This window comes from Meles meles, chromosome X (genome assembly GCF_922984935.1).
Source record: "Meles meles chromosome X, mMelMel3.1 paternal haplotype, whole genome shotgun sequence".
Classification (NCBI taxonomy): domain Eukaryota; kingdom Metazoa; phylum Chordata; class Mammalia; order Carnivora; family Mustelidae; genus Meles; species Meles meles.
This window is the reverse complement of record NC_060087.1, coordinates 122,419,249-122,491,337: the sequence shown is the minus strand read 5'-3', so window position 1 is coordinate 122,491,337 and position 72,089 is coordinate 122,419,249. Positions and strand designations below refer to the sequence as shown.

Below are 72,089 nucleotides of genomic sequence, written 5' to 3'. Positions count from 1 at the left end.
CTCATCCTTTTACAAATACAAGGTTTTCCACCTGGGAATAAAATCTTCGCTTTTTAAAACTTTTAAATTTTTTTTTTATTTTGGGTTACTATTCCTAAGATATTTGCGGAATTCTTGCCTTCATCTTTCTGATTTCCGAGAGAGTATTATAATGCACTTTGAAAACTTATATATATATCTAATGATTCATACTGTCAATATAAGTTAGAAATATTACACCAAACAATATAAATTCCTTTTCATGAAGTTTGATATTAGACAATTTTAAAAAATTTAACCTTATGTCCACACTTATATCTGGAAATAGAAGACACAACAAATAATTTAGCATTTCTCGTACCTTTCCTGTAAGTTCTCAGTTGTGCATTTAACACGCTCAGCAGCAGAGTTACTGGTGAAACTGAAATTTGTAACAGCTTATTTTTGTTCAAGACACAATTTCCATTATGCTTGATAGGCACTCATTGTAAACTTGCCATCTGTACATTTTGACGTCTGTGATTTAATGTTTTTCACTTAACATTTCACAGTGGCATTATTTATTTTAGTTGTATTATGAAAGTTTAGGGGAGCCTGACTGGCTCAGTTGGCGGAGCGTGTGACTCTTGATCTTGGGGTTATGGGTTCAAGCCCCCTATTGGGTGTAGCGGTTACTTAAAAATAAAATCTTAAAAAAAAAAAAAACCAAAAAGTTTAAATTGCAGTCCCTTTTTCCAGTCCACCAAGTTTTCCAACACGCATCTTTTCTGTATGCCAGACATATTTCTTGCAGTGGTTTGTTTCTCATGATGTCTTAAGGCATCTTCTTTCAATGCCGATAGACTTTATTTGTATAGTAAATGCTTATGCCCAGGCCTCTTACGGTTTATTATTTTGCCATCCTCAACGTGAGGCTTATATCCTGTGGTCTATCATGGCTGCTGCTCTAGACGACATTCTCCTCCTAGGGATGCCATGATAAATTAGCACAAACTAGGTGGCTTAAACAACGAAAATTTACCTTCTCACAGTCCCAGAGGCTAGAAGTGTGGAATCAAGGCGTCTGCAATGCCATGTTCCTTCTGAAGGCTCTAGGAAAGAATCCTTCTCGCCTTTTTCTAGCTTCCTTGTCATTCCTTGGCTTGCGGCCCTATCCACTCCAGTCTCTGCCTCAGTTGTAACACAGCCTTCTTCCTTATAAGGACACCAGCTGCTGGAAGAGGCTCACCCAACCCAGCGTGACCTCGTCTTAACTTTACTGCATCTGGAAAGGCCTGTTTCTAAAGAAAGTCACACTTCCAAGGGTTCGAACTTAAATAGCTCTTTTGTTCAATTAAAAAACTATATTTTCTTGGGGCGAGTTTCACACAATATAAAATTAACCATTTTAAAGTGTATCATTTAGCAGCATTTGGTACATTTTTTTTAAAGATTTTATTTATTTGACAGAGAGAGAGAGAGATCACAAGCAGGCAGAGAGGCAGGCAGAGAGAGAGGGGGGGAAGCAGGCTCCCCGCCGAGCAGAGAGCCCGATGCGGGGCTCGATCCCAGGACTCTGGGATCACGACCTGAGCCGAAGGCAGAGGCTTAACCCACTGAGCCACCCAGGCGCCCCAGCAGCATTTGGTACATTAATGATGCGTAACCACCACTTCTATCTTGTTCAAAGACGTTTCCGTTACTCCAAAGTAAAACCCCTTACCTATTAAGTGGTTTCTCCCAAGTCCCCCTTACCCAACCCCTGGCAACCACCAATCTGCTTTCTGTGGCTCGAGATACATTTGTTCTGGATATTTTACATAGATGGAATCATACAGCATGTGATTTCTTGCATTTGGCTTCTTTCACTTAGCACGGTATTTTTAAAGTTTTAAAGTTCACATTATGGCACGTATCAATACATCATTTTTCTGGCTGAATAATATCCATTGTATACGGTGCTTCTTTGTGTTTCTCCATTCATCTGTTGATGGACATTTAAGCTGTTTGCACCTCTTAGCTGTTACGAATAGTGCTGCCGTGCCCACGTGTGTACATATACTTGAGTTCCTGTTTTCAATTCAGTGGAGTCGGTTGCAAGGTCATATGGTATATTCTATGTTTGACTTTTTGAGGAATTGTCAAACTGTTTTCCACAGCCGCTGAACCATTTTACCTTCCCACCAGCAATGAACTAGGGCTCCAGTTTTTCTGCATCCTTGTCAACACTTACGATTTGGTATTGTTTGTTTTTAAATTACAAGCACGCTAATGGATGTGAAGTGGTACCTCGTTGTTGTTATGATTTCCGATTCCCTGATGAGTAGTGATGCTGAGCACCTTTTCACATATCTCCTGGCGGCGTGTATGTCTTCTATGGATAAATGTCTGTTTAGATCCTTTGCCTGTTTAAAAAATTGGATGGTTTGTTTTTTGGTTTTTTTTTTTTTTTTTTTGGTCTTTCTGTTGTTGTGCTTTAAGTTCTTTGTATATTATGGACTAGGATCTTTATCAGATCTATGATTTGCAAATATTTTCTTGTTCCATAGGCTATATTTTCATTTGTTGATAATGTCCTTTGGTGAGCAAGTTTTTCATATTGATGACATATAGTTTGTTTTTTCTTGTATCGCTCATGACTTTCGTGTCGTTTTTTAGGACTCCATTGCCAAATCCAAAATTGTGAAGATTCACCTCTAGGTTTTCTCCTAAGAACATCCTTTCTTTATTTCTTTCTTTTCTTTAGGATTTATTTATTTATTTATTGGTGGGAAGGGGCAGAGGGAGAGGGAGAGAGAAAATCTCAAGTAGACCCACAGGGGCTCAGTGTCATGAACCTGAGATTGTGACCTGAGCCAAAATCAAGTTGGATCCTTCACCGACTGAGCCCCCCAGGTGCCCCAAGAAAACATGTCTTAAGAGAAACATGTTTCAACCCACAGTGAATCCAAATGTCATGACCACATTTGAACCAACAAGAAGAGGAAAAAGCATAAAGAGAGGGCATGTTCCATACCTTGAAATGTGTAATCTAGAATGAAACATAACACTTTTGCTTGCATCCCATTGGCCAGTACTTCATCTTAGTTTAGAGTTGCGCTCTCTAAGAGGGAAGATCAATGAGGTACAATTTAGCTTTATGCTTATATGCTCAAGTAAAACTTCTATTACTGTGTAAGAAGGGGAGAATAGATACACATGAAAATCTCACAATTGTGCTGTTGTTAATTGAATTCTTTGAGATTATACTTTTTTGATCCAACAATTTTTAGACCTTGCTCTCTTGTCAGATGAATATTGCTATGGGAAACTGTGAGGTCTGTCTGGTCTCCCACTCTCTTAATTTTTCTGCCTGGATAACTAAACAATTATCCTTTAGTCCTTGGGATTAAATAACATAGTCAGAATGACTAAATGTTGATCCTTTTGTGTCCATTTTTTGAGTATGGTATGATACTTTCATCCACAAATTCTAATTTTTAAATGTTTTTTATTACATTTCTATTTCTGTTTGTTGAGAATTCTGCTTCAAAGATAACAGCTCTGTTTGGTTTTCATCTGTGACTGCTCAGCTACTTTTTATTTTTACACTGTGTATTAGTTCAATAATGATGTTTTAGTCCTTGATTGTTTCCCTGGCTTCGTACCATTCCTTTTCATTTTAAGTTTCATTCTGATGTTTTATCTCATTTGGAGCTCTTAATTTATTGTGACATCCTATTTAATCAATATGGTGGCAAATGGTTTCTGAGTAGATTATTTCCTTTTGAGCAAAATCTTTATCTGTTTTGTTTGCTATTTTTTTATTCCTCTGTAGAATCTTTATGTAGATGCCGTAACACTTTATTTTAATCTTAATTATACTAGAAATGAACAGCTTTAACCAGTCCATTTATTTCTGTTGGTGTATTTCAAATGAATTTTTCTTGACTCCCATTCCATTTTGGGGGGGGGAGGGATTCTTCGAGGGCTGAGTTTCCTCTAGACTCTGGAGTGAGTGCGGGAAAAGGAAGGCATCAGTGGGGGCTCTAAGTAGAAATGGTTGCCTGGCTTGGGCTTTGTCTCATCTTCTAAGTTCCTGTTGAATGTCCTGTAACCTTTCCTGTACGTTTCCAGTGAGTGAGAACTTACCATGTCAGGTAGCTTACTCTGTTCATTATGGAGTATTGGGCCTTAGCTCATGTCAGACCCCGCCAGATTTATTTCCCCCTTTTCCCTTTTTCTTTTAAGGAATATTCCCACCATCCCAAGCAGAAAGTAGAACATGGTCTTGGATTAAGGACTCCCTGCAGTGGGAGGAGATACTAAGTGTTTTCAGATGTCATTGCTCCATCTCCTTCTTCCTCCTCACTCTCCCTCTTCTCCAACTGTCCCTCCTCTGGTTTTCTGTTTGACCAAATTTTTGTTTATTCCTCGTGATAATTGGTTCTGACTTTTTTTATGGTCCTTCTGCTTTTCCGCTTCAACTCTCCTCTCAGCAGGGAATTGAGAATCAACGCAGATTCTAGCAGTTTTCCTGGACTGTAGTTAGCAGAGGAGGCGTTCACAGGTGGGCCTTTTAAATAAGCGAACTCTCTGCATCTTTGTCCACATTGGCTTATGAATTCTCCCCATCAGCCGCACTCTGCATTGAGGGTAGGTTGTGAAATTTCTCAGGATTATGTTTATTCTCCTCTCCCTCTGGAATGTTTCTGTGGAGGGGAAATTGAGCTTGTGTGGACCTTCACTAAATTGAGTAGAACAGATCATTAAAATTTTTTTTTAAATTGTGGAGGTGCCTGTGTGGCTCAGGCGGTTATGCTTCTGCTTTGGGCTCAGGTCATGATCCCACGATCCTGGGATTGAACCTGGCGTTGGGCTCCCTGCTCAGTGGGAAGTCTGCTTCTTCCTTTCCCTCTGCCCCTTCCTCCCCACACTTTGTGCATGTGCCGTGCGTGCGCGTGCTCTCTCTCTCTCTCTCTCTTTCGCCCGCACGCATGTGCTCTCCCTCCTTCAAATAAATAGATAAAATCTTAAAAGACAAACAAGAAAACATTTGTGTTTTCTGTTGACTTGTCCTCATACCCTTTCTTTGTTCTATTACTCCTTAGTCACACGGCCGCATTGTGGAAAGGGCTGTCTGTAGCAAAGTAACTTTGCACCAGTAAGGATGAAAAGATGATGAACAGATTGGGTAGATGATAAATAGTGCCTACCAGGACCTAAAGCGAACAGGCCCTTACTTATCCTTTTAGTAAGTGATCTTTATGGCTTCCCAATATCATCTGCATTTTCCTAATCATATCTTCAGTTTTCTCTTTGTGAAAGATTTGTAGAAAGATACACTCTTTTTTCACCTATCAGATGAGAAAGATTCAAGAAGAAAAGGGATACTCAGTGACAGCTAGGATATGGAAAGGGGGAAAAAAGCAATATACTCACGCAGAGCTGCTGGGAACACACATTACAACAAAACTTTCCAGAAGTATATCTGGCAACATGTATCAAAAAACTTTTTTAAAATGTGCATGCTCTTTGAATTAAACATTTCATTGCAGACATGTATCTTAAGGGGATAATTGAGCATGTGTGCAAAAAATGTGCAAGGATGGGTCATTATAGTACTTTATTTAATTCTAAAGAATATGAAGCTAATAATCAGGGTGGGTTAAAGAGATGCACATCTACAATGTGATTTTATACAATGTTAAACAAGGTGACGTAGACACTAAAGTTATTTGCCATTTACTGAGCATTATGTGATTTGCCTATTTTAATTAATAATTCCATGAGCTTTGTGAGGAGGTAATGTTATCACCCCCATCTTAGAAATGAAGATACGGAGAATTAGAGATATTCACTTGCCCAGATTCCTGCAGATAGTTAAGTGACAAAAAGAAGATGTGAGTAAAGTTTTAAATCCTATGGTCTTGGAGTACCTGGGCGGCTCAGTCCGTTAAGCAGCCGGCTCTTGATTTCAGCTCAGGTCATGATCTCAGGGACCTGGGATCCAGCCCTGTATCTGGCTCTGTGCTCAGAAAAGGTCTCCTGGAGAATTCTTTTTATCCCTCTGCCCCTCCCCCCATTCACGTGTGCATGCGTGCATGCATTGCATGCTCTCATCCTCAAATAAATAAATTAAAAATAAAATAAAAAATAAAAAAACCCAAATCCTGTGGTCTTAAAAACTTTAAACGAGGAATAATTGACATACAATAAACCACATGTATTACGATCATATAATTTGGTAAGTTATAACTTATGCATAAACCTGTATCATGATCACCACTATCGAGAGAGTAAACACAGTTATCACCTACAAAAGTTTCCTTTGTCTTCTTGTGATTCTTCTTCTTGCCCCTCCTGTCCTTTGTATCTCTGATGAATTTCTTTTGCCCCTTAGGCGGAAATCATCAGGCTATATATATATGGGTCTGTTTCTGGAATCTGTCTTCTGTTCCATTAATCCATTTTCCTATATTTACACCAGTACTATCTTTTTTTTTTTTAATTTTTTTCCTAATTTTATTTGACACAGAGAGAGATCACAAGTAGGCAGAGAGATAGGCCGAGAGGGAGGGAAGCAGGCTCCCTGCTGAGCAGAGAGCCGGATGTGGGCCTCGATCCCAGGACCCTGAGACCATGACCGGAGCAGAAGGCAGAGGCTTAACCCACTGAGCCACCCAAGCGCCCCACAAGTACTACCTTGCAACATGTGCCTTTATACTATTTGAAACCAGATAATGGCAGTCTTTCCACTTTATTCTTCTTTTTCAAAGTTGTCTTGTCTATTCTGGGTCCTTTACATTTCTGTATAAATTATAGAATCAACTTAATTTCTATGGTGAAGGCTGCTGGAACTGGAATGTGATCACATTGGATCTATAATCAATTTGGGAGGAAGTGACATGTTGACAGTATTGAATCATCCCATCCATGCATTTCTTTAGGTCTCTCTCCATTTGTTTAGGTCTCCTTTAATCAATCCCAGCACTGTAGTTCTGTGTACAGGATTTCACATCTTTGTCAGTCAGATTTATCATTAGGCATTTTCGTCATTTCGATGCTCTGGTAAATAGTACTGTGTTTTAAAACTCAGTTTCCAACTATTCTTCATTGATAAATATAACTGATTTTTATGTACTAACATTTTATTCTGCAACTTTGCTATGCTCACTTGTTTTGGTAGCTTTTTGGTGATTCCATTGGATTTTTTTTAAGATTTCTTTAATTTATGTGTTAGAGAGAGAGAGAGAGAAAGCGCACACGCGCCCAAGTTGGGGGTAGGGACAGAGGGAAAAGGAGAAGCAGACGCCCTGCTGAGCAGGGCGCCCAATGTGGGTCTCGATCCCAGGACCTTGGGATCATGACCTGAGCCCAAGGCAGATGCTTAACCAACTGAGCCACCCAGGCGCCCCTCCATTGGATTTTCTATATAGATGATCATATTGTCTGTGAATAAAGATGGTTTGTCTTTTCCAAAATAAATGTCACTTATTTCTTTTTCCTGTCTTTCTGCACTAGCTAGACTTGTCAGTACAATGTTGAATAGAACTGGGGAGAGTGGAAATACTTTTCCTGTTATACTAATATTAGAGGAAAAGAATTCAGTCTTTTACTTTTCTCTATAATTTTAGCTACAGGTTTTTCAGAGATGCCTTTATCAGGTTGGAAAAGTTACTTTCTATTCTTAGTTTGCTGAGTGTTCTTTTTTTTAATTTTTTTTTTATTTATTTGACAGACAGAGATCGCAGGTAGGCAGAGAGGCAGGCAGAGAGAGAGAGAGGAAGCAGGCTCCCTGCCGAGCAGAGAGCCCGACGCGGGGCTCGATCGAAGGACTCTGGGATCATGACCTGAGCGGAAGGCAGAGGCTTTAATCCACTGAGCCACCCAGGCGCCCCTTGCTGAGTGTTCTTATCATGAGTTTCAGATTTAGTCAAATATATCTTCTGCCTTTATTGATTATATGTTTGAACATACAATTATTGTGTTTAAAAGTTTGTTAATATATATTATGTTAAATATATATGTGTGTGTGTGTGTATATATATATATATATATATATATTACATTGATGATATTTGAATATTTAACCAACTCTGCATTCCTTGAGTAAACCCTGGTTCGTCATGCTGTATTATCCATTGTATATATTAACTCACTCTGTCTTATTCTGGATGGCTTCACTTGTTATGTCTTCAAACACACAAGCCTTTCTAGGTTTCATGTCCAATCATTAATCCCATCTGGTGAATTTGTCATCTCAAATACTTGGGGTTTTTCTCTTAAAACTTCTACGTCACCCTATTGTGTCTTTTATGTTTGTACTTAACATTTTGAACATACAGAATATAGTTACAGTAACTTGTTTTAAGTAATTTATTATTATTTTTTAAAGGTTTTATTTATTTATTTGACAGAGATCACAAGTAGGCAGAGAGGCCTAATTAAGAAATTAATTAAGAAATTAAGGCAGAGAAAGAGGAGGAAGCAGGTTGCCTGCCAAGTAGAGAGCCCGATGCAGGGCTCAATCCCAGGAGCCTGGGATCATGACCTGAGCCAAAGGCGGAGGCTTTAACCCACTGAGGCACTCAGGCACCCCCGATAACTTTAAACGTCTCTAGTAACTCAAATGTTTGCGCAAGTTCTGAGTCAGTCTCCATACCACAAGGTTGTTTGAATTCCTCTTTAGTTAGGTTAAACATTATTTTAGACTTTTAAGAGTCAGTCTGTATCTTATAAATTTTCATTCCATGCCTTTTCCCCATTTTTCTATCAGATTTGGTGTCCTTTGTCCCATTATTTTTAAAGTTCTCACGTATTATTTATTTATGTATTTATTTATTTATTGAGAAAGAGAGCACGAGCAGGGAGTGGCAGAGGAAGAGGGAGAAAGTAGGTTCTATGCCCAGTGCGGAGCCTGACAGAGGGCTTGATCGCACAACCATGAGATCATGACCTGAGCCAAAATCAAGAGTCAGGTGCTTAACACACTGAGCCACCCAGGTGCCTCAAAGTCTTCATATATATTTAATGATATTAGCCCTTTATCTGTGATATGTGTTAAAAAATTTTTTGCACTTTTGTCAGTTTTCTCTGAGCTTATGGTATGTTTATTTGTGCCTTTAAAAAATATTTTAAATCAATGAATCTTCAGTGAGTGAGCAACCAGTAACCTCCAGAAAGGGATCGATCCATTGGAAACCCAGAAAAGATCCACTAACAGAAAAGGACATCTGCCCAGGTGAAGACCACAAGCTGGCTGGAACTGCTATTAGAATTAGGAACATGTGGGGGCACCTGATGGCTCAGTGGGTTAAGCCTCTGCCTTTGGCTCAGGTCATGGTCTCAGGGTCCTGGGATCGAGTCCCGCATCGGGCTCTCTGCTCAGTGGCAAGCCTGCTTCCCTCTCTCCCTCTGCCTGTCTCTCTGCCTACTTGTGATCTCTGTCTGTCAAATAAAGAAATAAAATCTCTAAAAAATATTAGGAACATGTGATCTATGGCTAATCCCACCACCCATCTCCCCAAGGCCAAAATCTCGAGAGAGCCTTTCCATAAGGAGCTAAATGGACAGGACTTGTGCACAAGAAGCTAGGAGCTGGTTATATAGCTATTCATAAATGTGAATTCCCCTGGTGCCCCTCCTCATAGGAGTGAGATAAGCTCCATTTGTCCCGGAGGCCACAGGAGGAGGAAGGGAGGTAGATGTTAACAGTGCCAGCAGTAAAATAAGGTGAGAAAGTCTCCAGTGGCTGAGGACTCCTATTGAGAAGTGCTTTTCACTCAAGCCACACGTGCCTCTGCCTAAGACAGTCCCCTCCCTGAGTTTATGCCCAAGTCGTAAATTACAGTTTTCTGCAAGAAAACAGCCAGCCCAACTTCCAGCATGTGCACATTTGCCCCTCCTTGCCTGCAGTGGTAAAATCTGAGTCTGAATGTTACACCTACTGAGATAAACTCGGTCCCTTAAATTTGAAACAAGATGAGGATACCCAGTAGAGCAATTTATTCACTGAAACCTTGGCAACCTAAAGACAGTGATTTCAGTCTGGAAATAGAAAGCTGAGGAGAGGGGCTCCTGGGTGGCTCAGTCGGTTAAGCATCTGACTCTTGGGTTCAGCTCAGGTCATGATCTCGGGTGGTGAGATCGAGCCCCGTCTTGGGCTCCGTGCCCAGAGCAGGGTCTGCTTGGGATTCTCTCAACCTCTGACCCTCCTGCTCCTGCTCTGTCTCTAAGACAAATAAATCTTTAAAAAAGAAAAGAAAAGAAAACTGAGGGGAACTATGTAGACAGTAGGAAAAGGGGGTGGGATGGAAAAATTCCCTGGTGGTGGCCAGTAAGTGAAAGGTCTTCAGGGTGCCTAAGAGGAATTTGTAGAAGGGAAGTGGTGAAGAGTGGTAGACAACAAAATGAGCCACTGAATGGGGGTGACCATGGGGAAAGACATGGAGGAAATAATCCTCTCCCTGCCACGTGTGCCACCAGAATTGAACCAGGGGAGATACAAAGTGGTGGCAAGTTACTTTGGGATGCAAAAGAAATACCTCCATCCAACTGGAACATCTTGGTCTCTCCCATGCCTCAAATCCTTTCAGCAGGGAGCCACTCCAGGGCTACCATGAACCAGAGCAGTAACTTGATGACCAGAGGGTTAGGGTGTGGCAGGAAACATCCAACTACAAGCAAGGAACAAGTAAGGAAAAGGGGGGAACAAGCACCCCCAAGAGAAGAAAGGCAGGAGAGGATGGCGCAACAAACACCATGAGCTGTGTGGCCTGGAGGTGATGTGTCTGCCTGTCGCGAGGTACGCCATTGCGTATTACAGGCACTTACATCGAAAACTCATCCTACGGAAAATCACCAACAGGGGATGTTGTTTGATGTGGTTCGGATGGGGTATGATGTGATTTGGAGTGTTGGGGTCTAGAGCCCGTGGACAAGAAAGAGTTCTTGCTATAGGGGTGCTGGGGGGGGGGCTGTTCAGTTAAGCATCTGCCTCTGCTCAGGTCATGATCCCAGGGTGCTGGGATGAAGCTCTCCACTGGCTCTCTTCTCAGCAGGACACCTGCTTCTCTCTCTGCCTCCCTTGGCTTATGCTGTCTCTCTGTCAAATAAATAAAAGGAATCCTTAAAAAATTTTTTTTTCTTGGTGCAAAAATGTGGTTTTATTAAAGCACAGGGACAGGACCTGTGGGTAGAAGGAGCTACACTGGGGTTCTGAGGAGTGACTGATCATACAAGATTTCTATCCTATGGAGGGGATGGTGAAGTTAGGGCACCAGGAAATTGAGTCTATAGGTTTCTGAAGATTGCTTTTTTCCTTGTAAATCACTGGACCAGTTGAAAACTGATGGGAGACTCCTGTCCTGTACGACTATGATCTTGGTCAGTTCTAGAGCAGCCAGGAGGGCCTGAGGAATGTCACACAGAGCCCCCCTGGGGGGGCAGTGGGTGTTAGTTTATGCTTTGCCCTCAGCTGGCCTTCTGCTCCCTCATCCCCTATACAGTAAAATAATGGTATTTGCAGGCCATAATTACCAACACTAATTAGGGTCTTTCTTAGTAAGAAACTTGGGTAGAACAGTGGCCTCCTAAGGGTGGGGCAGTGGAAGGGTCCTGGCAAGGAGGAACATCGTCCATTATTCAGGCTTGCAGAAGTGTTTTTCCTAATACCATCCTTCATTCTGCCTTTATTGGCTAGAGTCCTGTTGTACAAGATAAATGTGTTTTTTCAACTATTTGGATATCTTGAGGCTGCATAAGACAGATAAGGTAAATGTTTACTTCCTTCCATCTATCTATTTGTATAGTAATGAGTTGTCTGTAGTCGCCAATGGTGTCCATTGTTATTATTTAGTATTATGAACTCAAAGATATTTATGTATTTGATGTTTATCAATATAATACACTTATTATCTTTCTCGATAATCAAGTTGTCCTGCTGCGAATCAGTAGAAACCCATTAGAGTTGGCTTCTGTGGGCAACAGAGTCTTAACTCTAATAATCAGGTAGGTCTGAAAAATTTAGATATCAGTATTTAATCGCACTCATGGAGGAATTACACTCACGGAGGCTTTTTGACCCAGGAGTTCCATGAAGATTACAAAAGTATCAGTTGAGAATGGCTAATGCCCTGTTCTGGAATGAGACAACAGGATGTAAAGTGGGTTCTAATTCTCATTCCCTGATTCTTCCTCAGTAAGGAATTGCTGATAACCTTAATCAGTACGACTAAGGGAAGTGTTATGATTCCTTTTTTTTTTTAAGATTTTATTTATTTATTTGACAGAGATCACAAGTAGGCAGAGAGAGAGAGAGAGAGAGAAGCAGGCTCCCCACTGAGCAGAGAGCTGGATGCGGGGCTCGATCCCAGGACCCTGAGATCACGACCTGAGCCAAAGGCAGAGGCCCAACCCACTTGAGCCACCCAGGCGCCCCAAGGGTTATAATTTCATAAGGGCCCTACCTAGTCTGTGTGTCCTGTTGCTCCTGTTCAACTCAGATTTAGTAATGAGGGCTTCCAGGGATATTATTGTTTAGTGTATATTTTTACTTCTGTACTGGCTAGGAATAGAATTCGTATAATTTGAGTTTTTATCAATTGCATAAAACACTTAGTTCCATCTCTGGAGGTATACTGCTGCAGCTTTGTATTTCAAATCCAAATATTAAGTAAACAGTATTTGTACTTTTTTGGTGGCTCCACTGCTTTCTATGTGACTAGAATTTGTTTGCATTTTTGCAACTGGAGGCAATTTTCATATCTTTTTGGTGAGAAAAATGTCTTCTACTATGAGCTTGATGTAAAGACAGGTTTTCCATGGGTTTGCTGGCAGCACTATTCAACAGCTTTCTGCCATCAATTATCTGTCATTAATTTAATCCATTTGTGACTCATAAATAGATTGTAAGTTCACATAGTCTCGTACCTTCATTTATTTAAGCCATCTGCGTACATATGATTTCACTATAAAATTTACTCACTTCTTCTGAAAACCCATTTCTAATCAAATTTTTTCTCTTAACCTGAAAATGATCAAGACCAGGGGTCAAAAAACTGGAGCCCATGGGCCAAAGCACCCAGCTACTAGCTGACTTTGTTACCGAAAAAAAAAAAAAAAAAAAGTTATATTGGAATACAGTTATATTCATCCCTTACATATTCTTTATGGCTGCTTTGATGCTACAAGGGCAAAGTCAAGCATTTGTGACAGAATGGCCTGCAATTCTGAGAATATCTACTATCTGGACAGAGAAAGTTTCTAACCCCTGCTCAAGACTAGTGAAATTTGCTCTGTATGTGTTCATAACAACACTTTTCTCAGGAAGCTGCTATGGAAATGTCACTAAATTACGAAAAGAGAAATTATTTTCTTCAAATACAATCCTTGCAGTGTTGGTTAGGAAGAAAAGATACTTTTTGTCTGTTTTGTTTATTCCCATTTCATAGTAGTAGATCAATAAATATTGGTTGAGTGGTGAATATATGGATGGATTATAGTTTAATGTCTTTAGTAATTAAGCAAGCGCAAGAAATCTATATTAGATTCCTATTTCTATAGCTTAGTGATTGTATGAGTTATAGAAGACTACAAAATTGAACACAAACTAAGCAGCCTAACACATATTAATATTTTGTACATAACTCTTTCCGATGTCACTTATTAAATACTAACTTGCTTATAATGAAGAACAGTTGAGGTTAGGTGTCCATTTTACTTGTTTGTGTTTCTGGTGAAAAGTTGCTTTTCTGAAACATTACTTGCATCTCTAATCATGAAGAAAAAGTCTTTTTTTCATAACCCATTTTGTGAATTCTAAAGGAGAGTTTATGAATAGATTCCCACTCTTTCTCCTTGATAGACATTACAGTTAATAAGGTTGGTGGTTGTTTTGAGATCTGTGAGATTTATGTATATACATATAATCTCATATAAGCACAAAGAGCCATTGGTTATTTGCCTCTGACAGTTCAAAGGATTAAGATGAATTCAGGGATCTGAATCCTAGCACTTGGGTAGCTTCGTTCATTCAAAGTAGCCCTTCTGAATTTTCCTGAGGAGCTTTCCAATGAAGTTAGTTATCAAGAGAATAGCTTTATTTCCTGTGAAGTTGTTGTTGTTTTTAATCTCCACAATGAAAACATTTTTGGAAACATAATGTTTCACTTATTTTGTTCAATTTACCTTTGTTTCAACCGACTCATTCTGCACTTTCTGCGAGAATTCATCAGTTTATTTTCAGTGAAATCTGATTCAGGGCTTGCCTGATGAAACTTAGATGTCAGTCATGGCTCAGTTCACCATCGTCAGCCAAAACAGCCTATGGTAAATCTTCACATGCGTGTGTCTTCAGTGTTCACAGTGTCTAATCGGTGTCACTCAAATCTTGTCCTGTAGGTGGCCTGTGCTTAGCTTGGTTGTGACAGCCTTTGATCAACTTGTTCACAACTTAACCCCTACTTAACTGGCTTGTGTCTTTTAGGAGATGTTTCTGTGTTTTAAAAACTCTTTCCAGTTCCTATTAACTTACAACCAGGTAGTGTGATAGACCTCAGTAATCACCTGTGTGAAGTTCACAGGTTTTGAAGATTTGTGACATTAGACTAGTCGTTTGACCTTTTTAGTCTCAGTTGCCTCACCTATAAAGTAGGCTATACAACAGTAACACACTCATACAGGGCGAGGCTAAAAATAAGTTAATAAAGTAGAGACAATCACTTGACACATTTCTTGGCACATAGAAATCACTTGATAAATGTTAGTTATTATTATTGTTGTTACTAAGGTACCCAAATATTTAATGCCTGTATACAAACTGTGATCTTTGTCCTCTCATCCAAAATGTACCTCAGTTATTTCTACAGGTTTTCACATAAGGATTTCTCACAAGTCATCACAACTAAGACTGATTGTCTGGCCGCTATATTCACTACACAGTATCCACCTTGATCTTTCTTTCTGTTCTTCCTATTTTTCTTATTTATATATTTTTAAAGTTTTTATTTATTTATTTGAGAGACAGAGCGAGAGAGCACAAGGGGAGAGTGAGAGAGAGAAGCAGACTCCCTATGAGCAGGGAGCCCAACACGAGGCTCAATCCCGAGACCCTGGAATCATGACCTGAGCTGAAGGCAACTACTTAACTGACTAAGCCACTGTTTTCTATTTTTCAGATGTCCCTGTTTTCTGTTTTTTAATCCACTGCTAGAAAAGCCACCTAGAGAAATTCACATGTCTTTGTCAAGCTTTGTCATCTCAGGAGACCCCCATAGAGTGAAATCTACAAGATGTCCATGAATTGTTGGGTTCTATGCTGGGTACTTTGTGGAGGGACATTAACTCTGACATACATTTTTTTTATTTTAATTCCAGTATAGTTAACATACAGTGTTACATTAGTTTCAGGTGTGTGATACAGTGATTCAACACTTCTTTATGTTACTCAGCACTCATTATGATAAGTGTACTCTTCAGTCCCCATCACCTATTTCAGACATCCCCTCACCCACCTCCCCTCTGGTAACCAGAAGTTTGTTCTCTATAGTTAAGAGTCTCTTTGTTGGTTTATCTATTTCTCTTTTTTTTTCTTTGCTCATCTGTTTCATTTTCTTAAGTTTTTGTTAAATTCCAATTAGTTAATGTACACTGTAATATTAGTTTCAGGTGTACAATATAGTGATTCAACACTTCCATACACCACCTGGTGCTCATCATGACAAGTGCCCTCCTTCATCCCCATCCCCTATTTCACACACACCCCCCCCCGACCTGTCTTCTGGTGATCATCAGTTTGCTCTCTAGAGTTAAGAGTCTATTTCTTGGTTTGCCTCTCTCTGTCTACCCCCCTTTGCTCATTTGCTTTGTTCCTTAAATTCCACATATGAAATTAAATCATATGGTATTTGTCTTTTTCTAACTGACTTATTTCACTTAGCATTATACTCTCTAGCTCCTGCCATGGCATTGCAATGGCAAGAGTTCATTCTTTTTGTTGGCTGAGTAATATTCCATTGAGTATATACACCACCTCTTCTTTATGCATTCCTCAGTTGTTGGATACATGGGTCATTTCCATAATTTGGCTATTGTAGATAATGCTGCTATAAACATCAGGGTGCATATATCCCTTTGAATCAATATTTTTGTATCCTTTGGGTAAGTAATAATGCAATTACTGGGTTGTAGGGTAGTTCTTTTTTTTTTAAGATTTTATTTATTTGAGGGGCGCCTGGGTGGCTCAGTGGGTTAAGCCGCTGCCTTCAGCTCAGGTCATGATCTCGGGGTCCTGGGATCGAGTCCCACATCGGGCTCTCTGCTCAGCGGAGAGCCTGCTTCCCTTCCTCTCTCTCTGCCTGCCTCTCTTGTGATTTCTCTCTGTCAAATAAATAAATCTTTAAAAAAAAAAAAGATTTTATTTATTTGACAGTGAGAGAGAGACAGCACAAGCTGGGGGAGAGGCAAAGAGAGAGAGAAAAGCAGGCTCCCTGCTAAGCCGGGAGCCTGATGAGAGGACCCTGGGATCATGACCTCTGAGCCAAAGGGAGATGCTTGACCGACTGAGCCACCCAGATGCCCCTGAGTTGATATCCATCTTTTTATTTATTTTTACAACTGTTTTGAGGCACCTGGGTGGCTCATTCGGTTAAGCATCTGACCCTTGGTTTCGACTCAGGTCATCATCTTTCTTGCCCTTGTGAGATCAAGCCCTGAGTTGAGCTCCATCCAGATATCTGAAGCTCCATGCTTCAGATATCTCCCTCCACCTCAGCTCCTCCCCACACTCACTCACACTCTGTCTCTAAAATAAATGAAATATTAGAAAAATTTATATTTTTACCACATATGTAAAGTGTTTATAAATAATACAAAGTATTGTTTCATATTTTTAAAATGGGCAACAATGTCCTACATTACACGTTACTTTGTGCATTTTTAAAAGTATTTATCCTGGTTAAAGTATAGGTAGATGATATATAGATAGAGAAATAGATACAGACCTACTTCATTCTTTTTAACTGTAATCAGCTGTGGATAATATTTATGTCACTGTCTCCTTGTAGAAGATTTAAAACCATCAGGTGTTAATTTATGAAATTAATATGTAAATTTAATGCAATTATTATTAGGATCCCAACAGATTTATTTTGGGTAATTTATGGAATGATCTTAAGCTTATATGATTACGTATGCTCTAAAATTGCCAATAAAAATATAAAGGTGAAAATAATTTCCTCAATACATACAAGAACATGATACAGAGTATAATGAAATAGGTTTTGGTAAAGAAATAGAAAAACATGTCACTAGAACATACAAAGAGTACAGAGATGTATATTAGTATCTATGAGATTTTAATATATGGCAGTTGTCGGTAGTTCAGTTCTGTCAGAAAAGAATTGTTTAACAGTCCTGGCACAATTGGCAAGCCATCTGGAAGATAAAGTAGTGGGTTTTCATCTTATACCCCAAAATAAATTCCAGTTACATATGTAATTAATCCATAAAATCTTGTAATAAAATAAAAGAAATTAAATGTATAATTTGGGACTCATGAAAACTTCTTAACTAAGACTGGAAACCCAAAGGCTATGAAACAAAAGATAAACATATTTGACAATACAATTAGAAATTTTGGTTGCAGAAATGCCACAAACAAAATTCATAGACAAATGATAGATAAATAAATAAAACACTATAATAGGGGTGCCTGGGTGGCTCAGTCAGTTAAATGTCCAACTCTTGATTTTGGCTTAGGTCATGATTTCGGGGTCCTAAGATTGAGCCCCGTGTCAGGCTCCACACTGAGCAGGGAGTCTCCTTGAGGATTCTCTCTCCCTCTTTCCCCCCACTTGTTCTTTTTCTCTCTCTCTCAAATAGATAAATCTTTAGAAAAATAAATAAAGCACTAAAATATACAGAGAGCTTTTACAAAGTAATATGGAAAAGAGAATACAAAAGGAAAATGGGTTAAAAAATGATTAATAGACACTTCACAAAAGAACAAATCCTATGGCCAACACATACATGAAAAGATGATCAGTTTTACTTGTAGTTAGAAAATCTAAATTAAAGTAACAATTAAAAAAATAAAGTAACAATTAAATACCATTTTGTATCCATTAGGTGAATAATATTAGAAAGATTACCCATTAATAGTAGAGATATGAAACTTTGCAAATTTTTAATTTTTTTTTAAAGATTTTATTTAGTAGAGAGAGAAAGAGAGAGCACAAGTGGAGCGAGGGGTAGAGGGAGAAGCAGATTCCCCACTGAGCAGAGAGTTTGATGTGGGGTTCAGTCCCAGGACTCTGGGACTATGACCTGAGCCAAAGGCATACACCCAACTGGCTGAGCCAGCCAGGTGCCCTGTTCTGTTGATTTATATTTATAATTGCGTTTATACTTGCTTTTATATATACTTACATTTATATTAATTATATGTCTCCTTTTACTCAATCCCACTATTGTATAAGGGCATAAGTAATAGAGTGTTCTTTTTTAGTATTGGTCACCAAAAAAAAGCCTGAAAACAAAGTAAATGCCCATTTATAGAAGAATGATCAAATAAAGGGTAAAACATCCATATGATGGGATCGTTTATAGTCAGTAAAAACACTGAAATAAAGCTGTTCTGGTTATACCTCGTCACATAAATCTCTCATCAGACTTTCTCCGTCTTCTACCATTTACAAAGCAAAAGCATATAAATGGAGATAAATTGGTGTGTGTGTGTGTGTGTGTGTGTGTGTGTGTTGGAAGGCAGGCAGAGATGTTCTATAGTAGCAGCAACTAAACTCAAATCTGGACTAAGGCTGTGAAATCTGACCTGTGGAGCCAAAGTGGATATTGTCTGCTCAAGTATGGTTCCTTGGAAGTGGTTTTATCCAAGAAGTTTCAAATTATTAGGCATAACCATGAGAATCTCATCAGATAATGTTAGTAGCTATCACATAGGAATCAAGAATCTGGTTCTCAAGGAAAAGGTCTTCAGGGTTTCTGTAACCCATGGGGAATTGGACTGTCAGAAAATAAGGTGGGAATAGAGACCGGATTAGCTAGGTACAGATAAGTACAAGTTACCGCTGTGTGTATCCACAATTGTTGAGGGTCCCCTTTGGGCATATTAGATGATGGCATATAATGAAACAAATTTCAATTTCTACCTGTTACTTGCGTGTAGGTTTCTGATGTTTCCCGTATAGACAGATTGATTTTAGGAGAGCCTCAATTGAGAATGTCTAGAGAAGGCACCTAAGACAATCAGATAAAATAATATGAGGGTAGGTTGAAGTCGAGCAAGGTGGAGGACAAAATTAACTAGATACAAAGAAGTAGAGTGAATTGATAACCTGCTTCTTCAGTACTAGTGAACAGCTTCCAACAGTAGGCCTTAATTTTTTTACATTTAAAGCATATTTGTATATGGGAGTTTTTAATTTGGGGGGAACATTGTATGCATTTTCACTTTCACATGTTTGTGTTCAACTTCCTTTACAGTATACGGTTAACAAGGCTTCTGGGCTATGGTATACTAATTGGTCAGTATCCCCATAATTTCATGTTGAAAACTAGTACAATTTTATAAATCAATAACCCACCAATCCATAAAGTTATTATGGTTTTCTCTTTGTCCCAAGGAACCTAAGTATACTGTATGTGTAAATTATGTACTTCAAATCTTGGACAGACTGTCATATAAGAAGTGTTTAACAGAATTAACTTATGAGAAAATATTCAACTTCAACAGGAATCAAATAACAAAGCACAAAAATTAAAATAATTGCATTACCCTTTTCATCACTTACGCTTTTTCTGTCTACTTTTACAGCAATTGTGCCTGCTTTTGTCTGGCTGCTAACAAAAATGGGCACTTACTCAAAATACCAGGTTCTATGAATATAATGTTGCTCAAGGGAACTTATGCGCTGCTCACTTTGTATTCCTGATACCTAAATTTTCTTGATGGTGGCCAGGCACTGAAATGCTTTGGAAAAGGGAAACACATGAGAAATAGGAAGTTGGATTATTTCAGCTTTTGGGGTAGTACTCAAGCTCTTACACATTTCCAGAGGAGATTAGTTACAGATGCTGAAGAAGGAAATGCATGTGTAGAGATGCCCTCTGACTGAGATCTACAGGAATAAGAAATTTGGAAGTGCAAACATTTTTAACTTTAATTTCTTTGAACTTTGAATTTGAGGAGATTTCATTTTTGTTCTTTAATTTCTCTCTGGGAAAGAAATAATTGAGGGGGGGTTCAGAGTATTCAAATTTGGGGCATCCTTCATGTTGTAATTATTTGGGCTAATTGCATAATCTCTGGTGAGTTATATTAAACAATGCAGATAGGCATAATTTGAAATGGAAAATAGAATAAAGATAAAATATTCTGCCTAGGGTACAATGTTGCCTTGAAGTTAATTTTATTAATGTCTTATTCTGACCCACTTTGTAGTCTGCTGAGGACAAAAATTTGAACCGTCTTCATGGCTGATCTCAGAAAGATACATAAAATAGAAGCAGTTGATGCTAGAGATGTGGGAGGAGGGCTACCTCATCAGGGTTGGAGCAGTACTGGCCTGCTGTATTACTAGCTTACTTTCCCAAGGGGAATGGCCACACCATATGCTTCATTACTGAGCTCAATGGGTTAAGACAGTGGTTTTCATCCCTAGCTGTGCATTAGAATTATCTGGGGAGTGTTTAAAATGCTTAAACTTTGTCCTAGAGCCATTAAATCAGAAATCTCAGGGCTTAGGGTCTAGTATTATTAAAAAGCCCCTGGGTGTTTCTGGTATGCATTCACCTCGGGTTGAGTTACCCATGAAACAGACTCTGTGACAGAGATTTGCGTATGAGGAAGTTTATTGGTAAGAACTCTCAGCCCCAATTACCTGTAAGACAGTAAAGAAGGACTGGGCAGATGAAGTTGAACTTCAGCTGCTGTAACAAAGATCTCTGCCAGAGTCAATGCCACAGGGAGGTCTGGATCTGGGATGGCCCTCCACATTTTGTCTCAAATTGAGGCACAGTAGCTGAACACCTTTGTACCCTTACACCTGCCCCACTTTGGATTTGGGTTGCCCTCAGGGAATGGGTGTAACCTTGGGAATGAAAACTCCTTCCCAGTGAAAGGAATTCTGAGGACATACTCAGCTCTAAGCTGTCAACAGCCAGCACTACACATGTAGTCAGATTCTAGAGCCCATAACACTTCCCAGAATGATGAAATAGTGGAGTTAACCTTCCTGGCCTCATTCTAAAATCCATTGCCCCGGCCTCCCCAGCAGAATAAAAGACATGTGTCTGACTGGTGAAGATAAGGAGGAAGGTCTCGTCTCAATACCTAGTGGGACTGTGTTAATCAGTAATGGAGTCATGGGGAAAAGTCAAGCATTGTGGGCATGACTGTCTCTCCTCTCTCACGTTAAATATGGACGCCCTTAAAAAGTATGTATAAGAATTGGCAGGGTCATCAAAGAGAACATACAGACAAGCAACTAATATTTGATATCGTAAATTCATCTGCGTTTGTCTATTCCTTATCTGGCAGTATATCTATACTGGTTAGGCCCCTATGATGTGCTAATTCGTTACTCTGTTCATCCACTTGTCTGTGATATTATCGTTGGTTAGGGTGTGGTAGCAAATGGACCCAGGCATATAATAGCTCAAAAGATAGTTTGTGTCTCGTTTATTAATAGTCCTAAGTAGAGATTCCAGTTCACTGGTGGTTCTTGTCTGTATAAGTCATTTAGTGGCTCAGGCTGACAGATGTTCTGCCTTTTTCAAAATATGACATAAACGGCTTCCAAGGACCCCAGGATTACCACCAACACACATTAGCCGTTAGCCAGAGGCAGAAAGCCTGGCAGAAGTGTAGGTGGGCCACATGTGGCAGATTCGTGTCTCACCTCCACACCTGTTACTCTGGAGACAGCTTGGTCTCATGGCCATGCCTAGCTGGATGAGCAGCTGGGAAAAGCATCGTAATTGTGGATTTAAAGAAAGAGAGGGTAGACGTTGCTGGAAAGCTAGTCGCTTCTGCTACACACATTATCTCCCTTTTAATCCACATATAACATTCAGTCCAGGACTACTACTATTCCTATTTTATATGCAAGGAACTGAGGTTCAAAGAATTTAGGGATCGTGGCTGCAGTCGCATGGCTAGTAGATGGTTGGCCTAGTAATCCAGTCCAGCTTAGCAACTCCAGAGTCTATGGACACCGCTATTACCACTACTGCAACTGCGACTCTAACTACCAACACCACCTCCACCACTGCGACACACACGCACACACACGTGCACACACATGCGCACACACGTGTGCATAAATTAAGTTTATGAGAAATATATTAAAAATCTTAAAGAATTCAGGCTTATTCCATACTTAATTAAATGAACTGTTTGAAAACATAAATATAGATAATTCTTGTACTTCAACAAAATCAGGTAGATCAAATAATTTAATGTACAAAATCAAATCATTTAAGACTAAAAGGACAGGGGCATCTGGCTGGCTCAGTCAGTGGAGTACGTGACTCTTGATCTCAGGGTTTTAAGTTCAAGCCCCATGTTGGGTGTAGAAATCACTTAAAAATAAAATCTTTAAAAATAAAACAACAACAACAACAAAAGGACATACTAGTGACTATTGATCAGCTCTCTGGAATTTTATATTTTATTTTTTTTAAGTTTTTTTTTATTCCAGTTAGTTCACATACAGTGTAATATAAGTTTCAGGTGTGATTCAGCACTTCCATACCTGACCCGGTGCTCACCACAAGAAGCACCCTCCTTTATCCCTGGCACCTATTTAACCCATCTCCCCCTTCCCCTCCCCTATAGTAACCATCAGATTGTTCTCTGTAATTAAAAGTCTGTTTTTTGCTCTGACTCTCTCTGTCTTTCTCATCTTTTGCCTTTGCCTGTTTTGTTTCTTAAATTCCACGTATGAATGAAATCATATGGTATTTGCCTTTCTCGGACTGACTTCTTTCACTTAGCATAATATTCTCTAGCTTCAGCCATGTCACTGCAAATGGCAAGATCTCATTCTTTTTTGTGGCTGAATAACATTCCTCTGTGTGTGTGTGTGTGTGTGTGTGTGTGTGTGTGTGTACCAGATCTTCTTTATTCACTCACTGATCACTGGACACATGGGCCGCTTCCATGCCTTGGCTATTGTAAATAATGCTGCAGTAAACATAGGAGTGCATGTATCTTTTCAAATTCGTGTTTTCTTATTCTTCGGGTAAATACCCACTAATGTAATTGCTGGATGGCAAGGTTGCTCTATTTTTAAAGATTTTATCTATTTATTTGACAAAGATCATAAGTAGGCGGAGAGGCAGGCAGAGAGATGGAGGAAGCAGGCTTCCTGCTGAGCAGAGAGCCTGATGTGGGGCTCGATCCCAGGACCCTGGGATCATGACCTGAGCCAAAGGCAGAGGCTTTAACCCACTGCACCACCCAGGTGCCCCAGTAGTTCTATTTTTAATTTTTTAAGGAACTTCCATACTGTTTTCCAGAGTAGCTATATCAGTTTGCATTCCCACTAACAGTGCACAAGTGTTCCTTTCTCTTTTCTTCTTTAAAAAAATTTATTGTGTTAAGTTAGTCACCATACATCATTAGTTTTTTATGTGGTGTTCCAAGATTCATCATTTACATATAATACCCAGGGCTCCATGCAATGTGTGCGCTCCTTAATATCCACCAACAGTCTCACTCATTCCCCCACGCCCCTCCCCTCTAAAACCCTCAGTTTGTTTCTCAGAGACCACAGTCTCTCATGGTTCATCTCCCTCTCCAATTTACCCCAGTTCAATTTTCCTTTCCTTCTATTAATGTCCTCAGTGTTATTCCTTATGCTCCACAAGTAAGTGAAACCATATGATAATGGACTTTCTCTGCTTGACTTATTCCACTCAGCATAATCTCCTCCAGTCCCATCCATGTTAATGCAAGTGGTGGGCATTCATCCTTTCTGATGGAGGCATAATATTCTATTGTATATATGGACCACATCTTCTTTATCCATCCGTCTGTTGAAGGACATCTCAGCCCTTTCCACAGTTTGGCTATTGCAGACATTGCTGCTATGAACTTTGGGTACATATGGCCGTTCTTTCACTACATCTGTATCTTTGGGGTAAATACTCAGTAGTGCAATTGCCGGGTCTTAGGGTAGCTCTGTTTTTAATTTTTTGAGGAATCTCCACACTGTTTTCCAAAGTGGCTGCACCAACTTGCATTCCCACCAACAGTGTAAGAGGGTTCCCCTTTCTCCACATTCTCTCCAACATTTATTGTTTCCTGCCTTGTTAATATTTGCCATTCTAACTGGTATAAGGTGGTATCTCAATGTGGTTTTGATTTGGATTTCCATGATGGCTAATGATGATGACATGATAATAAACACATTTTTTCATGTGTTTGTTAGCCATTTGTATGTCTTCATTGGAAAAGTGTCTGTTCATGTCTTCTGCCCATTTTTTGGCTGATTATCTGTTTTTTGGGTGTTGAGTTTGAGAAGTTCTTTATAGATCTCGGATATCAGCCCTTTGTCTGTAGTGTCATTTGCGAATATTCTCTCCCATTCCTTGGGTTGCCTCGTTGTTTTGTTAACTGTTTCCATTGCTGTGAAGAGTCTTTTGATCTTAATGAAGTCCCAAAAGTTCACTTTCACTTTCTTTTCTCTTGCCTTTGGAGATGAGTCTTCAAAGAAGTTGCTATGACCAGTGTCAGTGAGGTTGCTGCCTATGTTGTCCCCTAGGATTTTGATGGATTCCTGTCTCACATTGAGGTCTTTCATCAATTTTGAGTTTATCTTAGTGGGTGGTGTAAGAGAATAGTCAAGTTTCATTCTTCTGTACATAGCTGTCCAATTTTCCCAGCACCATCTATTGAAGAGACTATCTTTTTTCCACTGGATATTTTTTCCTGCTTTGTTGAAGATTATTTGACCACAGAGTTGAGGGTCCACATCTGGGCTCTGTACTCTGTTTTGTTTTGTTTTATTTTAATTTTTTTAAGTAAACTCCATGCCCAATGTGGGGCTTGAACTCACAACCCTGAGATCAAGAGTCGCATGCTATACCAACTGAGCCAGCAAGACACCCCAAGTGTTCTTCTTTATCCACATCCTTGCCAACACCTGTTGTTTCTTGTGTTGTTGGTTTTAACTATTCTAACAGGTGTGATATAATACCCCGTTGTAGTTTTGATTTGCATTTCCCTGATGTCAGTGATGTGGAGCATCTTTTCAAGTGTCTACGGCCATCTGGATATCCTTTTTGGAGAAATGTCTGTTCATGTCTTCTACCCAATTTTTAATTGGGTTATTTGTTTTTGGGGTGTTGAGTTTTGTAAGTTCTTTACATATTTTGGATACTGACTCTTTATCAGATATGTCATTTGCGCATATCTTCTCCAATTCAGTAGGTTGCCTTTTAGTTTTCTTGATTATTTCCTTTGCTTTGCAGAAGCTTTTTATCTTGATGTAGTTCAATAGTTTATTGATTTTATTTATTTATTTAATATTATATATTATATTATCATATAGTTAATTATTATATATAATTACATATATATATATATATATATTTTTTTTTTTTTGTTTCCCTTGCCTCAGGAGATCTCTTCTAGAGAAAAGTTGCTATGGCTGATGTCCAAGAAGTTACTACCTGTCTTCTCTTCTAGGATTTTTATGGTTTTAGATCTCACATTTTGATATTTAATCCATTTTAAATTTATTTTTTTGTAAGGTGTAAGAGAGTGGTCCAGTTTCATTCTTTGGCATGTAGCTGTCCAGTTTCCCCAACACCATTTTTTGAAGAGACTTTTTCCCATTGGTTATTCTTTCTTGCTTTGTTGATTAATTGGCCATATAATTATATGTTTATTTCATGCTTTTCTGTTCTGTTCCATTGATTTGTGAGTTGTTTTTGTGCCAGTACCATACTCTTTTGATTACTACAGCTTCGTAATAGAACTTGAAGTCCAGAATTGTGATGCCCCCAGCTTGGCTTTTCTTTTTAAAAATTGCTCTGGAAATGTGTGGTCTTTTGTGGTTTTGTACATATTTTAGGATTGTTAGTTTTAGTTCTGTGCAAATGCTGTTGGTATTTTGATTACATTAAATGTGTAGATTGGTTTGGGTAGTATAGACATGTTAACAATATTATTTTTCCAATCCATGAACATGGAATGTCTTTTCATTTCTCTGTGTCCTCTTCACTTTCTTTTATCAGTGCTTCACAGTTTTTAGAGTACAGGTCTTGCATCTCTTTGGTTAGGTTTATTCCTAGGTATCTTGTTATAGCGCTCTAGAATTTTAAAATGTAATTTGAAGTATAATTTTAAATATCATATATAGTAAGTGACAAATGACTTTTAATTAAATTTCAATTACTTTTTGATGAATTCTGTGGAGGTATCAAATAGGTAGTTGAATATATGAGTCAGAAGTATAGGGCCTGACAGAAATACAGATTTAGGAGTAAATTTATAAATTTAGATGTATGAGTTATATATATGTATACATAACATATACTTTTATAAATAAACTGTTTTTAGAGGTATGGCACTACATAACTTTATCAAGGATTAATGTGTCAATAGAAAAGGGAAGATGGTCTATAAATATCATTGAATGTAAAGAGACCTAACACACTGCTGGTGAGAATTCAAAATTTTCAGTTTTCCTTTAGAGCTCATTGACAGTCAAAATCAAAAGGTCTTATAACCCCTATTTACTGGGGCATCTGAATGGCTCAGTCAGTTAAGCATCTGCCTTTGGCCCAGGTTATGATCCCAGAGTCCTGGGATTGAGCCCCATATTGGGCTCCCTGCTCAGCCAGGAGCCTGCTTCTCCCTCTTCAGCTACCCTCATTTGTGCCCTCTCGCTCTCTCAAACACGTAAATAAAGTCTTTTTTAAAAAAAAGAAAAAGAAAGTCCATATTTATTGATGCATTAAACCAAATCCTTTAAATATTCCCAAAAGAAATATAGACTGAAACAGTCAAATATTTGTACATAAAGATGTATTTTGTGGTATTATGAATAAAAGAGAAAATAGGAACAATCCTAAAATCCCAGAATCTCAAGAATGGTCATAAATTATGAAATAGTTGGCATCAGTGAATTTTTTTTTAATTTAAATTGTAGTTAACATTTAGTGCAATATTGGTTTCTGGAGCAGATTATGTGATTCATCATTTACATACAAAATTATGAAATGCTTCCCAAATTTGTGTTTCATCCTGGCACAGGGGCCATGCTAGTCTTCTCTATATCATTCTAGTTTTAGTATACGTGCTGCCAAAGGAGGCACTGGCCGCAAAGGAATTTTAATTAATGTTTCAAAAATATGTAAGGCTATGGAAAAATAAAGCAGAAAAAACAAAACAACTTCTAGGAACTGATCATGTAGTAGGGATATAGGCACATAAATAATCAGTTTAATGATTAAGGTCAGAGCAGAAGTATCTACAAAATACTGAAGAAGCAAAAGAGTGAATATTTAAATGTCTAGTGGGAGGGTGTTTGAAGGCAGACTCTCAGAGGAGATGGCCTCTAAATTGAAAATATGAATGAATAGAATGGGTAGGAATGGTTCAAGCAGAAGAAACAACATGTGCCAAAGCATAGAGCATAGAATAACATGGTAAATTGATGAAACTTTATGAAGCTCAACATTATTAAAGGAAAAACTATCAAAATAGGAAGATGAAGGAAGGGAGGTAGTCAGGGACGAATCGAACAGTGCATCCAGTAGCATACAAAGATCTAGAATTTATGACAAGGTCAGTGGGGTATGGAATTAGTGAAACATTTTCAGTAGGGATGTGACACGTCAGATTTAAATATAACCCTATCACCTCCACACATTGCAAGGACAGAAATATTTCTTGAGGAAATTAGACATAAAATCAAATATCCAATTTGACGTATCCTTGCTTTACTCCTGCTTCTTCTCTGACAACACATTGTTCTCTCCCAGCTGTCTAATCACACGTGCTTCAGGTCACCTCCAGGATCTCTTCAGTAATGTCTATTATCAGGAGCAGAACTATGTTGCAGAGTGTCCTCCAAGTAAGGCTGTTGTGAGGCTCATCCATGGATGGCTGTTGGCGATACAATGTGTCACTGCCCTCCAGATGCAAGACTGAAACTAACTACTGCTATGGTCCGAGGTCATATGCCAGAACTAAGACAGTAGCAGTAAGTAAGGCTTGAGAGAAGGAAATGGATTGAGGAAATATATAGAGAGGGAACGTGGAATGGATCAGATGGCTAGAAGCCTGAGAACCAAGGAAGGCGATGGTAAATTTAGTTCTGGAGCTATTCTACCAAACAGCATTTAAACCAGTGGTTTCCAAACTTGGCTGCGCACTGGAATCAGTGGCTGAGCTTTGCAACAATACATATTCTAGAACATCACTCTTGAATTTTCAGATTCAGTACTCCTAGGGCGTGAAACAGGTATCTGCATTTTAAGTAAGCTCCAACGGTGATCAGAATGCACAACCCGAATCGAAACTTTTACTGTAGAATACTGCTCAATTCAGAGTTGCTGGAGTATTAACTAGCACATAAATGGATACAGAAAAAAATATCTTGGTTATGATCCCATGACTCCTGTTGTTGCACGTGTATTTAGTAGAAATCTGAATATTCCCTTCCATTGCTATTCTGAGCAGATGTTCCTTCCTCATTCATGAGAAATTAGGGTTTGAATATCCTGCACCTGTTGCCTAATCTTACCAATGGCAGATTCTCAACTTCTTTCTCTATACATCTATTAATCCAGTTCATAATGATTTCTTTCATATTTAGCATGTGCTTTTCCCGGAACAGAAAAATGCCCTCTATATAAACCTAACTTTGCACATACACAGATGATTCTATTAGTTACTCAGCAGATGTCCAAGACAATGGTTTTCCACAAGAGAACTGTATCCTGAAGATTAAACCATTTTGCCTTGAAAAGTGGCCAAAATTGTATTCTAAGTTATTAAAAACCCTGTGAAGAAGTTGTATGTATAATGCACACCGTGTGACTCAGATTACCAACCGTGGAGAATACTGGGTGAAAAACAAACATATTGATCTGTTGATACCGTTCCCAAAAGTGGTGCTTCTCCCTCTGAAAGATATGATTGCTTCAGATAGGTCGAACTGGTAAATTTACTCTTCGCAGATGTTTTAGTGGATCTCTACTTACTTTGGCCAACCATTCACTAGATGTTCTCTAGTCACTAGATGTTCTCTTACATGGTACCAACTCTGAGGATTACGTAACCTCTCTTTAGACATTAATTAGTGGTGGATACAGAGGTAATGGCTGCACTTGTATTTTTGTAAAAATAAACTCAATATTAACACATCGTACTAGTACTCTTGAACTATGTTGAATGACGATCAAAACCTCGCCTGTTGCAGTATATACACCGTGGAAGCGCGTGCTTCCCTACCTTCCTTCATATTTAGAAATCAGGGGGAGCAAGCTCATCTGGGCATTTTTGATTTCTAACAGTTTTGTTGACAAATGAATTCACAGCTGGATTTGAAGGGCATCGTTCTTAAAAGAAAAGGGGTAGCACGAGGGAGATCTCGGGCATGGCGAAATAGTTTTGTATCTCAACTAAGGTGGGTGCTTTTACCAACCCACATGATGGGATCGAATGACAAAGAGCTATACTTACGCATCATATCGATATCGATATCAGTTCCCTGGTTTTGATACTACACGGTGCGGAAGATGTAGCTGTTGAGGGAGACGGGATGAAGGGTACAGAGGACCTGTACGTACTTTCTTTGCACCTTCCTCTGAATTTATAATTAGTTCAAAATAAGGTGAAAAGAAAGTTCCTTGTCAGAGTCATTGTCCATTAGAGAGCAACAGCCCCAAGCAGTGTGGGAGCCCGTTTCTTCTAGAACTGACATTGTCTGCTCTGTCTGCATTTCAGCCAGCACATACCAGTGAGTCTGTCTCTTCACCCAGTTCTTTGCCTTGTATTTTGTCGATGCATAGTCTTTGCAGTTCAGGCCCAGTTTCTACCTTTAATATTTCTTCTTGTTCAATCCATAATGCCTAACAGTGTCTGGCCTGTGGCAGGCATTTTTGGCTGAATGAACAGAGGAAGGAGAACGATGGTCTGATCTATCCTCCTAGAACTCTGAGTTCCTTGAGGGCTAGAACAACAGATTCATCTATGTTGGCAAAACATCTAGCACAGTAGGCATTCGTGAATGTTTTTGGAAGTAGTCAATGGAATGTTATAAAATCAGCGAGGATTATTGTTATTAACATTTTAAAGGCTCTAACTATCCTCCGCTAAAAGGAAGTTTTCATAATTTCCATCGACCTCACCTTTCTTTTTAAGATCTTTTATATTTTTTTGAGCATAACTGAGGGCAACCTATTTTTAGCGAAGTAGTATTCTTCTGTATGTATGTCTATAAAATGGTAGTTTTCTAAGATAAGAGAATTATATTCAAAGTTGTTCTTGCAAATCACATCCTGCAGAGATTTGAGATGGTTGTGGCAGCAGCTTTGCGACTTTTCAAAATAAATTAGTGAGCACTTGGGATCCAGGAGATGGCTGCTTGTTAACTGGTTGCCGCAAGACTGGGAAAAGTAAGGAGCCCCACCAGAAGACCAATGAGCTGCCGAGGCCTTGGGCGCCCATACCTTTCATAGCTTCATTACTAGCCCACTGGTTAGTTAGATCTTCAAGAAAGCATCCTGTGTGCTTTGGTGGAGAAAGATGGGAAAAAAAAAAGACAAGTATCCGATGCAAGTTATACCCTAATTTTCAAGATATTTCTTATATAGTCTCTCATTCTGTGAATATTTGACAAGGTCCCTTAGGGCATACCACAGAAAACCTAACCAAACAGGCTTTAAAGATGGAGAATTTGTTCGCGTATATAAAAAAGTCCCGAGTGAGACTTGAACTCGGAGCCAAAACACGGTTACCCCGGCCTGGGGTGTCTCCGCTCTTAGCTCTGCCCTCGCCTGTGTTGTCTGCACTATCGGGCTTTATCCAGTGACCTGCTAAATCTGCCCCAGTTCGAGTATAGGAGTAAAGAGAGTAGATCTCTTTCCGGTGAATTCAGTACAGATGCGAGGATTCACTCTAACTGGACCAGCTGAAGTCTCAGGTTCACTCATTAACTCATCACTGTGGCTGAGGGGGTCCTGGGAACCACCTGGCCTGGCCTGGGTCTTGCACTTTTCACCCTACTGGAGTCAGTTCAGTTCCAACCGAATGAAAGGGACACAAAGTAAAATACCAACTGCAGGAGATTTGTTGGGTACCATTCCTAGAAGAAAGAGGTAAGAGATGCTGGCGAGCCAAGGCTGTAAACACCAAGCATATCCAGTGCGCTGCGTTTCGGTGCGGCGGGGTGGATGCTTACAGCTGCTGCCGCTTTCGGGCCTTCGCCTCTACCGGTGCTCCTCATGTCGCCTTTTTTTTTTTTTTTTTTTTTTTGGTACGATTTTATTTATTTATTTGACAGAGAGAAAGAGCACAAGCAGTGGGAGCAGGAGCGGGAGAAGCAGGGAGGCGGAGCAGGAAGCCCTATGCAGGGCTCGATCCCAGGACCTGGAGATCATGACCTGAGCCAAAGGCAGCTGCTTATGCAACTGAGCCACCCGGGTGCTCCCTTCCTTTTTTTTTAATAGTTAAGAGATTTTGTTCCAGTAGCTGTAATTGCAGTGCTTGTCTGTCTCCTGGACAGCTGTGTAAGCCCAAGTACAAGTCCAAACGCTAGGGAATGTGGGATGACCCAAGACAGAGCGAATCACAGGGACCCTGTGGTGACCACGAGGGACCGTGGCTGGTTCTGCTCCATCTCCCGGTGGACGGGCCGCTGCCGCAGAACTGATAGGAAGGTTCTCCCTTCTGTGGGTTCAGTTCTCCTTATCTTTATATGTAACTGCTTTTAAAATGCAGAGTTCAGTTTAAAAACCAACCACCAAAATGGATCTCAACACAGATCTAACGCCCAAGGAGGCGAGTCGGGCTGATCTGACTCGGGAGCTCCTGGAGGCCCCGTGCGCCCGAAATCCCTTCTCAGAATTGAACAGTGGGTTGATTTTCTCTTTACAATAAAAAAAAAAGAAGAAGAAAAGGCTGAGTGATACTGCAGAGGAGTTCCACAACCGGCCTCATTGGGAGCAAACACAATTTACATTAAGTAAAAACCTGGCTACTGGCTGTGTCTACGCATTGACAGCCTGGGGAAGCACGCTGTGACCGACAGTGTAGACAGCTTCTGGCTCTCACACCACAGGAGAGTAAAGCAGGGTGGAAGTGGGGAGTCGGCAGGGGTGCGGGGGGAGCGCGGCTCACTTCTGGTTCCGGAACTGATCAGACAGCCAGTTGGGTCCCTCATAGAGCCCGGCCCGGTGGTGGCTCGGGTGGCCTGACTGTACCGGTTCTAGGGGTGCAGGGAGTGCAGCCCTAGCCTGTCCATGATCTCAGCTGCATTCGTGGGGTTGGGGAGGTCCTGCTCTCTGTCACTTCTGGCAGCTGTGAAGATGAGACCTTGCGTGTTCTGGAAGCGGTGGGGCCACAGAGGCAGGGCCTTGTCCTGGCCACCTGAGTCCCACACGGTGAGGCTGATGGTCTTGTCCTCCACGGTTTCCATGGTTTTCACAGTGAAGCCTACGGTGGGAACGGTGGCCATGATCTCACCCAGCTTCTGTTTGTACGGGATGGTGGTCTTTCTACAGCATCCAGGCCCACCATGAGAATGCATGTGCATTTCTTTTTTGCCAAAAAGGCCGTTAAAGTGGTTTGAGAAGATACTTCCCATGCTGTAGATGGGTGGGAGGAACACTGGCCAGAGGAAGCCCTCGGGGGCCACCACGAGGCTACTGCTCTGAGCCAGGCGTTGGTTTCCCTCCTAACCCTCCTAACCCTCCTAGTGCCTTCTTGTCAAAAAACCATCTGTCCTTCGAGGGACTGTCCAGTTTAAATGTCCCTTTCTTTGTCAGGCCTTCCCTCCATCCTCAATCCTTGGTCAATTGCATTTCTCTTACTGTCTGTGTTTCTATGGTACTTTTGAACCTCTGCCCTAACATCCCCTTATAGTCTTTGGTATGGTAGTGACCTGCTTTTGTTTCTTTATTTCCCTAGGTGACCAGCTTTTTGAGGTTAGGCACCGAATCTGTTATGGCTTTGCATTGCCCGCAGAGTACTAGTGACTTGACCATATCCACAATATATTCTTGCTGAATTATTGACTTGAAATTAATTTGAATAATTGATCTTTTTTTCCCATTTCAGCATGCTCTGTCAGTGGCCTGTTTTCAGTCCTGCAAACTGCTCTGGGGCATGGATTTATTTATGAAGTTTTCTCACTTTTTCTTCACCTTCAATAAAGAAATAAACTTACACTTATTTTTATTCAAAATCATCCTTCACTTGCTAGTTTGTCTATCCTAAGATTGGGTTTGAGTAAATTTCTGATTGTCTTGAGACTGGAGGGCCTTGACCTACCTTATATCCTTCATAGATTTTATATCAGAAACCAAATCTATTATGCATGGTATGGCTTTAAGCTATATCATCAGCCAGAATTAATAACAATTAAAACAGGGTCTTGCTATTGCAAATTAAGTTCAGCATTTTGTAATTCAGCAACAAACTCTGATTGACATGAGTACTCCTCTGACCTGTTTAAAACGGATAGATAGTGGGCGCCTGCGCGACTCTGTCTGTTAAGCCCCTACCTTTGCTTTCGGCTCTGGTTTTGATCTCAGGGTTGTGAGACCGAGCCCGATGTCTGGCTCTGAGCGCCGCATGGATTTGGCTTGAGGTTGTCTCTCTGCCCCTCCTCCTCTACCTCTCCCAGCTGCTTGTGCAGCCTCCCTCTCCAAAGCAAAGAAATAAATCTTTAAAATAAAAAAAAAATAATAAAGTGGAGAGATAATGATAAAGCTGCAAAGACCAGTGGTTAATCCTACGCAAGTGAGATCGATGGGATGAAAATGGAAAAATATTCAGTGTAATAGAGCTTTACTGAGCACTTACTGTGGCTTTATGCCCTTTGCTTTGTGTGGATGATGAATAAAACATAAAAATCCTCATAGTACAGGCCTGTGCACAGAACCTTTTTATTTTTTAATTTAATTAATTTATTTATTTGAGAGAGAGAATGAGCAGGAGGGAGGGAGAATCAGGCTCCCTGCTTGGGAGCCTGATGCTGGGCTCAATCCCAGGACCCTGAGATCATGACCCAAGCTGAAGGCAGGCGCCTAACTAACGGAGCCACCCAGGCGCCCTGCACAGAACCTTTAAAAGTAACGTAGGAAGGCCAGTAATCAAGTTTCTCAGACTACAATAGGAGGATGGAGAAACAGAACTTAACCCAGAACGGGAACATAAAGTAAGAATTTATGAATGCAGTTAGTTATCTAGTGCTTCCTAATAGATAATGTTTGCATTGTATAGAGAGTCTGTGGCTTGGAGAGGCTTATTCAGGGTCACTTATGGAGACTGGCATCCATAGACTGGCATTTCCAGTCAGTCTCAATCTGCTTGTTAAATATTACTGTCCTTCTCACACCATGTCTATTATTGCCTAGAGTTAATGAATCACAACCACAGAAGAATCTTTCTATAGCATAATATATTCAAGAAAAAAGATCTACAAAGTAAAGTAACTAAGAAACTTAAAAAAATATTGTATTCATAAGCAGAAATGAGTTTCACACCTACCATATCACTGAGGAAATAAGTATGCATTCTACTGTGTCTGGCCGGATGTCAAAATTTGGCAGAATGCCTGCAAACAAGAAAGTTTCCTGGTTAGGGTCCCCTGATTTTGGAGACGGCAGTTAGGAATAAAATTCATATACAGACTTACATGTCACTCTGACACAGGAAACAAATGTGATACAGTAATTTTCCCAAAATTTCGTTTAAAGTGTTAAACTCACTCTTCCAAATAAAATGAGCTGAAGCTGATTTGAAAGCTGTACACATTCCTGGGCTCCATAAAGTCAGCTAACCTCAACCCATCAAGATAAACATAGGGTACTGCATATTTAAGATGAATTATGTGTCTTGGTGGGTAATTTCCAAGCATATATGAGAGAGATGATATTAATAATAAACCAAGCCAGAGAATTGCTTATTTTTCAGTGAAAACAAAAAATACATCATTTAGAGTTGTCAGTCCAAATGTGTTGGTTTCTTTGGTAGTTATTTCTCCCCTGAAGTCTCCTCTGGGATTTTACTGAATTATATGACTCTTGTGTAGAACTCTTGATACATAGTTTGCTAGGGAGGGAAAACCTTTTCAACTAATGAAACTGTATATTTCATGATTATATATACTCGATCTAGGAAAATGAAAACATAAAGTGTACCTTCAAGCAAAAGATGTTTCTGGATTTTGAACCTGAGAGTTTACACCAGGCTTCTATGCAATGAGACATGTTAAGTGCAGTCATTCTTTTTTTTTTTTAAATTTTTTATTTATTTGAGAGAGAGACAGAGTGAGAGAGCATGAGAGAGGAGGTCAGAGGGAGAAGCAGACTCCCCAGGGAGCTGGGAGCCTGATGTGGGACTCGATCCCAGGACTCTGGGATCATGACCTGAGCTGAAGGCAGTCGCTCAACCAACTGAGCCACCCAGGTGCCCCAAGTGCAGTCATTCTTTTACATAATCATCTCTTTCCAGCTTCCATCTCCCGTACATCTGGTACATATTTTCACTTGTGTATTTCACAAGTGCGGCGTATTCAAATCCAATCATTACCTTACTCATAAATTACCCCTCCTGTGTTCCCAGTCCTGTATATGACATGACCATTGACTCATTCACTCAGGAGTAATATTTACAGGTTATCCTTAATGTTCTTGTTAGTTTTACTTCCATATCCTGTTAATTCCATCTCATTAATAGCCCTAAATACATGACAAGTGCCTTATTTTTTTTTTAAGTTTATTTAAGAGAGAGCATGCGTGTGCGCATGCGATCCTGAGTGGGGGAGTGGCAGAGCGAGAGGATCTCAAGCAGATTCCCTGTGCGCATGGAGGCCAGGGCAGGGCTGGATCTCAGGACCCATGAGATCATGACCTGAGCTGAAACCAAGAGTCAGATGCTTAACCAAATGAGCCAACAGGCACTTCCACAACTGCCTTATTTTAGACATTTATTATTTCTCAGCTGGATTTTTTTTTTTAGATTTCATTTATTTATTTGACAGAGAGAGACACAGCGAGAGAAGGAACACAAGCAGGGGGAGTGGGAGAGGGAGAAGCAGGCTTCCTGTTGAGCAGGGAGCCCGAGGCGGGACTGCGTCCCAGGACTCCAGGATCATGAGCCGAGCCGAAGGCAGACGCCCAGCGACTGAGCCACCCAGGTGCCCCTCAGCTGGATTGTTGTAATAGTCATCTAGTTTGTCTCTTCTTGTTGATCTTACCCTTAAAAACCCTCTTGCTCTAACGAAAATCTAGATCTGTTTTTGTCATTTCCAATGGTCCCAATTGTCGTCCTCGCTTCGGCAGCACATATACAATGGTCCCACATTGTAGGAAAAAATTCCAGACTCCTTAGGATGGTGTTTAAGACACTTCATGATCTGGTGTCACACCAGTATCAGTGAGAAGGTATATTAAAAAATACATATATGTCTTTGCAGTGGCACTAAAACGTTCCTCCTTCAGCTGGTTCTTTATTTCTCCTTCCTTTCAGAGGCAAACTTTTTAAGAGTTGCCTATATTTGTATCTTCATTACCTTATGATCTCTTTACTTTTTAAACCACTTCAGCCTTTTCCTATTTCTCCACCATCAGTGTTTCCACAAAAATGTCTTACTCCATAGTTACCAATGACCGCCATATTTGTCCAAGTAATCGTTTCAGTCTTCCTTTCACCACACAGCTAGATTACATCTGACAGAGCTGACTACTCAGGAGCACTCCTTTGAATCTTAAGAAACCTTTGGATTCTCCTCCTACCTTTCTAGTTGCTCTTTCAGAATTCTCCTTCGAGGACTCATCATTTAGCTGACCCTTAAATGTTGGATTTCCTCAGGGATCTTTGTCCCCCTTCATGTCTCACTTCTGCCGTAGGCAAAATCACATACTCCTTGCGTTCAGATATAAGCAGATGACTAATAACATTGTATCTCTAGCACAGATCTTTGAGCTCCAAAACTTCATATTCAACTCTTTCCTTGGCATATATACTTGACTACAGAATACAAACTTTTAAAATCAACGTACCCAGGAGGCCTGGGTGGCACAGTCAGTTAAGCATCCAACTCTTGGTTTCAGCTCAAGTCGTGATCAGGTCATGAGATTGAGCCCCGCAACAGGGTCCATGCACAGTGTGGAGTCTGCTTGAGATTCTCTCTCTTTACTTCTCCCTCTGCCCCTCCCCACTCTGTGCTCTCTCTCTAAGATAAATAAACCTTTAAAAAGTACATAAATGGGGGCACCTGGGTGGCTCAGTGGGTTAAGCCTCTGCCTTCAGCTCAGGTCGTGGTCTCAGGGTCCTGGAATCAAGTACCACATCAGGCTCTCTGCTTGGCAGGGAGCCTGCTTCCTCCTCTCTCTCTGCCTGCCTCTCTGCCTACTTGTGATCTCTCTCTTTCTCTGTCAAATAAATAAACAAAATCTTAAAAAAATACATAAATAAAAATCAGTGTATCCAAAGGTGAACTTATCATTGTTCCTACTAAACAGCTCTTCAGCCTATATTTCTTGGCTCAGTAAATGGTACTAAATTATATACCCAGTAGTCCTAGCCAGCAATCTGGGCAACATCCCCCAACTGCCATTCTCTGCCTTTTTTTTTTTTTTTTTTTTTTTAGATTTTATTTATTTGAGAGAGAGAAAGAGCTCTCACATGAACCAGGGGAGGGACAGAGGTGGGGGGAAGAGAATCTCAAACAGACCGTGCTCAGCTCAGAGCCTGACGTGCGGCTCGATTTAATGGCTCTGAGATCATGACCTCAGTTGAAACCAAGAGTCAGGCTTTTAGCTGACTGAGCCACCCAGGTGATCCCTTTCTGATCTTTTCCATCCAAATAATAACCAAATCTTGAAAACGAATACCTAAAAAATGTTTCCCTAGTATCTCCTGTCTACTATGTACATACCATCATCCTTATTTTCTCTTGCCTAGACCAGGACAATAGTCTTTAACATTTTCCTGCCTGCGTCATTTGTTTCTTATGTTAGTTCTCTATCCTGAGGCACATTTACTGCTTTTTTTCTCTCTCTCTTTCTTGTCTGGCTTCTGAGGTACTATTCTCTTTTGGTTCTCCTACCATTTTTTATTTTTTCTTCTTAGCTCCTATGCCAGTTCCCTTTGATCTCCTGGTCTATTAAACGCAGTGCTCCTCAGTGTTCTGTCAGAAGCCTCTTTTTCATATATTACTCTCTCCTTGGATGATGTCTTCTCTTTCTTGGCTTCAAATAGCAACTAGATGTTTTAACTAATAGAGTCATATTTGCTGGCTAGTTTTCTCCCCTGAGATATACTTGAATTTTATTCTGGACTTCTCTGAACGTATGTCCCATAAAGCTTAGGGCATCTCGTCCTCCACCCATCTATCTTGATGTCATTGTGACTACAGGATTATATTCCCTTGTTCTATGATGGGCGATGGTCTGCTTATCTTCCAAATCCAGGTAACATACTATCTTCTTTCTGAAGTCTTCTTTACCTAATGCTTTCCTTGCTCTCTATCCAACTTGGCTATGGTTAAATTCCTTCCCATATTAGTCAGGACTTTTTTGGTCACTACTGACAGAAACTTAATTCTAACCAGCTAAAGCAAGTAGGAGGATTTATTCTGAGGCTCATGTAACCGTGGAAATGGCAGTGGTTCAAATGGCGTCTATGACAGCTGGAGCAATGGACTCCAAAATCATCTAGATTCTCTCTCCATCTCTCATCTCTACTTCTCTTTCTGGGTTGGTTTTATTCACTCAATCAGATTTTCTCCAAACCATACAAAACACATCCACCAGAAGTTCTCATGCTTCAAGTTTCTGCATCATACTCAGCAGGAGACTGGATCTCTTTTCCCCTGTTGCATTCTGGAAAAGAATTCAACTTAGGATTCTGTCTGGCTAGGCTTCAGTCATGTTCATAACCCTAGATCGGTGACGTGTAGTTGTGGGTCAGGGTACTAATATTTGCCCCACTTTGATCAGCTGCACAAAACTAAATAACCATGACTGAAAGAAAAAACAGAGGGTTTCACTAGAACCTCCTGGTTGAAATGGAGGTGCCTGGGGTTTCATGAAGAATTTTCTATATGAAGGGAAAGGGTCCTGGCATACAAAACAACTTTCTACTAATCTTATCTAGTTCTTTTTTTTTTTTTTTTTAAAGATTTATTTATTTGACAGATAGAGATCACAAGTAGGCAGAGAGGCAGGCAGAGAGAGAGAGAGGAGGAAGCAGGCTCCCAGCCAAGCAGAGAGCCCGACGCGGGGCTCGATCCCAGGACCCTGGGATCATGACCTGAGCTGAAGGCAGAGGCCTCAACCCGCTGAGCCACCCAGGCGCCCCTCTTATCTAGTTCTTAAAGGTTGCCTAAGTGTCTGCGTGTGCACGTCTGCGCGCATGCGCGCGTGTTTGTGTGTGTGTGTGTGTGTGTGTGTGTGTGTCAGAAAGACAGGTGAGACTGTTTAGGGTGCATTAATTTAATGAAATGGATATGGGAGCTATTCATTTTCTTTTTAAGTTTTATAGTGGGTATCTGTTTTCTGAAAGTTGCTAGTAGTTTTATTTAATTTTTTTTTTTAAATACTGGGGGAAACTTCCTTTGTTCCGAAAACCTTAGAACATTGGCCCTTAATCATGTACCTTTCACTGTTCTCTGGGGAGGTATAAAAGATCCATTAAACTGAAAAGTTCTTGGGTTTTGCATGTTGGTGAAGTCTTATAATCCCCCTCTTTACCCGTGTGCTTAAAAACTGCTAGGATAGGGTTAGGTAAATTTGTATAGAATGGAGATTCAACAACAAAAACAAAAACATTGGAGTTGTAGCAAACTGGTGCAAGCATTAGACTAGCTTACTGCTTTCATTCTGGTGGTAGTACCTTGGCTTCCCTGGTGATTCCTGTGGCAAATGGAACTCTAAAAGAATCTGAGGCCAGTGAAAGGGTATTTAGAGCTCCCTTGGTATTGGTCATTGTGTAAATAAAGTTTATCTACATTCTTGTTCTCTACTGACCCATTCAGATGACTGAGCAGAACTACATCCAGTAGCAATATAAGCTACCTTTGGTGACTTTAAAAGTGAAATTTCATATGTATATGTCATATACACAGATCTCAGTCTCTTTCCCGGTCTCAGCATCTCTCATTGAGTATATGATCCGCTATACTGATTTCTTATCATTCCCTTGACTTCACAGTTTGGTTTTCTGATAATCCAACAAATGAAGTAGAAAGATACTGATTGAATGAGGTTTAATGAAATGACTGAACCAAGATTTATCCCTGATTTTTTTCCAGGTTTCCACATGTATGCTTAGGCAAGCAGTTGACCATTCTGTCTTAGGGTTCTACGCAAGTCGGAAGTGGAACTAAGATCAGTCTGAGTTGAAAGCTTTGAGGGTGTTCAGATATTCTCTGGCCACTCACACAACCCTACACATGTGCACTGACTTGTAGATCCTCAAAGAAATGTGTAGTTTTCAAAGCCCTCCATGGATATCTCATTTTTCAAGTATTTCTTTTAATGTTTGCACAATCTCTTGCTTGTCCCAACTGATATCACTACCTACTGTAGCTGCAGTATTAAACAATTGCTGCTGGTTGTTTTTGACAAACACCCTGGGGATAGGACTCTTTCACTTAAGAAAACTTTGAATCATATCAAATAAAGACAAGTATGGTAAATGGCGCTATTCCATGAAACTGCCAAACAAGTCGAATAGTAACAATTATTTGGGGATTAGATGATATGGGGAGTTCCAAACACATTCTGCACCCTACAGTGACTGATTTTAAGAACTGTTGTGGTTGTGAGATCATTAGTGTTCAAGTGTATCGTGGGGCTTGGGAGAGGAGAATGAGAATAGGACAACTAAAGCCCCATAAAGCTCACGCTTTCTGCTGAGATTCAGCCATATTTCTCCAATAAACATTCCTTGGATTGTTGCAAGCCTTTTGTTAATTTCTGTAATTCTGAAAATGTTGATTTTGCAATTTTTGCTAGTTTTTTTTTTTCTTTGCTTTCCTGGAAGAATAAATATTTGGAATTCCTTACTCTGCCAATTCCAGAAATGATTATAAAGAAAGCGACACATGTAAAACCTCAGAAATTCTTTTTTTTTAAGATTTTTATTTATTTATTTGACACAGAGAGAGAGAGAGAGAGGGAGAGAGAGAGAGGGAACACAAGCCCGGGGAGTAGGAGAAGTAGGGAGAAGCAGGCTCCCTGCTGAGCAGAGAGACCGATGTGAGACTCATCATAATTCATCTTCTGTTTATTGTCTACATGCATTTACTTCAGGTTAACCTGGAAGTGTGGCGGCCTGTTGGGGAAAACGCATTGCCATTCCATACTCCCATTCCTTTTTATCTGCAGAATGTAGGGAGTAGGTAAGCCTGAAGGTGTCTTTTAACTAAGATGTTGTTTTGATTGACTTTTTGCTTCTGAAGCTTAATCTACCCTGCAAAAAGCTTAGGTCTGCCAAAGTCAGACCTATAGGCCTGATTATTGACAAATAGCAGAAAGCTTTTGAAAAGGAAGAGTGAAAGAGCAGTGAGTGGATGCCCTAATGAAGTTCTATATTTATAAGTAGGACACGTTATGCTCCCTATACAGGCATGACTTTGGGTAATGTCACTGATGACATACCCACCCCATCCATTAAGAGCAGAACAACTTCAGACACTCACTTTTTGCCTTTAAAATCAGTGACACGGTTCTTATGGCTGACAGCCTCACAGGGACAGGCAATTAAGTCCTCTGATGAGTGGCTCCAATGGATTCAACGAAGCACATATATTCCCAGGAGGAGATTTACTAACCCAGCACATTTGGCTTTGAGAAAGGGGGTTAGATTCTGTCAGGTGAAAAAGTAGTACTCGAGTGCCCTGTGCGATACTGGGTTGAGGATGGACTGGGGAATATATGAATTTTTCTCACCCTCTAGATTTCTAGGGAAATGGTGTCACACTTGGTAATCAGCTAATTTCCCCCCAAAGAATGTATATTTCGTGTAGAAAAATGCTCCTTCAGCTAAAGTGACACACAGGTTCACTGGGGAGGGGGGCAGCTGTCGTGTTTAGATCTGCTGGAGCCGGCGCCAAGAAGACAGTTTCTCTACCATTTGGCTTATGGAATTGCTGTTCATTGGAAGCCAATGATCTTATAAGCTTAAGAACTAACTCCATCCCATACCCAGGAAAAATATACTCGAGGAACGAAGTTGCAGCATGAAACAAGATAAAGTCCTTGGCTTATGGATCTTGCACTCTAACAAGTAAGACAGGGAATACATAAACAAATAAATACATATCAGTGCTTGGTACTGAGAAAACAATAGTTGGCCTGTATTCATACATTAATCACTTTTATCCTATCCCATGAATGTATGCACACAAAGGGACTCATGCTAGATATAGATAGATATAGATAGATACATAGATAGATATTGAACTTGGACAAGAAGAGATTTGGGCTTCGGAAATTAATTTTAAAGTTAGTAGAAACCATTGGGTTCAAGAATGCATTGGAGGGAAGGAAATCAAGATAATTACTATAGGCAGTTTTGTTGCGAAGTTTATGAGGAAGCAGAGAATAAAGGGGCAGAAGCTGGAGAGGCACAACTAGAAAATTATGAAAAGGATTGATGAGTGTCTAGGTGTACATCTTATAAGTCTTTAATAACTAATAGACCTTTATGATAGTCCAGCAAGTAACAAGAGAATAGAAGATTATGAAATAGACCCAAATATCTACATGGCATATCACAGATTTAGCATTTTGAATCTGTGAAGAAAGGTGGAATTTTTTTTCCTTACATGGATATTGTTGGGACAGGTGGCTAACTAGGAAAACATTGCGTAAAATATTCAAAAAGGAGAAGAAGAAATGTTTGATAAAATTAGGAATTTTAAAAATAATTTTCAGGGGCGCCTAGGGTGGCTCAGTGGGTTAAAGCCTCTGCCTTCAGCTCGACTCATGATCCTGGTGTCCTGGGATCAGGCCCTGCATCGGGCTCTCTGCTTATCAGGGAGCCTGCTTCCCCTCTTTCTCTGCCTACCTCTCTGCCTACTTGTGATCTCGGTCTGTCAAATAAATACATAAAATCTTAAAAAATAATAATAATAATTTTCAGTGCACCTGCCTGGCTCCATCGGTAGATCATGTGACTCTTGATCTCAGGGTCATGAGTTCGAGCACTACAAAGGGTATAGAGATTACTTAAAAACATTTCTGTTGATAATAATTTTCATGATAGTATCAGAATGATAAAAAAAATTAAAAGACATAAAAAAATCAATTATGTTAGGAGCACCTGGGTGGCTCGGTTAAGTGTCTGACTCAGTTTCAGCTCAGGTCATGAATCTCAGGGTTGTGAGATTGAGCCCTGCATTAGACTTTGCGCTCAGTGCAGAGTGTGTTTGAGATTCTCCCCGACTTTTCCTCCTAATAAGATAAATAAGATAAATAAAACTTCATTAAATAAAAAGAAGTTCAAAGAAGTTCAAACAAAATCGATTATGTTATAAACTTTTCAAACTTACATTCACCACAAAAGTCAAAAGGAAACAGCAAACTGGAAAAAATTAACACACATATGACAAAGTACTATATTTTTTTGATGTATAAAGCAACTTAACATATTAATAATAAAAAATAACAGGGGCACCTGGGTGGCTCAGTGGGTTGAAACCTCTGCCTTTGGCTCAGGTCATGATCCCAGGGTCCTGGCATTGAACCCCACATCTGGCTCTCTGCTCAGCAGGGAGCCTGCTTCCACCTCTCTCTCTCTGCCTGCCTCTCTGCCTACTTGTGATCTCTCTCTGTCAAATAAATAAATAAAATCTAAAAAAAAAAAATATAAAAATGGGCAGTGAATTTGAAAAAGCATATCATAGTAAAAAGGCATAGAAATTAATGATAAACATGAAAATGATTAATCTCAATCACATGCTCGGGATTAAAATAACTATGAACTAACATTTGTCACTTATAAAATTGGAAAATATTTAAAAATGGTAAGGAAGGCAGAATTGGGGACTTTTGAGCACTTCCTGTGTGATGGTAAATCAGTCAGGCATTATCAGCATGTTTAATTCACATATTGTTTGACTCAGAAATTTTACTTCTAGCGATTTATCCTGAATACAGATATGTAATAATATATATTGCTATATATAGTAATAAAATATATATAATATATAATAATAAAAACATATATGTATTTAAACATTTTGTATACATTCACACACATATACACATATATATTCACTTGCACACATATATTTTCACAAATTCACAGAGGTATTTGAAGGTATTTGGAATATATTCAAACAAGAAAAAAACACCAAATAACTTAAATATTTATTAGCAGGAGTGCACGTAAATAAGTTATATTTAAGCCAAACAATGAAATAGTATATACCCTTTGAAAAGACAGTAATTGTTTATGCTCATATGGAATGATGCCTAGCTCTGTTACAGTATGTATGGATTGTGAGCGTGGGCACCTGTGCATTCAAGGATATACGTATAGATACAACAGGATAAAAGTTACTATTGCTTAAGCATTCTCAGCATTTAGCTCTCCTTCTGCCGAATTAAGAAAATTTGGGATCCACCCCTAGACAGAGTCTATGAGAAAGGAGCTACCTAGCAAGAGGATGTTTCTGGCTTTTGTGATTTTTTTTTAATTTGTTTTTTTAAAGATCTTATTTATTTATTTGACAGAGAGAGAGAGAGAGGGAATGAGAAGGGGGGAGGGGCAGAGGGAGAGGGAGGAAACAGACTTCCTGCTGAGCAGAGAGCCGGATGCTGGACTCAAACCAGGACCCTGGGATCATGACCCGAGCCCAAGGCAGACGCTTAACCCACTGAGCCACTCAGGCACCCTGGCTTTCGTGATTTAAATTTAAGAATGTGAAGAAAGGGGGCGCCTGGGTGGCTCAGTGGGTTAAGCCTCTGCCTTCAGCTCAGGTCATGATCCCAGGGTCCTGGGATAGAGACCCGCATTGGGCTCTCTGCTGTGCTGAGAGCCTGCTTCCTCCTCTCACTCTGCCTGCCTCTCTGCCTACTTGTGATCTCTGTGTGTCAAATAAATAAATAAAATCTTTAAAAAAAAATGTGAAGAAAGAAATTTAGTTGGAGAAGCTTGAGGAGGGGGGCGGGGGGTTAAGTGCAATTGATTAAGCAAGCACTAATGTACTGAGGAGCAGTTATGGTAAGGAGGAAAAATTCAATGACTGATGAGCTTTGTTCACATGTCAGGTTTTCTATTTTTTAAGATTTGTTTTAGAGAAAGAGTGAGGGTGCACGCCCCCGCATGAGCGGGAGGAGAGAGGGAGAGAATCTGAAGCCTTCTCCCCACTGAGCACAGAGCCCGGTGCAGGGCTCCATCTCATGACCCTAACACCATAACTCTGAGATCATGACCTGAGCCAAAATCAAGAGTTGGTTGTTTAACCTACTGAGCCATCCAGGTACCCCTCTTGTCTCAGGGTTTTCTGAGGACATAGTCATGGAAATAGCTTTAAAAATGTGAGGAAAATGGATTAGAGGAAAAATGGAAATAGGTTTGTAGAAGTTGCTCTGGGGACTCTGTCCTTAGTTTAGTGTGTAAGACATACACATTAAACACTTGATTTTATTAAACCAATTTTGACTACAGATATATATTCCTTTGATAGTAATATCTCTCTAAGATTGAAACATAGGAACATAGGAGACATGCAACGTGGTATGGCACGTATGCATGAGTGTTCACGTATATAAACCTTAATTATAAAACTTATTTTGTTTACTTACTATTTTTAAAGATTTTATTTATTTGACATAGACAGAGATCACAAGTAGGCAGAGAGGCAGGCCTGGGGTGGGGGAAGCAGGCTCCCTGCTGAGCAGAGAACCGGATGCGGGGCTTGATCCCAGGACCCTGAGATCATGACCTGAGCCAAAGGTAGAGGCTTAACCCACTGAGCCACCCAGGTGCCCCTAATTATAATCTTTTTTTTTTTTAAAGATTTTATTTACTTATTTGACAGACAGAGATCACAAGTAGGCAGAGAGGCAGGCAGAGACAGAGGAAGGGAAGCAGCCTCTCTGCTGAGCAGAGAACCCAATGTGGGGCTCGATCCCAGGACCAGGGGATCATGACCTAAGCTGAAGGCAGAGGCTTAACCCACTGAGCCACCCAGGCATGCCCTAATTATAAATCTTAAATATAAATCTAACTAAATGTGTATCTCCATCTTCATCTATCCATCCATTCATTTATGATGAACCAGAAGCTGTTCTGCAAGCCCTTTACATGGATTGGTTCTTTTGACCTTTGCGAAATTCCTTTGAGGTTATTTAATTTCCACATTGTTTAACTAAGGAAATAGATATGGAATGATTGATACTACTTTCTTAACATGCTATAGGTAGGCCTGCCCAATACTTTATTTAAGCTTTTGGTATCAGTAATACACAGTGAGATTGTTCTGTTGTTTTCATCCTGTTATGTTTGTGATTAAATAGCCATGAAATTATCTGTGTCTTCTCTATTTTATAAACTTATCTGCAGGAAAAAAACAAAAACAAAAACAAAACCTCATCTGTGAAATTATATGGGTAGGAAATGATGGAGAAGATTTGCTCTTTATAAAATATTTTCAGTTTCTTCAGTGGATATCGATTAGTACATTGCTTAAGTATTATTATCATGAATCAATTTTGGTAATTGTTCTATAAAGTCATTTAACCCAAATTTTTATGTTTATTTGCATAAAATTTTTGCAAATTATTCTGTTACACTTAAAACATTATTTGTATGTAAAATTACTTTCTCCATGTAATTTATAATTTTCTGTATTTGTGTTTTCTCAATTCTTTACTGATTATAATAGCTAGTGCTTTCTATATCTTCTTGATTTTTTTCACACAACAAACTCTTGGAAGTATTTAATTGCTCTGTCATTTTTGATATTCAAAATCATTAATATCTGGGGAGCCTCAATGGCTCTGTTAGTTAAATGTCTGACTCTTGATTTTGGCTCAGGTCATGATGTCAGAGTCAAGAGATCGGAGCCCCCATCAGGCTTTGCAGTGGGTGTGGAGCCTGCTTGAGATTCTTTCTCTTCCTCTCCCCATGCCCTACTCCCCCACTTCCATGCTCTCTTTCTCTCTCTTTCCCTTAAAAAAAAATTAACATGTGATTACCCATTATTAATCATTCATTTCTGCTTTGGTTAACTTTGTATATTTTTAGTGATCCTCAACACCCATGATCCATTTCTCCCCTAAACCACATCTCCATACTCCCTACCTTCTTCATTATGGCCTCTTCTCTCCCTTTAGTTTTAGAGTTTGTTCTGTCAGTCTTCAGGTTGATTTCTGGGGTATTTAGGATAATTTGATAGTTACTTAGTTGCGTTCATGTGACAAGACAAGACTAGGGTGGTCCTACTTCACTGCTGTCTTCCCTCCTCACACCTGTATTTTGCTTTTCATACTAGTTTTGAGTACGTGATCTTTGCTTATTATTCTGTGTACTTTAGGTACTTAATGTTTAACATATTTATTTATTACAGTATTTACTTTTTAACTTTTAATAATATGCTTATTCTTGCATTTACTGAATTTATAGTTCTGTGCAGCCAACTGACTCTTCTATAAAAGTTTAAAAACTAAAAAAAAAAAAAAAAAAAAAAAAAAAAGTTTAAAAACTTAGCACATTTACACATCTCCACTTCCTCCACTAGTATTATAGTTTTTGCTTTTTAATGTTATTTTTTTAAATTACCAATATTTTTAACACTTGTCATTGGATTATGTTTTCTTAGTATATGTTCCTTTATTATTTGACCTTTATTAAATAATTAAAGTGGCCAAATTCTCAATGTCTTTTATAACCATAACTTTTTTAAGTGGTTTACTTTTATTAATTTCTTAATTGGCTTGATTTTTTAAGAAGATTTATTTATTTTAGAGGAGAGAGAGCATGAGCAGGTGGAGAGGCAGAAGGCGAGGAAGAAAGTCTTCAGTCAGACTCCCCTCTGAGCATGGAGCCCATTGTGGGGCTTGATCCCAAGACCCTGAGATCATGACCTGAATTGGCTTGATTTTTTTCAAGCTACTAATCCTTGAGTTCCACTTCCATTTGAGAGTATTTTTCAAATGCTTATTTACATTGAGAGTTTCCAAATTATAAAATTATGGAGTTATACTTTCCAAGGAATTTTGTATACTTTGCTCCGTTGGCTTCCTGTAGTGAATGATCCTGTGGAAAGCTCTAATACTAGACTTATTTTCCTCCTTATATAACTGATTTGCTTTTTTTCTGCCTAAATACCTGTAGGAGTCATTATAATTAACATTTAGTGACTTCCCCAGGTTATGTTGTAAGGTTGATTATTTCATATTTTTTCCCTAGAACACTGTTTGTCACTTTGACATTTAGGTTTATGCCTTCTTTCACTTCAGGAGATTCCTCTAGTATTAGAACTTGGAAAGTTGGGGTGCTTGGGTGGCTCAGATGGTTAAGTGTCTGCCTTTGGCTCTGGTCATGATCCCAGGGTCCTGGGATCAAGCCCTGCATTGGGCTCCCCGCTCAGTGGGGAGTCTGCTTCTCCCTCTCCCTCTGCCCCTCCACCTGCTTAGTCTCTCTCTCTCTCTTTCTCTCAAATGAATAAATAAAATTGTTTAAAAAAACAAAAAAAGAACTTTGAACGTTGTTTTTGGTTCCCTTTGTTCTCTTCAATCTCTCAAGAAATGCAAATTCCATGAATGCTGACTTTTCTTTGTCATCTGTATCTATCATGTACTCTCTTCTTGTTCTGTCACTTTATTCTGTATGTGTTTGTGGAGTAATTTCTCAAGCCAGGCCTCAACAGTTTTTCTAATGTCTTTTCTACCCCCTTGTAGTTTCTACTGCTTTTTAAAAAATTCCTGTGATAATTTCACTATTCTATTAGATGTGTCCCTTCAGTTATTTTAGGTCACTTTTTGTAACTTGTCTTTTTAATGAAAAGTGTTGATATTTAAAAAAAATTTTTTTTTATTTCTCTGCATAGTCACTTACTTAATGAATAGTTGTTGAGAGCTTGTGATGTGCCCCGGTACTATCTTACACGCTGGACTATTGCAACAGAAATAACTATCTGCCTTTATACAGCTTCCATGCCAATGGGAAGGGTCAGACCATCAGCAGGATACGCAAGTAAAACACATAGTATATAAAATGTGAGGTAGAAAAATAAAGCAGGTGGAGTGGAATAGAAAACATTGTGGGGGACAGTTCCAGTTTTAGTTGGTGTTTAGGGAATGTGTTCCTGAAGTGTTGATATATAAAGACATGGGAATGTGAGGGAGTATGGAAGGCTGCTAGTGAGGAGAAACTGTCTCAGGCAGAGGGTAGAGCCAGCGGTAGGGCTCTAGGTAGACGTTCGCTCGGTGTGTTTGTGAAACCGAGCTACTGTACGTGGAGTGGAGTGCATATGTGTGAGAGTGGTCGATGTCAGAGAGCAAGCACAGGGAGCAGCTCATGTTGGGTGTGTGGATCATTGTAAAAACTCTTGGGATGTATAGAGGAAGTTTAAAAATTTGATGATTTTGGTTAATGTTAGGATAGAAGGGACGCAATCTAACAAATGTTTAACAGGATCACTTCTCGTCGCCTTGTGGATAACTGACTAAAGGGGGGCCAGGGTAAAGGTAGAATGACCAGTAAGGAGTCTTCTGCAGTAATCCAAGTAAAGGAATATGATGGCAAAGACCAGGGTGCTTGTGGTAGGGACAGCGAGAAGTGGCCCATATCTGGATATATTTCGGAAGCAGAGCTAGCAGGATTTACAGATGGCTGAGATATAGAATGAGAAAGAGAGCAGAATCAAGGAGGAAAAGCCATGTATTTGGTCTGCGTAATGAAAGTCGTCATCATCAGCTGAGGTGGAGAATATGTAAGGAGGAACAGATTTAAAATGCAAGTTTAGCAGCTAAATTTTGGACTTAGGTTTAGTATTTCCATCAGTCACGTGAATGAAGATGTTAAGTAAAAAATGTGATCGAAGCAGCTAGATTGCCAAAGAAAGGTTTGGACCAAAGATAAGCATTTGTGAGTCATCCGTGTTTAGATCATCTTAACGATGAGATAACCGAAGTAGTGAATTTGGATATAAAAGAAAATAGGTAAAAAGTTTGAGGCCTAGCATATTGCAACCTTTAGAAGACCAGGAAATGAGGAAAGAGCAGATAGACTGCAAAGTTGCAGCTGGGTAAATATAGTGCACTAGAAGCCAAGTGAAAAATGAATTTCAATGAGGAAGGAGTAGTCGACTGTGTCAAATGTTTCTGATCAAATAATATGAGAAATGATCACTATATTTAGCAACATAAACTTCCTTGTTGACCTTGATACGTGTAGTTTCTGAGGCATGGTTGGAGCAAGCCTGGCTGGTTCAGGTTCAAGAGAGAATAAGGAGCAGAGATTTTGGTGATAGGGAATCTAGACAAATTTTTTTTAGGAGTTTGCAGTAAAGAAAAGGCAAGGAGCACCTGGGTGGCTCAGTGGGTTAAGCCTCTGCCTTGGGCTCAAGTCATGGTCTCAGGGTCCTGGGATCGAGCCGCTCATCGGGCTCTCTGCTCAGCAGGGAGCCTGCTTCCTCCTCTCTCTGCCTGCCTCTCTGCCTACTTGTGATCTGTGTCTGTCAAATAAATAAATAATATCTTAAAAAAAGAAAAAGAAAATGCAAGATAATGCACACCAGATCAAGTGGTACTGTAGAGTCAAGAGAAGCTTTTCAGGAGGGGAGTATTTTCCCCTCTGTTGTATGTTCTTTGTCGTCTTTGATCAGGATCTGCCTTTGAGAGGAGACATCTCTTCAGGGGTGCAGTGATCCTTACTCTTTGTTAACCCTGTTATACTGGTGGCACTTCTAGTTGAGCTTCCATCTACTAAAAACCTGTGCGGAGAGCTAAGGACAGTGACTTGTGGTAGCAGGTAGCTTTCACTTGGTCACGTCCTCTCCCAGGGATATATTTCTCCTTTTTGTTTGTTTGTTTGATTTCTTATTTGTCTCTTTGAAATAAGCAAATCAAGCAGGATAATTGTCATTGTGGCTGTCCCTGTATCTCATTGTGTTTTACCTGGAGATTTACTGTTCAGTTTTTTCTGCTCAGTCAACCTTGCTCAACAGTTGCAAATCTGATTTCACCTTCTACGATGTCCTCCATCCTGTAGTATCTCCAGGACTTTGCTGCAAATTTGAGAACAGGATGCCAAAAAATAAGGCAGAACCGCAGTACAGTTTCTCATTTTACTTTATCTCCTCCACCACTGTGTGATTTAGAAAGGAGACAGTCAGTTTTTGAGAGGGTCGGTCTGTATCTCTGGGCCTCATAATTCTAATTATTTTAAAGATTTTATTTATTTGTCAGAGAGCAAGAGAACACAAGCAGGGGGAGCAGCAAGCAGAGGGAGAAGCAGGCTCCCCACTGAATGGGGAGCCCTGATGTAGAACTCAGTCCCAAGACCCTAGGATCATGACCTGAGCCGAAGGCAGATGCCTAAGCGACTGAGCCACCTAGGCACTCCGTGGGCCTCATCATTCTAAATAATGGATTGTTGATGAGAATTTTCTATAAGTTGGGACACCTGGATGGCTCTGGCTGTTGAGCATCTGACTCTTGATTTTGCCTCAGGTCATGAGCTCAAGGTCATGGGGTCAGGCTCTACACTCAGTGGGGAGTCTGCTTGAGGATTCTCTCTTCTTCTCCTCTACCCTCCCCACACCGTGGGCACATGGGCATTCTCTCTCTCTCAAATTAACAAATAAACCTTTTAAAAAAGAATTTTCAGGAAGTTATCTTGTTTTTAGAGAATTCCTTATCCAGCTAAATATTTTAATAATATTTATTCATTCTTGTTTCTTTTTTGAGTTGATCTAATTCCATTTACAATAGTTTTATTGGGGTAAAAGAATCAAACTATCCATTTTAATCGTTTTTTTTTTCTTTTTTTTTAGCAGAGAGACAGAGAGAGCACAAATAGGCAGAGAGGCAGGCAGAGAGAGAGGAAGGGAAAGCAGGCTCCCGCTGAGCAGAGAGCCCCATGTGGGACTCGATCCCAGGACCCTGAGATCATGCCCTGAGCCGAAGGCAGAAGTTTAACCCACTGAGCCACCCAGGTGCCCCCATTTTAATCGTTTTTAGATGTACATTTTATTTTTTTTATTTTTTTTTAAAGATTTTATTTGTTTATTTGACAGACAGAGACCACAAGTAGGCAGAGAGGCAGGTAGAGAGAGAGGAAGAAGCAGGCTCCCTGCGGAGCAGAGAGCCGGATGGGGGGCTCGATCCCAGGACGCTGGGATCATGACCTGAGCGGAAGGCAGAGGCTTAACCCAATGAGCCACCCAGGCGCCTCTAGATATACAGTTTAGTGACATTAAGTGGTGTTAAGTACATTCACTCTACCGTACAACCATTACTACCTGAAACTCTATACCTGTTAAATAATATTTTCTCCTTTCTCCCCCTCCCTAGTCTCTGACAACTACCATTCTACTTTATGTCTCTAAATTTGACTACTTCATATAAGTAGAATCATACATTACTTGTCCTTTTGTGCCTGGCTTATTTCCCTTAATATAATGTCTTCAAGTTTTCTAGCAGATATCAAAATTTCATTCCTTTTAAGACTGAATAGTATTTCATTATATCTGTACACCACATTTCATTTATTCATTCATCTATCTATGGACACTTGGGTTTCTTCTGCCTTTTGGCTATTGTGAATAATACTGTTATGAACATGGCTGTACATATATCTGTTCAAGTACCTTCTTTCAATTCTTTGGGGTATGTACCCAGAGGTAGAATTGCTAGATTGTATGGTAATTCTATCTTTAATGTTTTTGAAGTACTGCTGGACTACTTTCTATAGTCACAGTTCTTGCTGTGCATCAGAATCCCCTCTTGAGCTTTAAAGAATACACATGCTCAATCTCCACCCCTGGAGACTTGGTTTCAGTGAATCTGAATATATATCTGTTTCTTTTTTTTTTTTTTTTTTTTTAAGATTTTATTTATTTATTTGACAGAGAGAGAGATCACAAGTAGGCAGAGAGGCAGGCAGAGAGAGAGGAGGAAGCAGGCTCCCCGCGGAGCAGAGAGCCCGATGCGGGTCTCGATCCCAGGACCCTGAGATCATGACCTGAGCCGAAGGCAGCGGCTTAATCCACTGAGCCACCCAGGCGCCCCTATCTGTTTCTTTTTGGAATTCAAATTTTAAAAAATACTAGCGATAAGTTATTAAGGGGCAGTTTTTATTTTATTTTTTTATTTTTATTTTTTTAAGAGGTAGTTTTTAAAGACTAAAAATAAAAGAATATTGAGCAAAAAGTTAAGGTCTCCTCTTAACATTTGGAGTATACTCTTACATACACGTACACATTTTTATATTTTAAAAAAACGTAAATGTGATCAGGGGCACCTGGGTGGTTCAGTGGCTTAAAGCCCCTGCCTTCCGCTCAGGTCATGATCCCAGGGTCCTGGGATCGAGCCCGCATCGGGCTCTCTGCTCTGCGGAGAGCCTGCTTCCTCCTCTCTCTGCCTGCCTCTCTGCCTACTTGTGATCTCTCTGTCTGTCAAATAAATAAATAAATAAATAAATAATCTTTTAAAAAAATGTGATCACACCATACGCAGTTTCTATAATGTACTTTATTGTCTTAATAATTTATTTTGAAGATCTTTTTATTTCCATACGCATAGATCTAGATCGGTATTTTCCCGTACATCTTATTCATCTTTATTTATCTACCAGTAAACATTTAGGCTTTCTCATTTTTTCTATTACAAGCAATTTAACATTTAACATACCTGAATGCATAATTTTGCATTTGAGAGATACAAGGTTTGCTAAAATTGGAATAACTTGGTTAGAATATGGACATTTTCTATGTTCATGGATATTTCATGACCTCCCTTCAAAAAGGCAGTATCAATTTAAGCTTCTATCATTAAGGCAGGAAAGTGACTTTCCCCTACTCTCTTCCGTATTGGGATTTGCCACTGGATTGTGTTTCTTAGGTTTTTTTTTTCCTCCTTCTTAAGGTACTAGAAGATGGGTAGAGTGGGCTTGAGTGGGATACTTCCCTTCCCATAGTTAAATCAGATTCTGATAATATCCCAACAGGTTAGGCTCTAGTTAAATACTTCTCTCTGAAGGTTGGTCTTGGAAGATATATATCAAAATATTTCTTTCCCCTGTCCCTGCTGGAAGCATGAGATAATTTTTCCCCTGACATTTACTGTGGGAATCTGGTCAAGTTCCTAGAAGTAGATCCCACAAATTTGTGCTGATCCCATTATAATTGGATCCCACTGGAGTCTTCCCCCCAACAAGATTTATTTATTTATGGGGAGGCAGAGGGAGAGAACCCTCAGACTCCCTGCTCAGTGCGGAGCCTGATGCAGGACTCAACCTCAGCACCTGAGCCAAAACCGAGAGCCAGAGTCTCAACTGACTGAACCACCCAGGGGCTGCCCCGACTGGAGTCTTTAACTGCCAGAGTTTCCATACCAAACCTTCAATAATTCAACAGTTACAGTTCAGTTTTTTCTGCCCAGTTTTTCTGCAGTTTTTCTGCCCAGGTACTTGTTCTCTGTGGAGGTTTCTACTCATGTGTCTTATGTTCTGTTAAGCCAGGACTCCCTATATTCATCTGTCTCGTTCTCTCCAATCTCAGGAGCACTGGTTTGCCCTCTGTCCTCTTCTCCCTTATGATCTTAGAAGATTTATTGATGGGATGCCTGGGTGGTTCAGTTGGTTAAGCATGATCTTGGTGTCCCGAGATCAAGCACCTCCTTGAGTCCTTCAGGCATGCCCCTCCCATCCCCGCCCCCACCCCACCCACCCCAGGGGCACTGCACTCAGTGGGGAGTCTGCTTGTCCCTTTCCCTCTGTCTCCTCCTCCCCCTGCTTGTGCGTGTATGCTCTCTCTCTCTCTCTCTCTCAAGTAAATAAGTAAAAAAATTTTAAGTTAAAATAAAAGAAGAGTTATTGACTTTTCAGTCTGTTTGGCTTTTCATTTGCTGTTAGGACAGAAAGATGACTTCCAGGCTTCTAATTACATTTTATTTGGCAGATATTCTCCTTATTTTATGTTTGAGGGGGTAGCAGTGACCTCCTAGTTTCATAGCCATTTTGCTTCTTTTTTTTCCTCAGCTTTACTCTTTTTCCCCTATCAGTCTGTTTCAAATAGGGGTTGATATAAATACACTTTTGTTCTGCATTGTTTTATAAGCCTCACAAAGTATCTTTTTTTTTTTTAATTGGAAAGTACAGGGTGGATATATCTTTTCACTGAAAATACCTTTATGAGTTTCATAGTCATCCTTTTTATACCATGTTTTCAATAAACATTTATTGAACAGATATTCTAGTGCCAAACCCTTCCTTAAAGTCTGAAGTTCCTTAAAGTCTGACTAGTTTGAGCAGTAAGAGTTTGTCCCTGTCCTTGAATAGTTATTGTTAAATTAGACTTAGAAAAGTCTGCCTGAAAATTTTACATCAGTTTAGGGGTGTTAGGTGAAGAAGGTCATGATTCATATGGACACAAAAAGGAAAGAGGATCTTCATCACATAGGAAAGCACCAGGTAACTATATTAAGATGTTGAATTAAATATAAGCCACAGTTATTATCATATTTGATAGAAGATGTGAAGAAAGATTATAATATTGACCATTATAGATGGGGATAGAGGTTGATCATGGGTTCTAGAGAGATTTATCATGAGCAGAGATGTATTTTAGGATTCATGGGGGGCACATTCAGGGAAAAAAAAACAGATTGATTTGAAACTAAGGTATTTGTAGAGGAGGAAATGAGAGATAAGACTGGGGTAATTACTAAGAACCAACGGTATTGCTCTGATCCTATCTTGCTAAAAATCCATTAACCTCTCTGAAATGTTATGGTTCTCCCAGAAAGGAAATAGGGCACCTACACTGATATGATACGTAATCACCCACTACTGCTGACACCAATTACTGAAAAGCTATAATGATGCATCTTTATACCAAACTCAGCCTAACAACCTCTAAATCTGGACTTTCTTCTCTTTGTAGTCTAAACAAAGTCCAAGACGTTGCCCTTGCTCCTTCCACACCCATTGTAAGGGCAGAGACCCAGAATTCAAGACTTTTAGGTAGCCCAATGGCAAGTACATTGCCTTTTGTACACCTTTAAGAATATGTCTCTAATAGACCTTAGTGTCAGTCAACAGGACCTGTTGGAGAACATTAACCTGCTTCTCGCCCACCACCTGCTGAGGATGAGTCCAAGAAGAAATTGTCATCCCTGCGTGAACAGTGTTGGACCTTCACCCTTTACCTAATAGCCACACTTAGAGCATAGCAAGAGGTCTGTCTCCCTGCCCCCTTTCTACTTTTCAGGTGTCACTCAGAAGACACAACAAAGGATAAATCAGGAAAACTAAATATTTCATATATGCCACAATAAATCAGGTGATTTTTATGGACAGAAAGAAATTGGCACTAGATGCCATGGGGAGAAGATTTTAATACTTCATGCTCTCCTGTTTTAATCAAATTGAATTTGTAATTTATGTTTAGGAACTATAAATATTACATTCTAGTTGATGTTGATTTGCATTTGGTTTCTGAGCAAATACAGCAGACTTATAGGAAACTGGAAAAAAAAAAAAAAACCTCCCAAATCTCTTCATTTTACATGATAAGAAGGCATTTTAATTGACTCTATGCTAAGATTAGTGGTTGGCTTACTGTAATAGGTTAAAATTTAAAGCCCTGATATTTCAGAAGAGGTAGAGTATTTGTATTTGGGATGTTTTCAGCTGTTAAGAGTCTAGTCTATTAAATTATATAATTTCTTCCACACCAAAGAAATATTAAGAGGCCAGTTGATGGTAACAATGTATAATAGATTATTTGAGCTTAGTCATCAGAGTAAGAATTACCCAGCAAGCTAAATGAAAACATCTTGACGTAATACAAATTACTCTGAATATTTTGGAGACTATATGAGAATTTTGAGTAGTTCCGTTCCCATCTCCCAACCTGTGAACTTGCATGATTGAATTTACCACATTAACCTACTACTTGACTTTGTTATTAACCATTATACCTTGAAGTCACCAACTCACAGTCTAGGCAATGCATAATTAAACCAGCAAAGTCATAAAGAATGTTGAACATGGAAATTAGTGAATGAAGGGGACTGATTTTTATATGTGTGCACAAAACTTTCAGATTCTGTATTTTTACTCTGACATGTTCTCAGTTTATGAGGTCAAATTACTTGGGAAACTTGCTGGAATATATATGGCTTAGACAATATGTAACAAAGGGCAACAAACTTACAATTTTTCTAGTTGCTCTTTTATCTTTCACATTTATTACTTTTGCAAATTACCAAAGTGATATGTATCATTGTGAGAAAATCCAAAAAGGTATGATGTGAAATGAGAACCCCCATTCCATCTCATCTCCTTCTAGTGAAACTTCATAATTGAAAGTTACTATTGTTAACGGCAAGGTCTGATTGTCCTTCTGCAAGGTTTTCTATGCATTGTTTTATCTATTTCTCTCTCTCTCTCTCTCTCTTTTTTTTTTTTTGGCTTTTTAAAAATCTTAATACATTATAGGTACCTTTCTACATTGGTATAGATAGAATTACAAATTCTTATATTTCTTATTATGTATATTAATATTTTATTTAATTATTTTCCTTTTGTCTAGAAGTTGGACTGTTTTTATAAACATATAATGTATTTTTATCCCCAGGGGTACAGGTCTGTGAATCGCCAGGTTTACACACTCCACAGCACTCACCATAGCACATACCCTCCCCAATGTCCATAACCCAACCACCCTCTCCTGACACCCCCCCCAAGCAACCCTCAGTTTGTTTTGTGAGATTAAGAGTCACTTATGGTTTGTCTCCCTCCCAATCCCATCTTGTTTCATTTATTCTTTTCCTACCCCCCAAACCCCTCATGATGCAGCTCCACTTCCTCATATCAGGGAGATCATATGATAGTTGTCTTTCTCTGATTGACTTATTTCGCTAAGCATAATACCCTCTAGTTCCATCCATGTCATTGCAAATGGCAAGATTTCATTTCTTTTGATGGCTGCATAGTATTCCATTGTATATATATACCACCTCTTCTTTATCCATTCATCCGTTGATGGACATCTAGGTTCTTTCCATAGTTTGGCTATTGTGGACATAGCTGCTATAAACATTCAGGTGCACGTGCCCCTTTGGATCACTACGTTGTATCTTTAGGGTAAATACCCAGTAGTGCAATTGCTGGGTCATAGGGTAGCTCTATTTTCAACATTTTGAGGAACCTCCATGCTGTTTCCAGAGTGGTTGCACCAGCTTGCATTCCCACCAACAGTGTAGGAGGGTTCCCCTTTCTCCGCATCCTCGCCAGCATCTGTCATTTCCTGACTTGTTAATTTTAGCCATTCTGACTGGTGTGAGGTGGTATCTTATTGTGGTTTTGAAAGTTGGACTGTTTTTAATTTTTATTAAACTCAATGATCCATGTAGGTATAATCTTGCATAATTTTATAAAGTACATTTATTTAAGAGAGAAATTACTATGCACAGTGAAAAAATTTATGAATACTGCCGAATTATCCTATAAAAGCTGTGCACATTTACATTAGAAAGGTGTATTATAAATCTGATTTTTTTGGCAAATCTGAAAGTTAAGAAATTAGATCTGTAACTGATTTAACAGTATTCAACTACCCTTCAAATTATCGCTAGGCATTTTTATATATTCTTCAATTTTTGTTCTTACTGTGTAACACGTTTCTTTTATTTTATAGATAATATTTACATATTGTGGTTTTCAATCCTTTGTTACATACGTTTCAAATAGATTTGTTTCAGACAGATTCTATTTGTTGTTCTTTCATTATAGTTTGCAGATTTTTTTTTCAAACCAAAATTTGTAATCTATCTTAGCAAATCTTTCAGTTTCTTTATTATTTCTGAAGTTGTCGCATCTTGCTTAGGAAATACTTTTTCACAGCATAATTAAAATAAACATATATGTTCTTCTATTACATTTATGTTTTTGAGATATTGTATTTTATTTTATTTTTTTTAAAGATTTTATTTATTTATTTGACAGAGAGAGATCACAAGTAGGCAGAGAGGCGGGCAGAGAGAGAGGAGGAAGCAGGCTCCCTGCGGAGCAGAGAGCCCGATGCGGGGCTCGATCCCAGGACCCTGAGATCATGACCTGAGCGGAAGGCAGCGGCTTAATCCACTGAGCCACCCAGGCGCCCCAAGATATTGTATTTTAATCTATCTGAAATCTTGTATGTGAATGGTATGAAGTAAATATTCAACTTTTCTCCCTTCTTAGTTGTGTAGATATAGTTGATTTAAAATAATATTCTTATCATATATTAAATTCTCTAACATTTACTAGTCCATTTCCATCTTCTCTAATCTGTTCCAGTGGTCTCATTTATTCCAAATTATTATTCATTCATTCTAAAGTATTTATTGAATATCTAACACTGTTCTAGGCACATGGGGTATGTTGGTAACAAAACTAAACATGTAACATGTATGTTTTTTAAAAAAAATATTGTTCTGATCACAATATGGAGAAGATATTATGGGAAGAAAGACAACTTAGGAAGCCATTGCAGGATACTAGGCTTGAGATGATACTGGTTTGAAGTAGGATGTTCCGCATTAAGCCAAAGACAAGTGTGTTAATTGAAGTGAAACTTTGCAGGTAAAATAAATGTGATGTGAAGCGGATTAAAATGGGGCTTGGAGATGAATATGACTTCTAGTTTCTGGCTTAGTGATCACTGATATAAAGAAAGTAGAAGAAGACCAAGTTTGGAAGGGCAGAGTATGAGGTCTGTTTGAAATATGTTGACTTTGAGGTACTTGCATGTGTTGACGTTCAGATGTCTATTAGACATCTAGAAAGGTATGATAAGGAAGTTGAAATTTCATGTTCAGAGCTCATGAGGAGAAACTAAATGGATACATAGATTTGGAAGTAGCCTACAAACAGGATCATGCTATGAATGAGAGTAATTCGATAAATAAAAGGAAAGGGCCTTGGTCTCAGACTTGAAATCTTCAACAATGAATGATCAGATGGAGAAGGATGAAATTTCAGATGAGACACTGGAGTGTTTAAAGGGGTAAGAATAAAATTACGAATGTCAGCACTGTAAAAGTCAAGAAAAAAATAATAGTTTAAAAACTGAGTATCAGGGGCGCCTGGGTGGCTCAATGGGTTAAAACCTCTGCCTTCGGCTCAGGTCAAGCTCCCAGGGTTCTGGGATCAAGCCCCACATCCGGCTCCCTGCTTGGCAGGAAGCCTGCTTCTCCCTATAGCACTTGCCCTACTTCTGTTCCCTCTCTTGCTGTGTCTCTCTGTCAAATAAATAAAAAAATTTAAAAATAATAATAAAGTAGGGGCGCCTGGGTGGCTCAGTGGGTTAAAGCCTCTGCCTTTGGCTCAGGTCATGATCTCAGGGTCCTGGGATCGAGACCCGCATCGGGCTCTCTGCTCAGCAGGGAGCCTGCTTCCTCCTCTCTCTGCCTGCCTCTCTGCCTAGTTGTGATTTCTCTCTGTTAAATAAATAAAATATTTAAAAATAATAATAATAAAGTAAAACAGATTTGCCTCATAGATTCAATAAAGGATGTGAGAGAAAGAGATGGACTTTAAGGATTTGGCCTGTTCAAATCAAAAGATGAAATTTCCGTCAGCTGAGATGGAAGGGGTTATGGGAACAGGTTTGGGGTGAATACCAGAAATTTTCTTTTTTTTTTTTTTTTTTAAAGAATTTTATTTATATATTTATTTTTCTGAGAGACAGAGAGTGCGCGCATGCGCACGCACAAGCAGGGGAAGCAGTAGGCAGAGGGAGAGGAAGAAGCAGGACCCCCCACAGAGCAGGGACCTGGAGGCAGGGGTCTAATCCCAGGACCCTGGGATCATGACCTGAGCCAAAGGCAGACATTCAACTAACTGAGTCACCCAGGCATCCTAAGAACTTTCTTTAAGAATGCTAAGTTTATGGTGACAGTACAGATGACAGATGACAAGTTGGATGATGTAAGAGTGTGGATTTCACTAGAGACTGGGTTGTCAATACACGTTTGGATTTTTCCAGTGTACAAAATTTAATCACGGTCATGAAATTTTGTGAACTCATCAAGGAAGTTATTTCAGGACTTGAGCCCTGGGACGCTCCAACAGTAAGAGAACAAGAACATGAGGGTGAAAGAAATTAAGAAGGAATGCTTAGAGATGTAGACAGAAAACGAAGAATATGGGCTACAAAAACCCGGGAAGGAAGTGTTTTTAAGGGGTGCCTGGTGGCACAGTTGAATGTCTGACTCTTGGTTTCTGCTCAGTCCTGGTCCTGGTCTCAGGGTTGTGGGATCAATCCCCGTATTGGGGGGGGGGGGGTGTCCATACTCAGCAGGAGCAGGGAGTCTCCTCAGGATTCTCTCTTTCCTTCTATCCCTCCCCCTAAAATAAATAAATATTTTTAAAAATTCGGGGTGCCTGGGTGGCTCATTTGGTTGGGTGTCTGCCTTCTGCTCAGGGCATGATCCCAGGGTTCTGGGATGGAGCCCCACATTGGGGTCCCTACTCAGTGGGAGCCTGCTTCTCCCTTTCCCTCTAGCTCCCCCAGCTTGTGCACTCACTCTTTCTCTCTCTGTGTCAAATAAATAAATAAAGTCTTTTTTAAAAATTAAAAAAATTAAAAAGAAAAACTAAAAAAAAGGGAAGTGATTTGAGGAGGGAAGGTTAACAGCCTTTTTTTTTTTTAAGTTATCAACTTTTGCAAATGCTGCTGATGGGTCAAGTATACTGATAATTGAGAATTGGCCACTGAGTTTAGCAACATGAACATCATTAATGATTTTGGCAAGAGCTTTTTCAGTGAATTGATGAAGGTGCAAACCTGACTGGAGTGAGTTCAGAAGAGAATGAGGTAAGAGGAATTACAGATAGTGATGGGGCCAGAAAAATGTGGAGATATCTGGAGGGAGAAGGAGAGTCTCAAAAAAATATTTCTCTAAGGTGGGAAAAATGACAGCTTGTTTGTGTCCTGGTAGGAAAATCTGTTATGTAGAAAGTTGGTAATGCAGGAAAAAAGGGAGGGTTTTACTGGAACAGTCATCTTACTTAAGTGAGAGATGATAAGATCTAGAGCACAAATGGCGGGTTTGGCTTAAAATAAGCACAAATATTCTATCCATGTTAATAGGAGGGAAAGCAAAACACATGTGCTCAGGTTCCTGGAGAGATGTGATTCGGGATTGTGGAAGTCCTCTTCTGACTAGTTCCATTCTCTCAGGAAAGAAGTAATCAAGGTCATCAGTATGAGGTCAGAAGAGTAGGTGTTAGAATTTTAACGAGGGAGACAAGAAGGTATAAAGAGGTTATCTAGGGAAACAGAGAAATGAGTGGAGCAGAAAATGTGATAGTATTGTAAGACATTGTTAAGGACTCATTTGAGGTGTCTAGTCACAAATTTAAAGCGAGAAAAATCAACAGTTACATGTTTTTCCACAGCTGAATTCTGCTGTAAATGTTTAGACAGAGCAAATGGTGACCTGGCTTACCAGGGTTGTGAATTTGCCATGAGAATACAATGAAGCAAAAGAAAGCTAAAAAAGTTGCAGGGCTGTGTAAGAAAGTGATCGTAGTGATGGGCCATGGATATAAAGGTGGGAAGGATATAAAGGAAGGAAGTGAAAACATCAAAGGCCTGAGGGCAGTGAAAAGGCATTCGTATCAATGAATTGGAGAGGTGGGTGAGTCAAAGGATCACTGATGTCAGGGAGCTGAGGTAGGGAGAGTAGTCTTGACAGTTGGAAGGCCATAATTGGAGAGCACAGTGCTTGAATCTGGTATTATGGAGGACTTCTGTTGATTGATAATGATAGTGTATAGACTGCCATCATGGAGATAAATGGCTAAAACAGGGCTGGGTAGATGAGGAGAGAAGGTAAAAAAAATTATATTGTTTATTAGAATTATCATTTATGTGGATATTGAAATCACCAGTAATTGTAATAGAAGTAATGTTGGGGAAAACATCCAAGAGCCAAGAACAAAACTCTTCAAAGACTAGAGGAGGGGAGCCTTGATGGCACAGTCAGTCGAGTGACTGACTCTTGGTTTTGGCTCAGATCGTATTCTCAGGGTCATAAGATTGAGCCCTTCATGGGGCTCTGTACTCGGCGGGGAGACAGAGGGAGAGAAAGATTCCCTCTCCCTCTGCCCCTCCTGCTCATGCTCTCTCTCTCTCTCTCTAAAATAAATTAATCTTTTTTAAAATATTTTATTTATTTATTTGACAGAGAGAAAGAGATCACAAGTAGGCAGAGAGGCAGGCAGAGAGAGAGGAGGAAACAGGCTCCCTGTTGAGCAGAGAGCCCGACACGGAGCCCGATCCCAGGACCCTGGGATCATGACCTGAGCCGAAGGCAGAGGCTTTAACCCACTGAGCCACCCAGGTGCCCCTAAAATAAATTAATCTTAAAAAGAAAAAAGAGTTAGAGGAAAATGACCTAGGATATCAGTAGGTGTCTGTTACAAGGAAGGGCAGAGGTGGTATAGTCTGATGAGTTGAGACTGAAAGTTCAGGGGTTATGGGTGAGTGAAAGGAATAATAATGTGAAAATGTCAAGGAGGAACTCACTTTCTGACTTAAAGGTATAAAAAGTGTAAGTGAGAGGGGCCTCTGGGTGGCTCAGTCTGTTAAGCATCCAATTCTTAATCTCAGCTCAGGTCTTGATCTCAGGGTCATGAGTTTAAGCCCCATGTTGTGTTTCACGTGGAGCCTACTTATAGATAGGTAGGTAGGTAGGTAGGTAAGTAGATAGATAGATAGATAGATAGATAGATAGATAGATAGAAATAAAAAGAAAGAAAGTGAGAGAGAGTACAGTCACCAGAAAGAAGGCTGTAAGGGCTGTGGTGTCATTAGGCGAGAGTTGGTTCTTCTTTTCTTTCCTCCACCCCCACCCCTCAGTTTTTCTTTAGAGCAAGAAGCTTAGGGAAAGTTATACAGAAGTTAAAGACGTGCGGAATTTTTGCTGATGATACACACTGAGATCCAGGAGGCAAAATTGTATGTCTTCAGGAGTTCAAGGAGGGTCAGAATTAGGGATTTACTGAGAAACATAAGGATTAGAATCCAGGGAAACTAAGAATGTCCTAGTAGATCTGGCTGCTTGTTGGAAGGGACATCAATAAGTGAAGAGTATAGTAAGATTAGTCCTGGTTGCGTATGGACAAAATGATGGGAGTAGGGGAGGGGTGAGGGTCTTACTAGGAGCATAGAGAAAGAAGTTAGTTACTTTTCTATGTAACTCCTTTCAATAGCAATTTGGAGGCTAGAGCAGGGGCAGTTTTCTCTGGAGCACAGGGGGATTTAGGGCTTCCTCATTTAAAGACAGAAGGAAACCAAGGACAAGATGATTTAATTCTGAGATTAGTAGCGCTGGGGTTCCCTCTTGTTTCCTAAAGATGTATGCAGGTGGTGTGCACACAGGGCGAAGGTAGTATTCGCCCTTGACTTTCAGATCAAAAAGTCATAAAAAAGGTCGTTACCAAAAAAAAAGGTAGTTATAATTCAATGACCTGAAACTAAAAAGGGAATAAATAAAGCCATAGTAAGGGAAGGAGGCTGGAAAAATGCAGTTCAGCTATCCAAATTATAACCTTTGTAAAATTAAAATTAAAACCTTTGTGAAACAAATGAAGCTTCACAGGAAGACCTCTAATCTAAAAGTGACTTAGGTGAAAAAAATACAAGGTGAAACAATGACAAACATGGGAAAACTACAGAAAGGCTAACCGAGAATTTCTGAATCCATGTATGTGCTAAGTGTGAACAGAAAGGTCTTTGTAGAAAGGTGAGGACGAAGAGGAGACGTCGGGAAGGTGTAGAGTCCATACACTCATGACTTGGAACAGATTGTATTTATTTTCATTGTATTTTCGTAAACTCAGAGTTCACTGTGGTGGTGGCAGAGAACTAAAACTCAGAATCTCTTTTCAACATCTGTTCATACAACAGCCATCTCCCAAGTCCCCAACATGAACCAGACACTGTCTTTTGACCTGAAGATAAATTGATGAACAAGACATAGCTAAGCACTGTCGTCATAAAACATAGCACAAGTAACAGTTACTTATCAAGTGTAGAAATAAACATTAACTTACAAAGAGCACATTATGACACAGGCCGTGAAACAGATTATCGTTAGTGCTTTTTAAGCTTTCTGTCTGGCGCACCTGGGTGGCTCAGTCAGTTGGGCGTCTGCCTTTGGCTCAGGTCACGATCCTGACGTCCTGGGATCGAGCCCCACCATTGGGCTCCCTGCTCGCTGGGGACACTACTTCTCCCTCTCCCTCTTCCTGCAGCTCCCCCGCTTTGTTCTCTCGCTTGCTCTCAAATAAGTAAATCAAATCTTTTTAAAGAATTATAAACTTTCTACCTATCTTCATCACAAAACCCTTCGGGACACCTCCCGCTCGCTTGACTAGCACTTCACTGTACGATTAATTGGCAACTAGAGGGCAGAGCAGGCAGAAGTAGTTAGAGAAAGTGCTTTCCTCTGGTGATTCTGTACTCCCAACTGATGTGTGCCTCCGCTTAGAATCTCATGTAGAGAATGGAGGGAAGGGGCTCAGGCTCAAGAAATATGCCCTTAATAGTCCTAGTAAAGCAGAGACGGGCTTAGGTTTTCAGAGAATTATAGAAGAATTTGTTTGGTTACAAGTTATGGGTCTGAATTAAAATGGAATCTATTGGTTCAAGTAACTGAAATGTCCAGTAATTTTTTAAAGGACTAAAAATAAATGAAAAAGCACCAGCTGGGTCTAGAGCTAGATGTTCAGGTTATGTATTCAGGGATCTCTCTGTTTCTTTCACTTGACTCTGTGTTGCCTGCACTCACTGTCGGCTCTACCAATTTGCGAGACACATGGTCACCAGAAGCTGTATTCTAATGGTTTGGCATTTCCAGTGAAATGTATCAGTCTCTTTCCTGTTATTGCCGCCTAAATATCAATTTTCTTTTCTGGCTCAGACCAGTTTGATTGACGTGTCTATATCCAAAACAATCATTACTACCCCCAGCATATAGGATTTGCATTGACCAGATCATGCGCCCACCCCTTGAGTCAAATAATGGGTTCTGTTAATGGGAAACCCTAAAAACTGATGTGACATGTCAGTTCTCCACAGTGAAACTGAAGTTCTATTATTAGAACAATGGGGAATGGCTGATCAACAGGCAAAACCAGTTGATGTCACTTATAGAAGACTTCCACGAAGTGATGGCATTCCACTCTGAGCTTTGAAAGCTGGCTAGGAGATGGGGAGAGATGAAAGGGTCATTCCAGATTCAGGAAACAGCATGGCTAATGGCACGGGAACTGAAAAAGCCCAGAGGCTTCCAGTTCAGTTCCATGTACTGAGCATTCACATCCACCTTCCTTTCCTCCAGAGACACTACAAATATGAGTTAAAGAATGAGGAAGCTAATGTGGTGGCTTAATTTCATTAATGGTCTTAATTCAACCCCCACCCCACCCCCGCCTTATACTCCTTACCAAGCGATTTTGGAGTGCCCTGTCGCTCAGACTCTGGGAAAGTCAGAGTGTGATTTCTTTTCACAAATGGAATGTTAGTACATGTGACACCAGCAGAGGCTGGAAGAGAGCTAGCGAGTTTGAGTTGGCTTGCTTTTCTCCCTCTGCCTTTGCCAGGCGGATGTGTCTGGGCTGGCCTGCTGGAGAGGGGAGAGATTCATAAAGCAGAGCAGAACTGCCCCAGCTGACAAGCAGTCTACTCCAGACGTGTGTGGGAGCCTAGCCACGAGTAGCCCCTGGGGCATCTAGGGCTGACTGCACATGCATGAGAGAGCCCAGCTAAGATCGCCTGAACACCCGAGAAAAATCCGGTAAATAAATGTGTGTAGTTGTATGCCACTGAGGGTTTGTGTTTTGTTATGCAGCATTATCAATTTGATAGATAACTAAAACAGGAATGCCCTGGTAAGAGGGAAGGGAAGGGGAAGGGAACCGATAGTGATTAAAGTATTTCAGCCAACTTCTAGAAGACTAAAAATAGAAACACATTGACAAATGAACTGGAAAATAAGAAGAAACAGCCCCAGGGACAACTGCAGTGACCGCCAATGGATTTTCTAGGTCCGGTCTTGGAGTTGACGGGTATAGGTAAACAGGGTTTATTAGTGGTACTGAACGGGGGGGATTCTTTGAAACTGTTCATGGCGTAACTTTGAGAATTGCCGTTAGTGTGAACTCCCTTACCCATGCAGAGTGGTGAGAGGCAGAGTAACAGGAAATCCCAAACGTGATTTTAAACACATGATAGGAATGTTCTCCTCTAGAGAGATTGCATGTTGATTCTACAGCATGGGGATGCTAGCCAACAGAAACGAGGCCACGAGAAAGACGAGGACTGGTGGAGGAAGAGTGGAGGACAGTCCTATCACAGTTTTACATTATGAATTTGACATCAAGAGCTACTGTTAATGGTGATGGAACAAAAAGCAAAGGCTTACGTAGATGACGTGGGTTAGAAAAGTGACCAGCACACTAAAACCACTGCCTCTTATGTCTTATGTGCCAATCAGAAAGAGATAAGAGCACCGATTTGGATTTTTGACCTTCTAGGCCCTAGATGGATGTTTTGGCGAGGTTGTCTACTTCAGTAAAACTTTGCTAAGCTTTGCACAGTGACAGGTGGCAGCTGTACTTGTGGTGAGCAGAGCATACCATATGCAGACGTTGACTCTCTTTGTTGTACAACCAAACTCACATTACATTATGGGCCAACTATACGCAGACATTTTTTTTAAAAGCAACTACGGGGCACCTGGGTGGCTCAGTCGGTTAAGCATCTACGTTCGGCTCAGGTCATGTTCCCAGGGTCCTGGGTTAGAGCCCTGCATCAGGCTCCCTGCTCAGTGGGAAGCCTGCTTCTCCCTCTTCCTCTCTCCCTACCTGTGTTCCCTCTCTCTCTGTGTCTCTTCCTGTCAAATAAATAAATAAAATCTTTAAAAATAAACGTTAAAAAAATAAATAAAAAATAAATTACTAGGGGGCGCCTGGGTGGCACAGTCAGTTAAGTGCCTGGCTCTAGGTTTCAGATCAGATCATGATCTCCGGGTGGAGGGATTGAGCCCTGCATCGGCCATACTCCATGTAGAGTCTACGTGAGATTCTCTCCCTCCCTTTCTACCTCTCCTGTGCTCTTGCTCTCTCTCTCTCTAAAATAAATAGTTAAGTCTTTATTTAAAAAAAAATTTCTAGACCTTAGGATGAGTGTACTATACGTTTCTTTAAAAAAGTTTCTAAGGAAGAGTCCTGGATGGTTCTGAAGGTTGATCATCCAGCTCAGTTTTGGCTCAGGTCGTGGTCTCTTGGGTTGTGAGATCGAGCCTCATGGGAGTTTGCTTAAGGATTCGATCCCTCTGTCCCTCTCCTTACTTGTGCATGCGCTGTCTCTCTCTCTCTCTCTCAAATAGATAAATCTTTAAAAAAAAACTTGCTAAGTTGTCTTGTACAGGAGTGTCAAGCATTTACAAGGTTGATGATGAGACAGTGCATTGTTTGTGTGTGTGTGTGTGTGTTTCCCCACAGGGAGGAATGTACCTGACATAGCAAGATTCAGACATTTCTGGATCCTTGACCATAATACCACCTGAATACCATAAAAATCTGTGCTTTCATTTCTCCTAACTACAAAATCCTAATCTAACTTTGCAATACATAGACAGACAGCAGGGGAGTGGTTCCATATATGTGGTAAAGGCATACAGAGATGGGGAAAAAAGGGCAGAACTGCCCAACTCCTTAACTGCTTTTACACTGAAGAGAATGTAAACTGGATAGAGCAAGACAATGTGGATAAAAAGGGATGGAACTAAGGGTATGTGGTTGCCTGGGTTGGAAGGGTTATGGGACTTTTGATCTTAGGGTTTTAAGTTCGAACCCCATGTTGGTGTAGAGATTACTTAAAAAAATAAACAAGGAGGAGTTTTAAAAAAATATTTTAAAAATGAAGGGATGGAGGTACAAGTAAGGATTTTTTTTTAAATATTTCATTTATTTAGAGAAAGATAGCGCATGTGTGCTAGCGGGGTGGGGGGGCACAAAGGGAGAGGGAGAAAGAGAATTTCAAGCAGACTCCTTGCTGAGCCAGGAGCCCAATGCAGGCCTCGATCTCATGACCCTGAGATCATGACTTGAGCCAAAATCAAGAGTTGGACATCCAGCCAACTGAGCCACCCAGGCACCCCTACAAGTAAGAATTTCTTTCTTTCTTTTTTTTTTTTTAAGATTTTGTTTATTTATTTGACAGACAAAGAGATCACAAGTAGGCAGAGCAGCAGGCAAAGAGAGAGAGGGAGGAGGCAGGGTCCCTGCTGAGCAGAGAGCCTGATCTGGGGCTCGATCCCAGGAACCTGAAATCACGACCTGTGCCAAAGGCAGAGGCTTAACCCACTGAGCCACCCAGGTGCCCCAAGTATGGAATTTCTGAGTGAGTATCCAGACCCTTTAAAGGAGTTGAAGGCTCTATATACAGAAAAATTATAGAGGTCAAAATAATAACCAATTTTACCCTTGAGAAGCTATAGAAATGAAAGAGTAGGGGATAATTAAATACTGCTTCCTTTATTAAAAAGGGGAAAGTGATGGGGTCTGAAAAACAAAGATGAATAAGTATGAGAGCAATCTGTGACCCGATTTCAGAATGAATGATTCAGTATATGGTTAAACGTAGCAATTAAGAGCATGGATTCTGTCGACTATCTGAGTTCTCATCCCTGCCGAGCATGCTGCTTATCCTCTAAGTGCCTCAGTTTCCTCATCTCTAAAATGATAATAATACCTATCTCGTAGGGTTGTTGTAAAGATACAATGAATTAATAAAAATGCTCAAAACAGGGACACCTGGGTGACTCGGTCAGTTATGCGACTACCTTCTGCTCAGGTCGTGACCTCAGGGTGCTAGGATGGAGCCTGGCATCAGGCTCCCTGCTCAGCGGGAAGCCTGCTTCTCCCTCTCCTCCTCACTTGTGCTCTCTCTCACTAACTCTGTCTCTCTCAAATAAATAAAATCTTTTAAAAAAAAGAACCCAAGAACAACAACAAAATGCTCAAAACAGTGCTATATGCTTTTATATAATAATAATTACATGTTGTTATATTTAGAAAGCACTTAGAGAAGTGATGATCGCTAAAAATCAGTTTGAGCTAAGAACAATGCATCCAAGCTAGATGTACTTCCTTTTCGATAGGATTTTCCTACTTTAAAACCTCATGTTATTTCAATAGGGCATTTGGGGGTACCTGAGCGGCTCAGTTAGTTAAGCCTCTGACTCGTGGTTTCAGCTCAGGTCATGATCTCGGGATCCTGGGTTCGATCCCTGTGTCGGGTTCCATGCTCACTGTGGAATGTGCTTGTGATTCTCTTTCTGTCTCCCTCTGCTCCTCCCCTCCTCTCTAAAATGAATAAATTTTTTTTTAAGATTTTATTTATTTATTTGACAGAGAGAGAGATAGTGAGAGCAGGAACACAAGCAGAGGCAGTAGGAGAGGGAGAAGCAGGCTTCCTGCTGAGCAGGGAGCCCAGTGTGGAGCTCAATCCCAGGACCCTGGGATTGTGACCTGACCAGAAGGCAGACGCTTAATGACAGAACCACCCAGGTGCCACGAATAAATAAATCTTTAAAAAAAATAGGATATTTGACCTGATCCCTCATTTCATTGTGAGGCCTGGACCCATGGTAGAAGGTGTAGCTGTGGAGTTGGCCAGCAGTGAGATGTCATGGAAAGAACACGGGTGTATGAATTAGATATGAAGCCTGAATCTGCCATTTCTCAGTTTAAAAAAATGTTTTTAAGGGGCGCCTGGGTGGCTCAGTGGGTTAAAGCCAATGCCTTCGGCTCAGGTCGTGATCTCAGGGTCCTGGGATCGAGCCCCACATCGGGCTCTCTGCACAGCAGGGAGCCTGCTTCCCCTTCTCTCTCTGTCTGCTTCTCTGCCTGCTTGTGATCTCTCTCTTTCTCTGTTGAATAAATAAGTAAAATTAAAAAAAATGTTTTTAAAAATTTATTTATTTGAGAGAGTGTGCCCATGGGCGTGTTTGGCAAGGGACAGAGGGAGAGGAAGAGAAGCCGAGTCGGGGGCTTGATGTGGGCTTGATCTCATGACCCTGAGATCGTGACCTGGGCTGAAACCAAGAGTCAGAGGCTGAACTGACTGAGCCAGTCAGGTGCCCCTCAGTAAAATTTTGAATAAATTATTTAAATTCTTTGACCTTCAGCTTAATCATGTATAAAATGGGGCTTGGTTGGGGTGGTTACAATAGCTCCTTTTATCCCTACATTTTTTTGTTACCATCATCTGTATTGTATGAATTGACTTTGCGGGGTATATCTTATTATATGTAATAATTTCTGTGAATAAGTTATTTGGCAACATATTGTGAGCCAGTTATCTATATCACCCTCCTCCTCCCCCTCACCAAGAACTATCTCTACTGAAGTGAATATTAAAAAGTCATGGACCCTTCAACTGGTCACAATTCCCTGACTCTGTGAGACTATTGCACTGCCTTTTTTCTGGTGATAAGAAAAAGACCATTATACACAGAAGAAATTACTCCGAGCGAATAATGTACAATAGTTGGATAATTACAGTGAGAAGCAAATTGAAAAGTCAAGTTTCATAATTAGCCTCTGATAGGTTGTGGCTCAAAGATTTTCATGCAATGGAGAACTTTGTATGTGGCAAGACGTATGAAGCTGATACCCCTCTTAAGCAACATCG

The 72,089-nt window shown here is 40.0% G+C and overlaps 1 non-coding gene and 1 pseudogene across 1 annotated transcript; both read right to left on the bottom strand.

The window, feature by feature from the left end:
• Positions 1 to 27,178: 27,178 nt before the first annotated feature.
• On the bottom strand, positions 27,179 to 27,285 carry LOC123935661. The gene has a single exon (XR_006816949.1). It is a non-coding gene; the product is annotated as a U6 spliceosomal RNA (small nuclear RNA).
• Positions 27,286 to 32,313: 5,028 nt separating this feature from the next.
• On the bottom strand, positions 32,314 to 32,783 carry LOC123935251 (annotated as a pseudogene).
• Positions 32,784 to 72,089: the final 39,306 nt, after the last annotated feature.